Here is a 72089-nt window from a genome sequence, read left to right as displayed (position 1 = left end):
TTTCTAACTCCTGATGGTCTCTGTTACCAATGACATATTCCAAGTTTATTCTCTAATGTCGGTTCACATCAGTGGGACCATACAGTATTTGTCCTTTAGTTTTTGGCTAGTCTCACTCAGCATAATGTTCTCTAGGTCCATCCATGTTATTACATGCTTCATAAGTTTATTCTGTCTTAAAGCTGTGTAATATTCCATCGTATGTATATACCACAGTTTGTTTAGCCACTCGTCTGTTGATGGACCTATTGGCTGTTTCCATCTCTGCAATTGTAAATAATGCTGCTATAAACATTGGTGTGCAAATGTCCGTTTGTGTCTTTGCCCTTAAGTCCTTTGAGTAGGTACCTAGCAATGGTATTGCTGGATCATATAGCAATGCTATATTCAGCTTTTTGAGGAACCGCCAAACTGCCTTCCACAGTGGTTGCACCATTTGACATTCCCACCAAGAGTGGATAAGTGTGCCTCTTTCTCTATATCCTCTCCAACACTTGTCATTTTTTGTTTTGTTGATAATGGCCATTCTGGTGGGTGTGAGATGATATCTCATTGTGGTTTTGATTTGCATTTCTCTAATGGCCAGGGACATTGAGCATCTCTTCATGTGCCTTTTGACCATTTGTATTTCCTCTTCTGAGAGGCGTCTGTTCAAGTCTTTTTCCCATTTTGTAATTGGGTTGGCTGTCTTTTTGTTGTTGAGTTGAACAATCTCTTTATAAATTCTGGATACTAGACCTTTATCTGATATGTCGTTTCCAAATATTGTCTCCCATTGTGTAGGCTGTCTTTCTACTTTCTTGATGAAGTTCTTTGATGCACAAAAGTGTTTAATTTTGAGGAGCTTCCATTTATTTCTTTCTTTCTTCAGTGCTCTTGCTTTAGGTTTAAGGTCCATAAAACCACCTCCAATTGTAAGATTCATAAGATATCTCCCTACATTTTCCTCTAACTGTTTTATGGTCTTAGACCTAATGTTTAGATCTTTGATCCATTTTGAGTTAACTTTTGTATAGGTGTGAGATACGGGTCTTCTTTCATTCTCTTGCATATGGATGTCCAGTTCTCTAGGCACCATTTATTGAAGAGACTGTTCTGTTCCAGGTGAGTTGGCTTGACTGCCTTATCAAAGATCAAATGTCCATTGATGAGAGGGTCTATATCTGAGCACTCTATTCGATTCCATTGGTCGATATATCTATCTTTATGCCAGTACCATGCTGTTTTGACCACTGTGGCTTCATAATATGCCTTAAAGTCCGGCAGTGTGAGACCTCCAGCTTCATTTTTTTTCCTCAAGATACTTTTAGCAATTCGGGGCACCCTGCCCTTCCAGATAAATTTGCTTATTGGTTTTTCTATTTCTGAAAAATAAGTTGTTGGGATTTTGATTGGTATTGCATTGAATCTGTAAATCAATTTAGGTAGGATTGACATCTTAACTATATTTAGCCTTCCAATCCATGAACACGGTATGACCTTCCATCTATTTAGGTCTTCTGTGATTTCTTTTAACAGTTTTTTGTAGTTTTCTTTGTATAGGTCTTCTATCTCTTTAGTTAAATTTATTCCTAAGTATTTTATTCTTTTAAAATTGCAGTTGTAAATGGAATTCGTTTCTTGATTTCCCCCTCAGCTTGTTCATTGCTAGGGTATAGAAACACTACAGATTTTTGAATGTTGATCTTGTAACCTGCTACTTTGCTGTACTCATTTATTAGCTCTAGTAGTTTTGTTGTGGATTTTTCTGGGTTTTCGACGTATAGTATCATATCGTCTGCAAACAGTGATAGTTTTACTTCTTCTTTTCCAATTTTGATGCCTTGTATTTCTTTTTCTTGTCTAATTGCTCTGGCTAGAACCTCCAACATGATGTTGAATAATAGTGCTGATAATGGACATCCTTGTCTTGTTCCTGATCTTAGGGGGAAAGTTTTCAATTTTTCCCCATTGAGGATGATATTAGCTGTGGGTTTTTCATATATTCCCTCTATCATTTTAAGGAAGTTCCCTTGTATTCCTATCCTTTGAAGTGTTTTCAACAGGAAAGGATGTTGAATCTTGTCAAATGCCTTCTCTGCATCAATTGAGATGATCATGTGATTTTTCTGCTTTGATTTGTTGATATGGTGTATTACATTAATTGATTTTCTTATGTTGAACCATCCTTGCATACCTGGGATGAATCCTACTTGGTCATGATATATAATTCTTTTAATGTGTTGCTGGATTTGATTTGGTAGAATTTTGTTGAGGATTTTTGCATCTATATTAATTAGAGAGATTGGTCTGCAGTTTTCTTTTTTTGTAATATCTTTGCCTGGTTTTGGTATGAGGGTGATGTTGGCTTCATAGAATGAATTAGGTAGCTTTCCCTCCACTTCAATTTTTTTGAAGAGTTTGAGCAGAGTTGGTACTAATTCTTTCTGGAATGTTTAGTAGAATTCACATGTGAAGCCGTCTGGTCCTGGACTTTTCTTTTTGGGAAGCTTTTGAATGACTGATTCAATTTCTTTACTTGTGATTGGTTTGTTGAGGTCATCTATTTCTTCTTGAGTCAAAGTTGGTTGTTCATGCCTTTCTAGGAACTTGTCCATTTCATCTACATTGCTGTATTTATTAGCATAAAGTTGTTCATAGTATCCTGTTATTACCTCCTTTATTTCTGTGAGGTCAGTGGTTATGTCTCCTCTTCCATTTCTGATCTTATTTATTTGCATCCTCTCTTTTCTTCTTTTTGTCATTCTTGCTAAGGGCCCATCAATCTTCCTGATTTTCTCATAGAACCAACTTCTGGTCTTATTGATTTTCTCTAATGTTTTCATGTTCTCAATTTCATTTATTTCTGCTCTAATCTTTGTTATTTCTTTCCTTTTGCTTGCTTTGGGGTTAGTTTGCTATTCTTTCTCCATTTCTTCCAAGTGGACAGTTAATTCCCGAATTTTTGCCCTTTATTCTTTTCTGATATAGGCATTTAGGGCAATAAATTTCCCTCTTAGCACTGCCTTTGCTGCATCCCATAGGTTTTGATATGTTGTGTTTTCATTTTCATTTGCTCGAGATATTTACGAATTTCTCTTGTACTTTCTTCCTTGACCCACTGGTTGTTTAAGAGTGTGTTGTTGAGCCTCCATGTATTTGTGAATTTTCTGGCACTCTGCCTATTATTGATTTCCAACTTCATTCCTTTATGATCCGAGAAAGTGTTGTGTATGATTTCAGTCTTTTTAAATTTGTTGAGACTTGCTTTGTGACCCAGCATATGGTCTATCTTTGAGAATGATCCATGAGCACTTGAGAAAAAGGTGTATCCTGCTGTTGTGGGATGTAATGTCCTATAAATGTCTGTTAAGTCTAGCTCATTTATTGTAATATTCAAATTCTCAGTTTCTTTATTGATCCTCTGTTAGATATTCTGTCCATTGATGAGACTGGCGAATTGAAGTCTCCAACTATTATGGTAGATGTGTCTATTTCCGTTTTCAGTAATTGCAGTGTATTCCTCACGTGTTTTGGGGTGTTCTGATTCAGTGTGTAAATATTTATGATTGTTATATCTTCTTGTTTAATTGTGCCTTTTATTAGTAGATAGTATCCTTCTTTGTTTCTTTTAACTCTTTTACATTTGAAGTCTAATTAGTTGGATATTAGTATAGCCACTCCTGCTCTTTTCTGGTTGTTATTTGCATGAAATATCTTTTCCCAACCTTTCACTTTCAACCTATGTTTATCTTTGGGTCTAAAATTTGTTTCTTGTAGACAGCATATAGAAGGATCCTGTTTTTTAATCCATTCTGCCAGTTTATGTCTTGGATTGGGGAATTCAGTCCATTAACATTTAGTGTTATTACTGTTTGGGTAATACTTTCCTCTACCATTTTGCCTTTTGTATTATATATATCATTTATGATTTTCCTTCTTTCTACACTCTTCTCCATACCTTTCTCTTTTGTCTTTTAATATCTGACTCTAGTGCTCCCTTCAGTATTTCTTGCAGAGCTGATCTCTTGGTCACAAATTCTCTCAGTGACTTTTTGTCTGAAAATGTTTTAATTTCTCTCTCATTTTTGAAGGACAATTTTGCTGGATAAAGAAGTTTTGGTTGACAGTTTTTCTCTTTTAGTAATTTAAATATATCATCCCACTGTCTTCTTCCTTCCATGGTTTCTGCTGAGAAATCTACACATAGTCTTATTGGGTTTCCCTTGTATGTGATGGATTGCTTTTCTCTTGCTGCTTTCAAGATCCTCTCTTTCTCTTTGACCTCTGACATTCTAACTAGTAAGTGTCTTGGAGAATGCCTATTTGGATCTATTCTCTTTGGGGTGTGCTGCACTTCTTGGATCTGTAATTTTAGGTCTTTCATAAGAGTTGGGAAATTTTCAGTGATAATTTCTTCCATTAGTTTTTCTCCTCCTTTTCCCTTCTCTTCTCCTTCTGGGAAACCCACAACACGTATATTTGTGTGCTTCATATTATCATTCAATTCCCTGAACCCGTGCTCAAATTTTCCCATTCTTTTCCCTATAGTTTCTGTTTCGTTTTGGATTTCAGATGTTCCATCCTCCAGTTCACTAATTCTAACCTCTGTCTCTTTAAATCTACCATTGTAGTTTTCCATTGTTTTTTTTCATCTCTTCTACTGTATCTTTCATTCCCATAAGTTCTGTGATTTGTTTTTTCAGACTTTCCATTTCTTCTTTTTGTTCATTCCTTGCCTTCTTCATGTCCTCCATCAATTTATTGATTTGGTTTTTGAAGAGGTTTTCCATTTATGTTCGTATATTCAGAATTAGATGTCTCAGCTCCTGTATCTCATTTGAGCTATTGGTTTGTTCCTTTGACTGGGCCATATCTTCAATTTTCCTCATGTGATTTGTTATTTTTTGCTGGTATCCAGGCATTTAATCAGATTTCCCTGAGTGTGGGACCCAGCACATTGAAAGACTTTCCTGTGAAGTCTCTGGGCTCTGTTTTTCTTATCTTGCCCAGTATGTGGTGCTTGTCTGTCTGCGGGTCCCACCAGGAAAAGATGTTGTGGTTCCTTTAACTTTGGAAGACTCTCGCTGCTGGGTGTGTGGTGGAGACAGAGGAAAGGTTGTAGGTTGGTTTTAATGGCTTCAAATTGTGAAGTTCTGGGATCTGAATTCCTTGAGATAGGGTTTCCACCTGAGTTGCATTTCACCCCTCCTATGGGGAGGGTTCAGGTGGTAAAGAGCCCTGAAAGCAGCCTGTTTCTGCATTTGGGCCAGTTGCAACCTGTGTAATCCCAGCGCTGAGCCCAGAGGCAACCAAGCCCCCATAGAAACAGCTGCAGAAGGCTTGTTTCGCCTCCTTTCCTCTTTTTCAGTTAGCCCAATAGGCAACTTCTGCCTTGATCAGTTTTGCCTGAGCTGAGGGCCTATTTTTAGTAGTCAGAAGTTGTTCATTAACGCCACTATTGGTGTTAGGTTGGACTCAGTCTCTACTACTGTTGGAGACTATTTTATTTCCCTCTGGGAAGTCCCCTGTGGGAGAGGGACACCGGCCACCACGGCTTGGGGAACTGCTAATGCGAGGCTCCCAGCTGGCCCGGGAAGCTGCGTATGTGGGAGGGGCTCAGGTTGCTGGCCACCGTGGCTTGGGGAACCACTGATCTGAAGCTCCCAGCCACCCAGGAAGCCACGTGTGTGGGAGGGGCTCTGGTCGCCGGCTGCTGCGGATTGGGGAACCGCTGATCTGAGGCTCCCAGCCGGCCCGGGAAGCTGCATGTGTGGGAGGGGCATGAGTCGCCAGCTGCCGCAGCTTGGGGAACTGCTGATCCTAGCCTCTCATCCGGCCCGGGAATCCTAGTGTGTGGGAGGGGCTCCGGTCACCGGCCACCATGGCTTAGGGATCCACTGATCCTAGGCTCCCAGCCAGGCCGGGAAGGTGCATGCGTGGGAGGGGCTCTGGTCGCCGGCCACCGCAGCTTGGGGAACCGCTGATCCTAGGCTTCCAGCCGGCCCGGGAAGCCGCTTGTGTGGGAAGGGGCTCCGGTCACCGGCTGCTGCGGCTTGGGGAACTGCTGATCCTAGGTTCCCAGCCAGCCCAGGAAGCTGTGTGCATGGGAGGGGCTCCAGTCACCGGCCGCCACAGCTTGGGGAACTGCTGATCCGAGGCTCCCAGTCAGCCCGGGAAGCTGCATGCATGGGAGGGGCTCTGGTCACCGGCCGTTGCAGCTTGGGGAACTGCTCATCCTAGGCTCCCTGCTGGCCCGGGAAGCCACATGTGTGGGAGGGGCTCTGGTCGCCGGCCACCGCGGCTTGGGGAACCACCGATCCAAAGCTCCCAGCTGGCCCGGGAAGGAGGGAGGGAGGGTCTCCAGCTACCAGCTGCTGCGGCCCAGGGAAGCACACGCCGCTCGGGGACCTCACCACAGTGGAGTGTCTTAGCCGGTCCAGCCAGTCCAGACTGGGGTACACTGTGTGTCTGGTCTCTGTCGTGTCTCCAGGAGCTGTTCTGTACTGTTTCTAGTTATTTAGTAGTTGTTTTGGAGGAGGAACTAAGACACGTGCACCTTACTAAGCCTCCATCTTCTCCGGAAGTCCCCTCTTTGTTCCTTTTTAACATAGGCCTTTACGGTTATAAATTTCCCTTTCAGCAATGCCTTAACTGCATACCAAAAGTTTGATAAATTGTGCTCTCATTTTCATTTGTCTCATGATACTTAAGATTTTCTGGCAATTTGTTTGATCCATTAATTATTTAAGAGTGCTGATTTTGGGAATGATTCTGTGATTCCCTCCTTATTCCTCCATTTTTGAAACTCCTCCTCATTGTCCTTTTATATTCCATCCTCTTCAGTGGCTTAGGCCCTGCTTTGTATCCCTATGGGCTTGGTCTCTGTGTCTGGATATCAGTGGGGATATGTCTCACTGCTATGAGAGATTTCATAGTCTGCATCCCCAGCGGTAAGTGGGAGGTATCCCAGCTGCTGCTCTGAGCTGCATGGGACCAAATTAGGGGGAAGGAAGAGGTCTGGCCAATTCGGGATGGATTTACTACCTGATCTTTCTCTCTTTCTTCAATTGAGCATTTGTGGGATCCTTCTCCAATCTTTGCTATCCTCCAGAGTTCTGAACAAGTGAGAATTGTCCTTTTATTTTTGGCTGAATATCTGGGGAGATGTTTTTATTACCTGTCTTAGACCAACATGTTGATGACGTCCCTATGTTTTTTTCTTTCAATGTATGGGTTATTTAGGAGTGCACTTTCAAGCTTTCAATTATATTCTATTTTGCTTTTAATTATTCATTTCTAAATTAATTGTTTTTGGTTACAGAATGTGTTGTCTACAATATAGTTTCTTTAAAATATGTGGAAACTTTCTTTGATACCTAGCCTATAGTCAGTAGTTGCAAATTTTCCATGCATTTGAAATGAAAGTATACCTTTTTTTTTTGCTTCAGGATTTCACAATTATTATTAGATCATTTGTTAAAGAGTTAAATATTGAACTAAAGAAGTTAGAAGTTAAGAAGGGAGGAAATCCAAAAAGAGTTAAAGAAAAGAATTAAAAGGTAAGAGAAGAATTATTAAAATTAGTGTTTCAGTAATAATTAATGACTAACTAAATGCTTAGGGTCTGAAGGAGAAAGCTGAATGGTATATCCTACCTGACACCAGGTTGGCCTATTGTTGCCCTTTTAACAAAGAGGTGATGATTTTATACTTCCAAAATGCTTTTCTTTACTCCAAAAAAACACATAAAAATAAGAATAAAAGTAAAAATAAAAGTAAAGAAGAACATCCAAAACATTCAATACCTCCCTCCCCCCTCTTACTAATTTAGTTTTTGTCTTTTTTTTCTTACTCATGTGTCCATACACTGGATAAAGGGGGTGTCAGTCACAATTACATGTTCACACCATCAAAGCTTATAGTCATTCAATCATCTTCATGAATCAAGGCTATTAGGTAACAGTTCGACAGTTTCAAGTATCTCCCTGTAGTTACTCCAATACACAAAAAACGGAATGGGATACATATATACTGCATAAGAATAATCTCCAGAATGACCTCTATGCTCTATTTGAAATCTCTCAGCCACTGAAACTTTCACTTCATTTCTCTGCCCCCTATTGGTCAAGGGCACTTCCTTAATCCCACTATGATAGGGCCAGGCTCATCTCCAGGTATCATGTCCCACATTGTCAGGGAGATTTACACCCATGGGAGTCATGCCTCATGAAGTGGGGAAGGCAATGAGTTCACCTATGCAGCTGGCTTAGAGAAAAGACCACACATGAGCAACAAAAGAAGTTCTCTGGGGGTAACTTTAAGGCACAATTACAAGTAGGCTTGCTTCTCCTTTGCAGGATCAGGGCAAGCCCTAAGATCAAAGGCCTAGCCCATCTATGCCCCCAACCCCTTTTCTAAGGATGAAGTATGAGGTACAATTCCTTGGATATAAATTCTGTGTTTATTTAAAAATGTTTTCCTGTCTACCAATATGTCTATGAGTGTTTCCCTTTTTTTTGTGGTAGCTGGAATAAATAATGTCTGTAGCATTAAAGAAAACTGAACATTTCATTCAAAGCAAACACAAATACTGGCATTTCCACTCCTGGATTCCTCTGAGGTAAAAATGTCTAAAACCTAGATGAATTTATTATCCTTCCATGTTTTGTTGCTATGTGTTATGTATGAATGTTTTGTGGTTTAAACTCTATCTTCAGCTAATAAAATTATATCATGATTTGATTTCCACCAAATGTTTCTCTTGCTAGTTCTTCATATATGGTTAATGTCAGTACATAAAATATGTATAGCATATTAGAGGGGCACATCTAGATACTTGAAACCCTAAATATGAAATGTGAACTGAATAAGACAAATGCTTAGATTGGTCACACCTTTATAAGCCATATAGAAATGATTGAGTCATATGCAGACAAGAATGAACTTCTCTCCCAATCTATAAAAACTGCTTTTTTCCCCTGAGTTACATAAAAAATGTTTTCTCAATGACCTTGCTGCATAATACAATTTAGAAAAAGATCCTGTAGGCCTCCTCAACCTATGAATCACGTTTTCTCTGTGTCTCTGTGTGGGGAATATTTCCAAAGCTGACTTTGCTCTTCATCACTCCCATGCCCACTGCCATCAAGGTGAGAGCCAAGCCACAGGAATTATCAGGGAACAAGAAAGATGCTCCTGTTTTTGCTTCTCATTCCTTTTCATGGTCACCTCTACTACATCTCCCAGCTCCATTAATCACCCAGGGGCTCCACCCATGACTGCCAGATCTCTGATCCCAAACTAAAGACCAACCTAGTTTTGCCTATAAGACAAAGTTCATTCTAAAATGGCAATAATGCTCTGACATGGTAGATCAATCCCTTGCTTAGGTTTACAGTGTTGAAATAAATGATCAGATAAGGTATAAACCACCTGGGAATTTGGACTCAAACAACAGGCAATAGGCCTCTGGCTTGCCAAGTTTAAGAGAAAAGAATTGTTTTACATTTATACTAATGAAGATTAAGTTAACAGAAAAATGGTCAGGAGTGACTTAGACAAGACATATAGCAAGAAACAACATTCTTTTGCAGGTCTTTTTCTCTTGGAATTTTACATTAGGGAGCAAATTGGAACAGCAGAAAAACTGCATGGTTGATGTTTATATTTAAAGAGGGATCTGAGGATTTGTGGCAGTTTCTGTTCCTTAGTTTGGAATTTCAGCTTCCCTAATCTACTTGTTTTTATCTTGAAATGATCATGGATTCTTTCAGTGTGGTGTCATTGGTTAATCCTGTTCATACATCATCCACTGGTCTTTAGTCGATTCTTTGGCTCTGAGGGTCCCAATGATTTTAGCATCAGAAGTGTGAAAATTTCTCTTTTCCTTGTGGAAAATAGTAGAAAATTTGACTGGTAGAATTAATAATTACAATGGAGGGCATATAAGTGGTAATTTATTCTGGAAGGTCCAAAAGGCAATTATGGCATGTAGTCAACAGTCAATAGGCCTGTGGTCAGGTGGGCTTGTAGATCAGGCAGGCTGGTAGGTCAGATAGACCTGGAACTTAATTCTAGCTCTCTGGTACTATGTGACTGTTGACAACTTATTCTGTGCCCTACGTTTCCCCCAGCTATAAAATGGAAATGCTATCTCATGGGAATGCAGCAAAAATTAAATGCTGTGAATGGAAAATAGGTGCTGCCCTGAGGAGGGTACAATTAATTCCAGAGGAGGGCAGGGAGAGGTTCCAGGAGAAGGTAAAATCAAGTTGGAACTTGAAAGATGGATGAGAGCCATGTCCAGGCTTAAGGTTTATGTGAAGTGATGCTCCTTTTCTTATTTTGGTCTTGACTACTAACCCCTATATCTGGGTGCTGGAGCAAATGACTCCCCAAAAATGGGGTTGTGTGGGTTGGCATTGGAGGAACATTTGCAGTTTTAGTAGGTTGTAGTCCTTAATTCCTTGTGCTCACCATCCCTAAAATAACTCTTTCTTGTCACAGAATTTCTGTTTACTTCCAGGAATTACAGTGAGAAAAAGGCAGGCGTGCTCGCTTCGGCAGCACATATGTGCTCGCTTTGGCAGCACATATGTGCTTGCTTTGGCAGCACATATACTAAAATTGGAATGATACAGAGAAGATTAGCATGGCCCCTGCGCAAGGATGACACACAAATTTGTGAAGCGTTCCATATATTTTGGGTGGGCCACAGTGGCTCAGCAGGTAAGAGTGCTTGCCTGCCATGCCCGAGGACCTGGGTTCGATTCCCGGTGCCTACCTATGTAAAAAAAAAAAAAAGAAAAGAAAAGAAAAGAAAAAGGCAGGAGAAGCAGCTTTTCATATTTCTAATGCCCAAACTTAAAGAGTTGGGGTCCTTGAGCTGGGAGTTGATTACATGACTTGAGGTCCTTATCATTTCCAATGAGTGAGCACACAGCACCTAGAAATTCTTGTCTTCTGGGAGCTTCCAAGATAACTTAAGCCCTATAGCAAGATTTCCTCCCAATATATAAAATGTGTCTTGTAAAACCCTGACATGTCCAAAGCAACAGACAAACTAACTGGGTGGCATTGTCCTGCAATTTCTGAGTATTGTAGGCCCAGGTTTCTGATGTGATGAACAATGACTTTTCTGCCAGTGTTGTTGGCACCTCATCTCTTTTGAATGTAGCCATTCAAAATGTAACTGTGGTGAGGTACAGCAATAATGCTAGAGTTCTCTTTGAAAGTGCTGGGGATGGAGGGTAGGACTATGCTTTATTTCATTTCCCTATGTATATAATAGAGACAACAAATATGTCCTGTCTTGTGGAATGTAATGAAAGATAGGAAAAAGAAATGATTATAAAGCACTGTGCTACTTTGAAGTAATGCAATATTTTGGAAAATTTATGAATATTGCGTTGTTTGAGAAATAAAATTCATAGCAACTTGTTCCACATGGTTCTGAGAAAGTGTTAATGTAAAAGGGTAGGCATATAACCTAAATAATGAGTTGATGGAGATTGTGTGCTCCAGCTATGGGTGCCATTTGAGAATCCAGGTGTAGTGTTGACAGATATTTTGATCTTTACAAATAAACTGAGACTGCAAATGTTTTTGTGATATTCTCTAATTTTTGAAATGTTGGCAACTAATTCAAATTATTTTAACAACTATGCAGGTCAGACAAAACATGTCTGTGAATTATGACTCAGAGGTCACTAGTCTGCACTCTGCATTTTAAGGGTAACTTAGTTCCATGCCTTCCATCTCAGTACTGATTATTCAATTATCTCAGAACAGCATGGTGACTCAAACTGACCCTGTATCCAGTGTCCACTGCCCATCTTGCTGCAGAAAGAAGGGTTATATGGTGAGACTATGTTTTCTGTCTCTATGGATTTACCTAGTCTAAACATTTAATAGAAATGGAATTACACATATATGACGTTGTGTCTGGCTTCTGTCAGTTAGCATAATGTCATTGAGGTTTGGCCATGTTATGGATGTATCTGTATTTCACTCCTTTTTTGCAAAATGAAATTTTATCAAGATATGTTATATACTTCCATATCATATTATCATCCAAACTGTATAATCAGTAGTTTACTGTATCATCATATATCTGTGCATTTGTCATCACAATTGATTTTTGAATAGTTTTATTACTCCAAAAGCATAAAATAAGAATAAAAGTAAAAGAAAAAACCACCCAAAACATCACATTCTCCCTCTCCCTATTATTCATTTATTTTTCCTCTTTTTTCCTCTTGTGCATCTGTCCATACACTGGATAAAGGCAGCATAAGTCAAAAGATTTTCACAATCACATGGTCACCCCTTAAAAGATCTACAGATATTCAGTTGTCTTCAAGTACATAAAGCTATTGGAATACAGTTCAACAGTTTCAGGTATTTCCCTTTAGCTACTCCAATACAACAAAAACTGAAAAGGAATATCAATTTACTGCATAAGAATAACCTCCAGAATGACTCTTGTCTCTATTTAAATATCTCAGCCACTGAAACTTTATTTTGCTTCCTTTCTCTACCCCCTTTAGATCAAGAAGGCTTTCTCAATCCCATGATATCAGGGCCAGGTTCATCTCCAGAAGTTATTTCCATTGTTGCCAGGGAGATTTACATACCTGGGAGTCATGTCCCATGTAGTGAGAAGGACACTGAGATCATCTGTGGAGCTGGCTTAGAGAGAGAGGCCACACATGAGCAACAAAAGAGGTTCTCTGGGGGTGACTCTTAGGCATAATCATCTTATCTTCTCCTTTGCAGGAACAAGTTTTATAAGGGTGTTCTAGTTTGCTAGCTGCCAGAATGCAATATACCAGAAATGGAACAGCTTTTAAAAAGGGGAATTCAATAAGCTGCTCATTTATAGTTCTAAGGCTATGAAATTGTCCAAATTAAAACAAGTCTATAAAAATGTCCAATCTACAGCATCCAGGGAAAGATACCTTGGTTCAGGAAGGCCAGTTGATGTTCAGTGTTTCTCTCTCAGCTGGAAGGTCACATGGCAAACATGATGGCATCTGGCATCTGCTACCTTTCTCTCCAGGCCTCCTGCTTCATGAAGCTCCCCAGGAGGCATTTTCCTTCTTCATCTCCAAAGGTCGCTGGCTGGTGGACTCTGTGGTTCTCTCATCCTTCTGTCATGGTTCTGTGACTCTCTCCTTGTTCTCAAAAGGAATTCTTTTAGAAATGTCTCCTCTTTTATAGGATTCCAGTGAACTAATCAAGACTCACATAAAATGTGTGGAGACATGTCTCGATCTAATCAAGTTTAATACCCACAATTGATTGAGTCATATCTCGGTGGAGATAACTTAATCAAGTTTCCAATCTATAGTACTGTATAGGGATTAGAAGAAACCATTGCTCTCACAAGACTGATTAGGATTAAAACATGGATTTTCTAGGGTACATAAATCCTTTCAAACCAGCACAAAGAGTAAGTCCCAAGATCAAGGTCCTGGCCCATCATTGGCAGCCCCAATATTTGTAAGAAATAAGGCCTTACCCAGGTGGGGAAGTTTAATATTTCACCTTTTCCCCCAGTCCCTCACAGGAACCTGTAAGTATTTTTTAGTCTTCTTCCCAGAGTACTGTGGGATGTATATGGGCTCATACCAACCAGTACAAACCAACAAGATCTCTCTCCCTATTCATTGTTCCATAGAGTTATGGTGTTTGAATAAACTGCCACACAAGTGAAAATAGACAGTGTGCTGCCAAAAATATAAATTTTTCACCAAATAAACATCTCTTCATATGATCTCGCACATAAGTTGAAGTTTTAAAATACAGTTAATTTCATTTCTATACCCTTTAGTCTGACTTACCTTACTCCTACCCATTCCTATGAACATGAATGCAGATTCATATCTCTAATTGGTGTCTGATCACTTTTTCAGTGTTTTTAACAATTGCTGTATGGGGTAATGCTGGCTTGGGTTCCTTAGCAGAATTCTATGTCAGAGTCTTGGGTGTCACACAAATACTGGCAGTTATAGGGAACAACCATGTTATTTACAAAGAGATCAGCCTCTTAGAACTTAGAAATAACAGTTACAACTCAGGGATAGATGTGACTGCTGTTAAGAACTTACAATCTAGGAACCTTTACAATAGGCTATCACCTAATAATGTATGCTCTCAAATTAAATTCTCAGAGTTTGCACATCATAGTTAGTCCATATTAGTGAGGCATTATAATATTTGTCTTTTAGTTTCTGGCTTATTTCATTCAACATACTGCCCTCAAATGTCATTCACATAGTTGCATGCCTTGCAACTTCATTGCTTCTTGCAGCTGCTCAATAGTCCACCACATGTATAAATCACAATTCCCCCTTCCATTCCTCAGTCAATGTAGCCTTAGGCCACCTCCAGCCATTGCAAAAATGGAAACACTGCTACCATAAGAACCAGTGTGCAAATGTCCATTCGTGATTCTGTATATACCTCCAAATATACACCTAACTATGGGTTTGTAGGATCGTGTGGCAACCCCCACCACCCACTAGCGTCCTGTGGAGCCACCACACTGTCCAACAAAGGGGCCATACCACTCGACTTCCCTACCAACTGTGAATAGACATATCTCTTCTCCACATTTTCTCCAACACTTGTATTCTCTGTTCATTTTCTAATAGTTTTATTCACACATCATACAATCAAACTTAAGTAAAAAAATCAATAATTCCTAGCATATCACATAGTGGTACCTTCACCACTGTAATGTATATGAAAGACATTTCCATTTCTTTTGCAGAGAATCCCATGCCTCTCCCCCATTTCTCCCACTCATTGACATTTTTCTTTAGCATACTGTCTTTATGTTACATTCAATGGAAGCATATTACAATGTTAATGTTAACTATAGTCCCCAGTTTACATTGAGAGTATGTTTTGCCCATATACCCTCCTATTTTCAATGCCTTGCAATGTTGACATTGATTTGTTTTGCTTCATGTAAAAGCATTCTTATATATTTATATATTTAGTCCTTGTCCAGTCTAGGCATCAGTAAGTTGTACCATCCCAGCCAGTATCCTGTCTTTCATTCTGGTGTCGTATATGTCCCCAACTCTCCTCCCTCAACCATATTCACACGCAGCTTCAATCAGTGTACTTAAAATATTGTGCTACCATCTGTAGTATTGTGCTATCCATTTCTGAATGTTTATAATCAGTCCTATTGAACATTCTGAACTCCTTCAGCATCAAATGCCCAACTTCTATATTCTTTCTATCTCCTGATAACCTGTGTTCTTAACTTTGACCCTCAAAATTCACTCATTAATGTTAATTCATATTAGTGAGACCATACAGTATTTGTCTTTTGTTTCTAATTTATCTCAGAATAATATCCTCAAGGTTCATACATATTGTTACATGCTTCATGACTTTATTCAGTCTTACCGCTGTATAGTATTTCATTGTACATATATACTACAGTTTTTTTAGTCACTCATTCATTGATGGACATTTGGGCTGCTTCCATCACTTGGAATTTGTGATAATAATGCTGACAAAATTTGATGTGCAAATGTCTGTTTGTGTCCTTGCCTTCAGTTTCTCCAAATATATACCTATATATTCGTATGGCAGTTCTATACTTAGCTTCCAGAGGACCTGCCAAACTGCCTTCTAGAGCAGCTGCACTATTCTACATTACCACCAACAATGACAGAATGTACATCTTTCTCCATATCCTTCAAGCACTTGTAGTTTTCTTTTTTCTTTTTCTTCTGATACTGATCATTCTAGTAAGTGTGAGATGGTATCTCATTTTGTTTTAATTTGCATTTTCCTACTAGCCATGGAAGCTGAGCATCTTTCTTATATTTCTGAGCCATTTGTATTTCCTCTTCTGAAATATTTCTGTCCATGTCTTTTGCCCACTTTAAAATATGGTTCTTTATCTTTTTTATTGTTCAGTTGTAGAATCCCTTTATATATTCTGGATATTAAACTGTTATATATGTTTCCAAATATTGTCTCCCATTGTGTGGGCTGCCTTTTTACCTTCCTGAAAAAGGCACAAAAGTGTTTAGTTTTGAGAAGATCCAATTTATCTGTTTCTTCTTTCATTGCCAGTTTGGTGTATTGTCTAGGACACCACAGTCTATCACAAGACACTTAAAATATTTCTTTGAAATGTTTTATAGTCTTAGCTCTAATGTTTTGGACTTTGATCTATTCTGAGTTAATTTTTGTATAAAGTGTGAGATTGGGGTCCTTTTTCATTCTTTTGGATATGGACATCCTGTTCTACAAGCGCCAACTGTTGAAGAGGCTGCTGTGTCCCAGTTGAGTCAACTTGACTGCTTATCAAAGATCATTTGGGCATGAATGGGAAAGCCACCTCTGATTATTCAATTTGATTCCAGTGGTAAGTACATCTATCTTTATGCCAGTATCATGCTGTTTGACCACTAAGAGCTTTGTAATATACTTTAAAGTCAAGTGATATGAAAATTCCCACTTCATTTTTCTTTCTCAATATATTTTACCTATTTGGTGTACCCTTCCAAATAAATTTGATGTACCCTTCCAAATAAATTTGATTATTTTGTTTTTCTATTTCTGTGAAGTAAATTGTTGGGATTTTATGGGTATTGCATTGATTCTATAAATCAATTACTGTAGAATCAACATTTTAACTATATTTAGTCTCCCAATCCATGAACACAGTATGTCTTTCCACTTATTTAGGTCTTACTTGACTTCTTTTAGAAAAGTCTTGTAGTTTTCTGTGTATAGGTATTTTATATCTTTGGTTATGTTTATTCTTCAATATTTGATTCTTTTGGTTGCTATTGTAAGCTGAAGTTTTTTTCTTGATTTCCTCTTCTGATAACTCATTGCTGGTGTATAAAAACACAACTAATTTTCACATGTTGATCATGTATCCTATCACTGCTGTACTAATATATTAGCTTTTGTGGCTTTACTACAGATTTTTTTTTCTGGATTTTCTACATACAGGATCATGTCATCTGCAAACAGTGAAAATTTTACTTCTTCCTTTCCAATCTGAATGCCTTTTATTTCTTTTTCTTGCCCAGTTGCTCTAGCTAGAACTACCAGCACAATGTTGAATAACAATGGTGACAATGGGTATAGTTGTCTTGCTCCTAATCTTAGAGGGAAAGATTGAACAGAAAATGAACTGAGTTTTTTCATATATTCCCTTTATCATGTTGAGTAAGTTCCTTCTATTCCTTTCCTTTAAAGTGTTTTCATCAAGAAAGGACGCTGAATTTTGTCAAATGCCTTTTCTACACCAATCAAGATGATCATGTGGTTTTTCCTCTTTCATTTATTGATGTTGTGTATTACATAAGTTGATTTTCTTGTGTTGAACCACCCTTACATACTGTGCTGGTTTTGAATTTGTGGACCCCAGAAAAGCCATGCCCTTTAATCCTAATTCAGTATTGTCAGGTGGGAGCTTTTTGATTGTTGCCATGGAGATGTGACCCACTCAACTGTTGGTGGTAACTTTTGATTAAGTGGTTTTCATGGAGATGTGTCTCCACCCATTCAAGGTGGGATTGCTTACTGGAGCCCTTTAAGAGGGAACCATTTGGAAAAAGCTTTAGAGCCCACAGAGCCAGAAACTTTGGAGATGAAGAAGGAAAATCCCCCTGGGGGAGCTTCATGAAACAGGAAGCCAGGAGAGAAAGCCAGCAGATGTTGCCATGTTTGCCATGTGTCTTTCCAGTTGAGAGACAAATCCTGAATATCATTGGCCTTCTTGAACCAAGGTATCTTTCCCTGATGCCTTAGATTGGACATTTTTATAGACTTGCTTTAATTTGGACATTTTCATGGGCTTAGAACACATTAACTTGCAACTTAATAAATTCCCCCTTTTAAAAAACTGTTCAATTTCTGGCACATCCCATTTCAGAAGCTTGCAAACTAGGACAGATTTTGGTACTGAGAGTGGGGTGTTGTGGTTTGCAAATACCAAACATGTTGAGATGGCTTTTTAAATAGATAAGGCGAAGATTTGGGAGGAATTATGAGGAGCTTGATAGAGACAACCTAGAATACTTTGAAGAGGTTGTTGGTAGAAGTGGGGACTCTAAAGACACTTCTTTTTTCTCCCCCTCTGGGTTTCAGGACTTATCTGGTCTAGGAACCATATGAAGGTTTTAGGTTTCTGAAAAGTTCATGAAACTTGTAGGATCTCAGATAGAGCCCTGGACATTCTTTAGGGTTAGCAAGAATGATGTTGGTTGGGGTTTGGCAAACACTGGCAGTTAGCAATATCTAACTGACACTTGTATAAGAGTAGCCTCCATAATAGCCTCAACACTATTTCAACTCTCTTAGCAACTGATACTTTATTTTGTTAATTTCTTTTTTCCTCTTTTCCTCAGGAAGGCATTGTATGGTTCCAGAGTCAGACTTATCCCTGGGAGGCATGTCCCCCATTGCCAGAGACTCACCCCTACACATCACATCCTACATAGGAGGGGAAGGTAATGATTTTCCTTGTAGAGTTGGGCTTAGAGAGAGAGGCTACATCTGAGCACCAAAAGAGGTTTTCTGGCAGTATATTTTATGCCTAATTATAAATAGGCTTAGTTTCTCCACTACAGAAATAAGTTTCATAAGAGCAAGCCTCAAGATCAAGGGCTTGACTTATTTTGGGTTTTTTTTTTTTTTTTTTGTATGCTGTATGGTGGGGGGGGTCATGTTTCTTGACCTATTAACTTTTTTTTTGACTGTGAATGTCTACCTTTACTTCTTGCAATAAGATTAACAAGACGATCTTGGATCCAGTTTTTATTTTTTAATTTTTTAAAAAAATTTTTATTGGTAAAACAGTGTACAAGCACATACATTCTTTTTTATTGTTATTTTTAAAAACAGCAATATACAAACATAAACATTCTTAACACATGAGCATTCCATTCTTGGTATATAATCAATAACTCACAATATCATCACATAGTTGTATATTCATCACCATGATCATTTCTTGGAACATTTGCATCAATTCAGAGAAAGAATTTAAAAAAAAAGAAAAAACTCGTACATATCATACCCCTTACCCCTCCCTCACTGACTGCTAGTGTTTCCATCTACCCAATATATTTTAGCCTTTCTTTCCCCTATTTTTTTCCTGTTACCCCTTACCACTCCCTTTCATTGATCACTAGCATTTCAATCTACTATATTTATTTTAACATTTATTCCCATTATTTATTTATTTTTAATCCATATGTTTTACTCATCTGTTCATACCATAGATAAAAGGAGCATCAGACACAAGCTTTTCACAATCACAGTCACACTGAGAAATCTATATCATTACCCAATCATCTTCAAGAAACATGGCTACTGAAACACAGCTCTACATTTTCAGGCACTTCTCTCCAGCCTCTCAAATATACCTTAACTAAAAAGGTGATATCTATATAATGTGTAAGAATAACCTCCAGGATAACCTCTCAATTCTGTTTGAAATCTCTCAGCAATTAATACTTTATTTTTTCTCATTTCTCTCTTCCCCCTTTTGGTTGAGAAGGTTTTCTGAATCCTTTGATACTGAGCTCATTCTAGGATTTCTGACCCACATTGCTAGGAAGGTTCACACCCCTGGGAGTCATGTTCCACATAGAGACAGGGAGGGCAGTTTGCCTGTTGTGTTGATTGAGAGAGAGAGGCCACATCTAAGCAATGAAAGAGGGTCTCTGGGGGGTGATTCTTAGGCCTAATTTTAAGTAGGCTTAGCCTATCCTTTGCGGGGATAAGTTTCATATGAACAAACCCCAAGATTGAGGGCTCGGCCTATTGCTTTGGTTGTGCCCACTGCTTGTGAGAATATCAGGAATTCTCCACATGGGGAAGCTGAATTTTTCCCCTTTCTCACCATTCCCCCAAGGGGACTTTGCAAATACTTTTTAATTCACTTTTCAAATTACTCTGGGATTTATAAGGGCATCACTCTGGACAAACCTACAAAATCTCATGCCCAACTCAAGGTTCCATGTACTTATGGTGTTCAATTAAACTGTCCATATAAATTATATTAAGAAATGCACTCATCAAAATATAAATTTTGTACCAAATAAACATTTTTTTGCTTTAGCTTCACTCATACATTAAAGTTTTAAAATATGAATTACCATCTATTTCAATACCCTGCAATATTGACATTCCTTTGTTCTTCCTCATGCAAAAACATTTTTTAATTTGTACATTTAGTCACTATCATTGTACACTCTAGGTATTCCTAGATTATACCATCTCAGTAGTTATCATCTATTTTTCCTTCTGATTTCCTTTGTGCCCCTAGCCCTCCTCCATCATTCTCACATTCAGCATCATTCAGTGTACTAACATTATTGTAATACAGTTAGGTAGTGTTCTGCTATCCATTTCTGAATTTTTACAATAAGTCTTGTACAATCTGTATCCCTTAAGCTCCAAATACTCAATATCTACCCTATTTTTATCTCCTGATGGTCTCTGTTCTTAGCTGAAATTCTCCAAGTTCATTCACTAATGTTAGTTCATATCAGTGAGAACATATAGTATTTGTCCTTTTGTTTTTGACTAATCTCACTCAGCATAATGCCATCAGGGTCCATCCATGTTGTTACACACTTCATAACTTTATTCTGTCTTACAGCTGCATAATATTCCATCGTATGTGTATACCACAGCTTGTTTAGCCACTCGTCTGTTGATGGACATTTTGGCTGTTTCCATCTCTTGGCAAATGTAAATAATGTTGCTATGAATATTGGTATGCAAATGTCCCTTTGTGTCCTTGCCTTCATGTCCTCTGAGTAGATACCTAGCAATGATATTGCTGGATCATAGGCAATTCTATACTTAGCTTCCTGAGGAACTGCCAAACTTCCTTCCACACTAGCTGTACCATTTTACATTCCCACCAGCAGTGGATAAGTGTGCCTCTTTCTCCATATCCTCTCCAGCACCTGTCATTTTTTGTTTTATTGATAATGGCCATTCTGGTGGGTGACAAAGTGATACCTTATTGCGGTTTTGATTTGCATTTCTCTAATGGCCAGGGAAGTTGAACATCTTTTCATGTGCCTTTTGGCCATTTGTATTTCCTCTTCTGAGAAGTGTCTGTTCCTGTCTTTTGCCCATTTTGTAACTGGGTAGTCTTTTTTTTGTTGAGTTGAACAATCTGTTTATATATTGTGTATACTAGACCTTTATCTGATATATCATTTCCAAATATTGTCTCCCATGTGTAGGTTGTCTTTTACTTTCTTGACAAAGCTCTTTGATGCACAAAAGTGTTTAATTTTGAGGAGTTCTCATTTCTTTCTTTCTTTCTTCAAGGCTTGTGCTTTAGGTGTAAGATCTAGGAGATCACCAACTATTATAAGATTTAGAAGATATCTCCCTACATTTCTTCTAAAACTTTTATGCTCTTAGATTTAATGTTTAGGTCTTTGATCCATTTTGAGTTAATTTTTGTATAGGGTGTGAGATATAGATCCTCTTTCATTCTTTTGCATGTGGATATCCAATTCTCTAGGAACCATTTATTGAAGAGACTGTTCTGTTCCAGGTGAGTTGGCTTAACTGCTTTATCAAAGATCAATTGTCCATAGATGTGATGGTCTGTATATGAACACTCTATTCAATTCCATTGGTCAGTATATCTATCTTTATGCCAGTACCAGGCTGTTTTGACCACTGTAGCTTTGTAATATGTCTTGAAGTCAGGTAGCGTGAGACCTCTGACTTCATTTTTCTTTCTCAGGATATTATTGGTTATTCAGGGCATCTTGCCCTTCCAGATTAATTTGGTTATTGATTTTTCTATTTCTGAAAAGTAAGTTTCTGGGATTTTAATTGGTATTGCATTGAACCTATGAATCAACTTAAGTAGAATTGACATCTTAACTATATTTAGTCTTCCAATCCATGAACACGGAATGCCCTTACATTTAATTAGGGTTCCTGTGATTTCTTTTAGCAATTTCTTGTAGTTTTCTTTGTATAGGTCTTTTGTTTCCTTAGTTAAATTTATTCCTAAATATTTTATTTTTTTCATTGCAATTCTAAATGGATTTTTTTCTTGATTTCCCCCTCAGATTGTTCATTAGTAGTGTATAGAAACACTACAGATTTTTGAGTGTTGATATTGTAACCTGCCACTTTGCTGTACTCACTTATTAGCTCTAGTAGTTTTGCTATGGATTTTTGGGGGTTTTCGACACAGTATCATATCATCTGCAAACAATGAGTTTTACTTCTTCCTTTCCAATTTTGATGCCTTGTATTTCTTTTCCTTCTCTAATTGCTCTGCTTAGAATGTCCAACACAATGTTGAATAACAATGGTAACAGTGGACATCCTTGTCTTGCTCATCATCTTAGGGGGAAAGTTTTCAGTCTTTCCCTATTGAGGATGATGTTAGTGGTGGAGTTTTCATATATTCCCTTTATCATGTTGAGGAAGTTACCTTCTATTCTTATTCTGTGAAGTGTTTTCAACAAGAAAGGATGTTGAATTTTGTCAAATGCCTTTTCTGCATTGAGATGATCATGTGCATTTTTCTGCTTTGATTTGTTGACATGGTGTATTAAATCAATTGATTTTCTTATTTTGAACCATCCTTGCATACCTGGGATGAATGCTACTTGGTCATAGTGCATAATTCTTTTAATGTGTTGCTGGATTAGATTTGCAAGAATTTTGTTGAGGATTTTTGCATCATTAGAGGGATTGGTCTGTAATTTTCTTTTCTTGTAGTACATTTGTCTGGCTTTAGTATGAGGGTGATGTTGGCTTCATAGAATGAGTTAGGTAGCTTTCCCTCCTTTCAATTTTTTTGAAGAGTTTGAGCAGGATTGGTACTAGTTCTTTCTGGAATGTTTTGTAGAATTCACATGTGAAGTCATTTGGTCCTGGGTTTTTCTTTTTGGGGAGCTTCTTAATGACTGATTCAATTTCTTTACTTGTGATTAGTTTGTTGAGGTTGTCTATTTCTTCTCGAGTCAATGTTGGAAGTTCATGTCTTTCTAGTAAGTTGTCCATTTCATCTACACTGTCTAGTTTATTAGCACAAAGTTGTTTATAGTATTGTCTCATTACCTCCTTTATTTCTGTGGGGTCAGTAGTTATGTCTCCTCTTCCATTTCTAATTTTATTTATTTGCATCCTCTCTCTTCCTTTTGTCAACCTCACTAAGGGTCCATCAATCTTACTGATTTTCTCATAGAACGAACTTCTGGTTTTGTTGATTTTCTTGATTGTTATCATGTTCTCAACTTCATTTATTTCTGCTCTAATCATTATTTTTTTTCCTTTTGCTTGCTTTGGAGTTAGTTTGCTGTTCTTTCTCTAGTTCTTCCAAGTGGACAGTTAATTTCTTGACTTTTGCTCTTTCTTCTTTTTTCATATTGGCATTTAGGGCAACAAATTTCCATCTTAGCATTGCCTTTGCTGCATCCCATAAATTTTGATCTGTTGTATTTTTATATTCATGTGCCTCAAGATAGTTACTGATTTCTCTTATTATTTCTTCCTTGACCCACTGGTTGTTTAAGAGTGTGTTATTGTGCCTCTATATATTTGTGAATTTTCTGGCCCTCTGCCTATTATTAATTTCCAACTTCATTCTTTTATGATCTGAGAAAGTGTTTTGTAGGATTTCAGTCTTTCTTAATTTATTGAGACTTGCTTTGTGTCCCAGCATATGGTCTATCCTTGAGAATTATCCATGAGCACTTGAGAAAAAGGTGTATCCTGCTGTTATGGGGTGTAATATTCTATGAATGTCTGTTAAGTTTAGCTCATTTATTGTATGATTCAAATTCTCTGTTTCTTTATTGATCCTGTCTAGATGTTCTGTCCATTGATGACAGTGGGGAATTGAAGTCTCCAACTATTTTGGTAGATATGTCTACTTCTCTTCTCAGTGTTTGCCTCATATATTTTGGAGCACTCTGGCTCAGTGCATAAATATTTATGATTGTTATGTCTTCTTGTTGAATTGTCCCTTTTATTAATACATAGTGTCCTTCTTTGTCTCTTTTGTTTTACATTTGAAGTCTAATATGTCGGATATTAGCAGAGCTACTTCTGCTCTTTTCTGATTGTTATTTGCATGAAATATCTTTTCCCAACCTTTCACTTTCAACCTATGTTTATCCTTGGATCTAAGATGCATTTCCTGTAGACAGCATATAAATGGGTCCTATTCATTAATTCATTCTGTCAGGCTATATCTTCTGGTTGGGGAGTTTAATCCATTAAAATTCAGTGTTATTACTGTAAGGGCAGTACTTTCTTCAATAATTTTGCCTTTTGTATTTTGTATGTCATACCTAGTTTTTCTTTTTACCTTTACTGATAATCTTCATTTCTACAGTCTTTTCTACACCTCACTCTCTCCTGTCTTTTCCTATCGGTCTCTAGTGCTCCCTTTAGTATTTCTTGCAGAGCCAGTCTCCTTCTACACTCTTCTCCACACCTCTCTCTTCTGTCTTTTCATATCTGTCTCTAGTGCTCCCTTTAGTATTTCTTGTAGAGTTGGTCTCTTGGTCACAAATTCTCTCAGTGACTTTCTGTCTGAAAATGTTTTAATTTCTCCCTCATTTTTGAAGGACAATTTTGCTGGATATAGAAGTCTTGGTTGGCAGTTTTTCTCTTTTAGTAATTTAAATATATCATTCCACTGTCTTCTTGCCTCCATGGTTTCTGCTGAGAAATCTACACATAGTCTTATTGGGTTTCCCTTGTATGTGATGGATTTTTTTCTCTTGCTGCTTTCAAGATCCTCTCTTTCTCTTTGACCTCTGACATTCTAACTAGTAAGTGTCTTGGAGAATGCCTATTTGGATCTATTCTCTTTGGGGTGTGCTGCACTTCTTGGATCTGTAGTTTTAGGTCTTTCATAAGAGTTGGGAAATTTTCAGTGATAATTTCTTCCATTAGTTTTTCTTCTCCTTTTCCCTTCTCTTCTCCTTCTGGGACACCCACAACATGTATATTTGTGCGCTTCATATTATCATTCAGTTCCCTGAGCCCCTGCTCAAATTTTCCCATTCTTTTCCCTACAGTTTCTGTTTCTTTTTGGATTTCAGATGTTCCATCCTCCAGTTCACTAATTCTAACCTCTGTCTCTTGAAATCTACCATTGTAGGTTTCCATTGTTTTTTTCATCTCTTCTACTGTATCTTTCATTCCCATAAGTTCTGTGATTTGTTTTTTCTGACTTTCCATTTCTTCTTTTTGTTCATTCCTTGCCTTCTTCATGTCCTCCGTCAATTTATTGATTTGGTTTTTGAAGAGGTTTTCCATTTATGTTTGTATATTCAGAATTAGTTTTCTCAGCTCCTGTATCTCATTTGAACTATTGGTTTGTTCCTTTGACTGGGCCATATCTTCAATTTTCCTGGTGTGATTACCTTAATTAGTTTATTCTGGAGATTGTTTTCTTATCTTGCCCAGTATGTGGTGCTTGTCTGTCTGTGGGTCCCACTAGCAAAATATGGCTCCTTTAACTTTGGAAGGCTCTCCCTGCTGGGGGCGTGGTGGAGACAGAAGAAAGGTTGTAGGCTGGTTTTAATGGCTTCAAATTGCAAAGCCCTGGGATCTGAATTCCTTGAGAGAGGGATTCCACCTGAGCTGCGTTTCACCCCTCCCGTGGGGAAGTTTCAGGTGGTAGACAGCCCTGAAAGCAGCCTGTTTCCACACCCAGGGCAGTTGCAACCTGTGCAATCCTGATGCCGAGTCTAGATGGAACCAAGCCTCTGCAGAAACAGCTGCAGAAGGCTCTGCTTCATCCCCTTTCCTCCTTTCAGTCAGTCCAATAGGCAACTTCTGCCTTAATCAGTTTCGCCTGAGCTGGGGGCCCACTTCTAGCAGTCAGAATTTGTTTTAATGCCACTATTGTGTTTGGTTGAACCCAGTCCCTTCCACTGTTGGAGACTCTTTCCTTTCCCTCCGGGAAGCTGCCCATGGGGGAGGGGTGCCGGCCGCTGGCCGCCAGCCACTGGCCATCGTGGCTTGGGGAACTCGCTTTTCCAAGACCCACAGCTGGTCCGGGAAGCCACCTGTGAGGGAGGGGTGCCAGCCGCCAGCCTCCATGGCTTGGGAAAGTGTGCGCAGCTCGGGAAACTCACTGTTGCGGAGTCTCACCGCTGGTGCAGCTGGTCCAGACTGGGGTGCGCTGTGTGTCCGGTCTCTGTCGTGCTCCGGGAGCTGTTCTGTACTGTTTCTGGTTATTTAGTAGTTGCTCTGGAGGATGAACTAAAACGTGTGCACCTTACTAAGCCACCATCTTGGCCCCCTCTCCCAGAGCCAGTCTCTTGGTCATAAATTCTCTCAGTGTTTTTTGTCTGAAAATGCTTTAATTTCCCTCTTGTTTTTGAAGGACAATTTTCCTGCATATAGAATTCCTGGTTGGCAGTTTTTCTCTTTTAGTGTCTTAAATATATCATACCACTGTCTTCTTGCCTCCATGGTTTCTGCTGAGAAATCTACACATAGCTTTATTGGGCTTCTGTTGTTCGTGATGGATTGCTTTTCTCTTACTGCTTTCAAAATTCTCTCTCTCTTTGACATCTGACATTCTGATTAGTAAGTGTCTTAGAAAATGTCTATTTGGATATATTCTGTTTGGGGTACACTGCACTCCTCAGATCTGTAGTTTTAAATCTTTCATGAGAGTTGGGAAATTTTCAGTGATAATTTCCTCCATTTGATTTTTTCCTCCTTTTCCCTCCTCTTCTCCTTCTGGGACACCCACAACATGTATATTTGTGCAATTCATGTTGTCATTCAATTCCCTGAGCCCCTGCTTATATTTTTCCATTCTTTTCCCTATATATTTTTTTGCTTGTTGTATTTCAGATGCCCCATCCTCCAGTTCACTAATCCCATCTTCTGCCTCTTGAAATCTACCATTGTAGGTTTCCTTTGTTTTTTTCATCTCTTCTATCTTGCTTTTCATTCCCATAAGTTCTGCGATTTGTTTTTTCAGACTTTTGATTTCTTCTTTTTGTTCATTCCTTTCCTTCTTTATATCCTACCTCAATTCATTTATTTGATTTTTGATGAGGTTTTCCATGTCTGTTTGAACATTCTGAATCGTTTCAACTCCTGTATCTCATTTGAATTGTTGGTTTGTTCCTTTGACTGGGCAATATCTTCAACTTTCCTAGATGATTTGTTATTTTTTGCTGGCATCTAGGCATTTAATTTCCTTAACTAGTTTATTCTGGAGATTTTCACTTTTTTTTTTTAACCTAGAATTTTCTGGCTGGATGACTTTGTTGTCTACCTGTTCTTTGACATTCAGTTCAGTTTATTCTAGACCTCTAGCTTAGGTGTTGTTTAACAGAGAATTTTCAGTTCTTATTTTCTTGTTGCTTGCCCTACATGTATGGTACATTTTTATCCTCCCCTTAGGAGGATCTACTTAGGTATTATAGACCCTGGTCTATATTCTTCCAGATCAAACTGGCGTCCTCTCAGAAGGAAGAGACACCTGTGTCAGTTTTACTGAGGGTGAGACCCAGCAGGTTGAAAGACTTTCCTATGAATCCTCTAGAATTTGTGTTTTTCTTTTCTTGCCTGATATGTGGTGCTTGTCTGCCCATGGGTCCCACCACCATAAGATGATGTGGAACCCTTAACTTCAGCAAACTCTCCCTGCTGGGAGTATGGTTGAGACAGAGGAGAGATTGTAGGTTTGCTTTAATCATTTCAGCTTTCCAGACCCTGGGGTCTGAATTCCTTGAAGGAGGGATTATACCTGAGCAGCCCCCACCCCTCTCCTGGGGAAGGCACAGCCTCCAAACTCTCAGACAATCTCAATTCTGTCTAAGCCTGGGGCAGCTGGAGCCTGAGAAGCCCTGTAACTGTATCCAAAGATCAGTCAAGATAGAAACATAGCCACAAAAAAGAAAAGAAAAAAAAATCCTTTTCAGAGCTGTTCCTCAGGTTTGCCAATCAAGAGCTTAAGTTGGTACATTGCATTGTGTATCTCCAGGTCTATTGCCCCCTCCTTTCCTTCAGGGACCAGACATTTTCAGTTATTTTGTGCTGTCCGACCCAAAAAAACTCTGTTAGACAGGGGTACGCTGTGTGTATGGTCACTAATGTGGTCTCAGCAATTGCTCTGTATTGTTCCTGCCTATTTACTAGCTGCTTTTGAGGACAAACTAAATCCCATACCTCACTAAGCCGCTATCTTGGCTCCCTCCCACATACATTCTCAACATACCCCTTACCCCTCCCTCTCATTAACCACTAGTATTTCCATCTTCCCAACACACATTTTTAAAATTTTCACATTTGTCCTCCCTATTATTTATTTTTAATCTATGTTTTACTTATCTGTCCACACTGTAGATAAAAGGAACATCAGACACAAGGTTTTCACAATCACACAGTCACATTACAAAAGCTATATCGTTATATAATCATCTTCAAGAAAGATGGCTACTGGAACACAGCTCTATAGTTTCAGGAACTTCCCTGTGGTCTACCACACCTTAAACTAAAAAGGGGATACTTATATAATGCATAAAGATAACCTCCAGGATAACCTCTCAACTCTGTTTGAAATCCCTCAGCCACTGACACTTTATTTGGTCTCATTTCTCTCTTCTCTCTTTTGGTCAAGAAGGTTTTCTCAATCCTTTGATGCTGAGCCTCAGCTCATTTTAAAAGATACTTCTGACAAAGCCTTAGACAGAAACAATAAACGTGTTGTTCCAAACTGGAAGGAAGACATTCTTTGTAGATGGACAGCAGAATTTGAGAGTGATGAACTGAAAATTTAGCAGAGGAAATTTCCAAATTAAATGTGGAAAATGCCATCTGGCTTCTCCTTGAAGCTTACAATAAAATGTGAGAAGAAAGAGACAAGTTGAGAACTGAACTCTTGCATATAAAGAAACCAGAAATTGATGTTCTGGAAGATTCTGGTCTTCCAGAAAGGGAGACCCCAGAGAATAGAGGCCCCCATGATGATTTAACTAAATGTAGAATCAGTCAGCCATTTCAGAAAAAGTCAAGATTGGAGATGGAGCTATCTAGGAAGGATTTGTGGAAACTCCTTCTGTCTGATGGGCATGATCCAAGCCTACTGCATAGAAAGCCAACAAGAGCACTGTGGGATCTATATAAATGCAACTGCTGAGACTTTTTTTTCTGAAAGTCTCAGAAAAGGAACAAAGTAAAGGTAAAATAACTTCAGAGGAAGAACTGTAGAATCTAAAGTGTGAAGTCAAGAGACCTCTGGCCAGGAGAGCAGACCCACCCAAGCACTTAGAGAGGGTGAGTTTGCCTGAGGTGGCACAATTCCTCCATTGTTATGAGGTGGAAGGCAAGTTCTTGATTCTTTCTGGGGGGATTTTTTTGATGACTGATTCAATCTCTTTACTTCTGGTTGATTTACTGATATCTTCTATTTCTTCTAGAGTCAATGTTGGTTTGATATTCATGATTTGTAGGAAATTGTCCATTTCATCTAAGTTGTCTGGTTTGTTAGCATAGAATTCTGCATAATATCTTCTCATTATTGCCTTTATTTCTATGCAGTCACTATTTATGTCCCTCCTCCCATTTTTAATTTTAATTATTTGCATCCATTCTCTTTGTCAGCCTGGTTAATAGTCTATTTTATTGACTTTCTCAAAGAACCAAATTCTGGTTTTATTGATTCACTATATTGTTTTCATGTTCTGAATTAATTTATTTCTGCTTTAATCTTTCATATTTCTTTCCTTTCTTTGCTTTGGGATTGGTTTCCTGTTCTTTCTCTAGATTATACAGAGAATAAGTGGTTGATTCCATGATTTTTTTGTCTTTCTTCTTTTTTCCACCTTTTAACTTTTTTATTGTATAGTATAACATATATACAAAGCAAAGAATTTAAAAAGTGATAGTTTTCAAAGCACTCTTCAAAAAGTGGTTACAGGATAGATCCCAGAGTTTGCATAGGTTACCATATGATCCTCTCATATTTTTCCTTCAAGCTGCTCCAGAATATAGGAGGCCAGAGGACTTAAATACTTTTTTATCATCAGAATCGACCTTTTTTCCTTCTTTTTTTTGTGTGTGGGAAATAAACATTTCAAAGCACAGCATCATAATTACTTGTAGAACATATTTCAGAGTTTGACATGGGTTAAAATTTCACAATTTTAGGTTCTTCTAGCTGCTCTAAAATACTGGAGACTGAGATATCAATTTAATGATTCAGCATTCATATTCATTTGTTAAGTTCTATTTTCTATATATAATTCCACCATCACCTTTGATCTTTCCATACCTCTCACTGGGGTTGTTTGGGCTATGGCAATTCTAAATTTTTTATATTGGAAGGGTCTGTCACTAATACGGAGTAGGGAGATAGAACTATTTGATGTTCTGGAGATGCTCGGCTAGGCTTCAGGAGTTATCTGGACCAGGGACCCATCTGAAGGTTGTAGGTTTCTAGCAAGTTACTCTAGCACCTGGAACTCCTGTGGAATCTTACAAATTACCCTAGGTGTTCTTTAGGATTGGTTGGAATGGTCCTGGTTGGGGGTTGGCAGGTTATGATAGGTAGCAATGTGTACCTAAAGCTTGCATAAGAGCAAACTGCAGAGTAGCCTCTTGACTCTATTTGAAATCTCTCTGCCACTGATACTTTATTAATTATGCTTCTTTACCCCCATTTGGTCAGGATGTAATTCTTGATCCCATGGTGCCAGGTCAGAATTCATCCCTGGGAGTCCTCCCATGTCGCCAGGGAGATTTTCACCCCTGGATGTCTTGTCCCACGTAGGGGGGAGGGCAATGATTTCATTTACAGAGTTGGGCTTACAGAGACTGAGGCCACATCTGAGCAATAATAGAGGTCCTCCAGAAGTAACTCTTAGGCATGCATATAAGTAGTCTAAGCTTCTATGCTACCTACATAAGCTTCACAAGAGTAACTCTCACAATTGAGGACATGGCCTATTGATTTGGGTGTCCCTAAAGTTTGACTTGGTATCAGGGGATTCCCGGATGGTAAAAGCCTTTCTCATTCAGGATCTTAAAAATATCATACTACCGCCTTCTTGCTTCCATGGTGCCTACTGAATACTCTGAAGTCAGCCTTATGTGTTTTCCCTTGTATGTAGTAGATTGATTTTCTCGTGCGGCTTTCAGGACCTTCTGTTTCTCTTCAATATCTGATAAACTGATTAATATGTGTCTTGGAGTGGGCTTGTTCGGATTTATTCTATTTGGAGTTCACTGGACCTCTCTGATGTGCACATTTATGTCTTTTATAAGGCTTGGGAAGTTTTTTCCAATTTTATCTTCAACTAACTTTCCCAACCATTTACTCAGAACTTCTCCTTCTGGGACACCAATAATTCTTGTATTTTTGCACCTCTTATTGTCCATCATTTCTCTAAGATCCAGTTCCATTTTTCCATCTTTCTTGCCATTTGTTCTTTTGTGCACTCTAGTTCTATTGTTCTATCTTCTAGTTCACTTAATCTTCCTTCTGTTTCTTCAAATCTGCTATCATGTATCTCCATTATATATTTTATTTGGTCTACTGTATCTTTCATGTCTGTGAGATCTGCCATTTTTTAATTCAACCTCCAGAATTCTTCTTTATGCTCTTCTAGTGTCTTCCTGATATCCTTTACTCCCTTATAAATATCCTTGAGTGGTTGGTTCATATTCTGTGTCTCCTCTGGAATTTTGATTTGGTCATTTGGCTGAGCCATTTCTTACTAGATCTTTGTGTGTTTCGTGATTTTTTGTTGTGTTCTGGGCATTTGATTATCTTGATATGGCTATTATGCAAGTTGGTTTCCTTCACTCTTCTAAAGCTTTGTATTTACTTAGTTTTTGCTGTATCTGTATCTTTGAACTGTATTTTTGCACTTTGTTTGTCAGTTATTCTACCCTAAGACCTACAGCCCTGGACATTTTCTCCTGTTTTCTATCTTGTTTCACAGAGCAGCAGTGAACTTACTCCACTCTGGTCCACCATCTTCCCGGAAGCTAAAAATTATTACTTTAAAAGCAACTAAAGGGAAACAACAGAGCCATGGGAAACAACAGAAGCCTCAGAGCCAATAGAATCATCACAGTAGAGCTGACATTGATGCAGAAATGTGGAGAACAGATACATGGATGTTTGGATGCTTGGAGCCTAGCAGATGTTGCCATGAGATGTTAAGCAAGCCACAACCTGGAGAGGCAGTTATCAGTCACGTAACTACCCAGCTGACAAGGTTATTCCTAATCCATGGACCTTCCTTGAATTAAGTTGTGCCCACAGCTTGCAAACTACCACACCTATCATGATATTTACATCCTCAAAGGCAAAAGAAGATCACTAAGTATAACAAGATGCAGACAGATATAGCCCAACCTAATGACCAAATTAAAACACCAGAGGAGATACAGATTTTGGAACTAATCAAAGATGTTCATATAACTCTACTAAATAAAATCAGTGGGATGGCTAATGATATAAATGAGATCAAGAAGACACTGGAAGAGAAAATATAGGAATTTGAAAGAATAAATAGGAAAACAGTAGCTATTACAGAGATTAAAGATGCTGTAGACCAAATAAAAAATACACTAGAGACACACAACAGCAGATGTGAAGAGGCAGAAGAAAGAATAAGCAAACTAGAGGACAGGCAACTGATTTCAAACACACAAAAGAGCAAATGGCAAAAAAGATGGACAATTCTGAATTGGACAAAGCAAAGCATGCAAATATAAGAAGAAAAGAAGAGTATAGGATAGGAAAATTAGTTGAGGATATAATGCAGGAAAATTTCCCAACCCTTATAGAGGATATAAATATGCAAATCAAAGAAGCCCAATGAATTCCAAATAGAATAAATCCAAATAGGCCCTCTCCAAGACACATCCTAACCAGACTGTCAAATGTTGAAGAGAAGGAGAAAATCCTGAAAGTGGCAAGAGAAAAACAATCTACTATACACAAGAGAAACCACATAAAACTGAGTTTGGACTACTCAACTGGCACAACAGAGGCAAGAAGGTAATGGTATGATATATTTAAGACCCTGAAAGAGAAAGACTTCCAGTCAATAACTCTGTACCCAGCCAAACTGTCCTTCAAAACCGAGGGAGAGGTGAAAATTTTCACAGAAAAACAAATTCTGAAAGAATGTGTCAACAAGAGACCAGCCCTACAAGAAATACTAAAGGGAGTTCTGCTGGCCAAAAAAGAAAGATAGGAGAGGGAGTTCGGGAGGGGGGCACAGAATTAAGAGTACCAGTAATGGTAACTTAAAGGATAAAAAGAGAAAGAGGGAAAAGAATATATAGATACGACAAATAAAATCCAAAGGATTAGATGGTGGATTCAAGAAATGCCTTTACAGTAATAACTTTGAATGCTAACAGACTAAACTTGCCAGTTTCAAAGATACAGATAGGCAGGATGGATTATGAAATATAATCCAGCTATTGCTTACAAGACATCTTAAAAAAAGGACACAAGGATACAAATAGATTGAAAGTGAAAAGATGGAAAAAATGTTCCACACAAGCTGTAACCAAAAGACAAAATACTCTTTAAATGTAAAGACATCATAAGATACAAAGAAGGACACTATATTAATACAAGGGACAATTCACCAAAAAGTAACAATCATAAATGTTTATACTCCCAATCAAGGAGGTCCAAAGTATATGAGAAAAACATTGGCAAAACTGAAAGGTGCAACAGATGTTTCAACAATAGTAGGAGATTTCAATACATCGCTCTCTTCTATAGACAGAAAAACTAGACAGAGGATCAGCAAGGAAATAGAGAACTTAAGCAATGTGATGAATGAACTAAACCTAACAGACATATATAACTTGTGAGATTCCCAAACACCAGGATCTGCATCTTCTCTAGCACTCATGGAACATTCTCTAGTATTGATCATATGCTGGGGCACAAAAAAGGTCTTTATAAATTTTAAAACACTGAAATTATTCAAAGCACTTTCTCTGATCACAGTGGAACAAAGCTGGAAATCAATAACCACCAAAGAACAAGAATTTTCACACATAAATGGAGATTAAATAACACACTCTTAAACAACCAGTGGGTCAAAGAAGAAATTGCTAGAGAAATTGGTAGCTATTTGGAGAGGAATGAAAATGAGATTATAGCATATAGGAACTTATGGGATGTGGCAAAGGCTGTGCTAAGAGGGAAATTTATTGCCCTTAATACCTATATTAAAAAACAAGAGCAAAAACCAAGGACTTAACTGCTCACCTGGAGGAACCTGAGAAAGAACAGTAAACTAACCCCAAAGCAAATAGAAGAAGAGAAATAAAGATTAAAGTAAAGTGAAATGAATGGGAGAAAAAAAGAACCATAGAAGGAATCAATAAAACCAAAAGCTGATTCTTTGAAAAAATCAATAAAATTGATGGGCCACTAGCAAGCCTGACAAAGAAACAAAGAAAGAGGATGCAAATAAACAAAATCAGAAATGAGGCGGGGGTCATCTTTACCACGGACCCTGGAGAAATTTTAAAAAATCATAAGAGATATTATGAACTATATGCCAACAATTTAGATGAAATGGACAAATTTCTGGAAACACACCAACAAATTACACTGACTCAAGAAGAAACAGAAGATCTCAACAAGCCAATCACAGGTAAAGAGATTCAATCAGTCATCAAAAATCTTCCTACCAAGAAAAGCCCAGGGTCAGATGGCTTTACAGTGGAATTTTATCAAACATTCCAAAAAAAACTAACACTAATCTTGCTCAAACTTTTCCAAAAAATTGAAGAAAAAGGACCACTACTGAACTCATTTTATGAAACTAACACCACTTTAATATCAAAAAATTAATAAAGTAAATAAATAAAAATTCTTAAAGCAACTAAATTCTTGTTACTAAAACTAAAAAAGTTATAGAAAATCTGCTACTAGGAAAAAAATTTATTAAAAACTTTTGTATAAAGCCTATCTTCACCCTAACCACACCACATGTTCTAAAAACTTATTTTCCCGATAATTTAAAAATATTTGAAGATTGTATTAAGTGTATACATAGTATCCCCAAACAGGAAATGAGAATAAAACTTAGTTTGTCTTCCAAATCTTTCCATACTTTCTTTTTTATAATAGCTTTATTAAGACATAATTCACATAGCATATAGTATCCAAAGTGCACAAATACAGAATTGTGCAACCGTCATGACAACCAATTTTAGAACATTTTCATGACCCCCCAAATAAATCCCATATCCACACGGCAGTTACTCATGTTTTTCCCCACCATCCCTAGGTTTAAGGCAACCACTAACCTACTTTTTGTCCCTTTATATTTGCCTATTCTGAACATTTCAGACATGATCATTTTAGAGAATCTAGCCACTGTTTAAAACCAACCACAATTCTACTATGAAATACCTACTTTAATATTTTGCAGATTACTTTTCAGTTCTTCTACACACACATATACACATACATATAACAAAACTGGGATTATACTGAATATATAATTTTGTACTGGGTAGGTTTCACTTATATTTTTCAAAACAAATTATGAACATTTCCATCAGTCATCCAATATTCTTAAAAATATACAATTTTAATGGCTGAAATAATTGATATGATCATTCTTCTATAGGTTGGTATCTGAATACTTTCTAAATATTCTTTGCATTAATCTTTTCCCACTTCTCTTTAGCATGAATCCCTTAAATAATTATTTATTAATCGATAACTATATGTTTTAGTTTCCCATCATTTGGCAATGTCTTCTTTTTCTTCTGAGTTCTTCTGAGTTTTCTCCTGCTTCTCTGTGTGACGTTCTCTACATAGAGACCCCACGAATAGGATTAAAGCCCAAACTAACTCAGTTAGGCCACACCTTAACTAAAAATAACATTTTCAAAAGGTTCAATCTAAATGGGTTCACTCCCACAGCAATGAATTATGATTAGGAACTTTTTTTTTTAACTGAAAGCACATTATTCAACCTACCAAACTACTGTCTAATGGCAGTAAGTCAAGTAACAGAGGCATCAAATATTATTTAGAATTATAGGAGTATCGATCAGAATGAAAAACATAATCATTAAAGGTGATTTGCAGCCCTCAAATTTTAAACACAGAATTACATTATGACCCAGCAGTTCACTCCTAGGTATATACTCAAGAGAAATAAAAAGCTAACATCCATATAAAAACTTGTATATGATTGTTTATAATAGTATTCTTCACAATAGCCCCAAAGTGAAACAACCCAAATGTTCATCATGATGAATGGATAAACAAAATGTGGTATCTCCATACAGTGGAGTATTATTCAGCATTAAAAATAAATAAAGGGGGCAGGCCATGGTGGCTCACTGGCAGAGTTCTCGCCTGCGATGCTGGAGACCCAGGTTTAATTCCCAGTGCCTGCCATGTACTAAATAAATAAATAAGTAAATAAATAAATAAAATAAACGAACGGTGCATGGGTGGTGCAATGGTAGAATGCTCGCCTTCCAGTGGGAGACCTGGGTTAGATTCCAAGACCATGTACCCAAAAATAAAAAATAAAATAAAAAAAAAATGAAGTACTGTTATACATACAACATGGATGAACCTTGAAAACACTATGCTAAGTGAAAGAAGCTGGACACAAAGGTCAAATATTGTACAATTCCATTTATATGACATGTCCAGAATAGTCCAGGAAGTAGATCAGTGGTTGCCAAGGGCTTGAGGAAAGTGGAATGGAGAGTGACTACTAATGGACATGTTACTTTTGAATGATGAAAATGTTCTAAAATTGATGGTGGAGATGACTGCAGAACTCTGTGAGATACTGAAACCACTGAACTGTACATTTTAAATGCATGAAATTATGGTCTATGGATTGTATCTTAATAAAGATGTTAAAAATAACCTCATCAAAAAAATGTTTTAGGGGCATTGTGGTTGGGTCTGGTACCCTGTAGGGCAGCTTAGTGGGACTGGGGCTGCTGCGCCCTGGGTGGCCTCGGACCTGGTCTGCAGAGGGAAGTGATGCTGGGAGGAAACGCCTGCTGCACCCCTGACTCGTGCACAGCTTACTCACATAGCATCTGGTATAGCAAAATGAAATGCAAGGAAGCAAAAAGAAGTAAAATAGGAAGAAGATAAACAGCCAAGAAAGACCCACAGGAGAAAGCACGGGATGGAAAATAAAGTGTTTCATCATATGTGTTTCAAAAACCTGAAATCTAACTAAAAATGACTGCTCTCTCTTCAAAGAACTGCTCTTTTCAGTACCAGTTGCATCAAACAAAGCAGCCCCTAGACATTAGCTGTCTCCTGTTTTTAATTACAGTTGGGAAAACATTATTAAGTATCCTCATAATAACAATGAGAAGAAAAAACACCTATCAATATTTTATGGAATATTTTTGCATTTTATAAGCATTTGTTGATCTTCTACTTTTGGTAAACATTTCCTTATATGCTATTTCAGGGATTTTATGATTTCAGGCATTAGGTTTACTAAATACCCACATGTGCCTATTTATTCAAATGATTTCCTTTTCTTATGGCTTTTTGCATTATCCAGTTGTCCAGGTAGCTTGTGTAGATTATTACTTGAATTTCTCTAAACTCATTAAGTTTCCTTTTAAGTGTCAAAAATTATTTTATTTCTTTATAATAATTCTTATTTGGATTTCAGTCCTTGCTTATGTTTTGGGAGATCCAGCTATCTACCAAAGCCTGAATGCAGAATGTTTACTCTTCTCAATGTCCTTTCTGTCAGCATTCAGTGCTATTGGCTGTCATTTTCCATGATGATGATTTCCTTTATTGTTTTTATAATCTCTTGGTCAAAAGCTGTTACCTTGGTACAGGTTATAAGGATAACATCATATATGAGGCTATCCTTTATTTTCCCTTTTCATCACGCTCTAACTATATAGTGAATTCAAAGAGACTACTCTTGCCCAAGCTCATTTTTTTTTTTTTTTGGTACCTGGTCCCTATTTGTGCTACTTCAAGTACTTATCCCTTTACGACTTCAAGTAGAGATGACAGCTTATATTGAGATGAACATTCCCAGGTTGTACTTTGTCAACAGTTTCTCATTGCTTCAGTTTATTGGTTTAATTTTCACAAACTTGGTTTAAGAGACTGCATTACCTGTGGATCCATTTGTCAGCTGGAAATGCTGCTTCATTCCACTTATAATCTTGAGCAAACTGAAAAGCCCATATCAACAATAATTTGTTAATTTGTTGCAGGTTAAAAAGAATCAAATCTTACAACTACAGTAAGAATCACAGTTTTACAAACAGGAGAGAATGACTCAGGATGTAGAAAAATGCTTAGTTGCATAGTGGCATAGTAGTGATTGAGAGTTTGATCCTTAATGATTTAAAGCACTAAATATGACCTGAACTGTAGCTTTTCCCCCTCCAACTTTCATACCTCTATAGAATGCCTTTGGCAATATATTTTTTAAAAAAAAGTTTTCTTTTTTTAAAAACAAAAGAATCCCAAGAAAAAGTTTTTATATCTGTTTAGAAACTTTGCAAATTACAAATGTTAGCTATCAGCACTAAAGTAGAATGGGTTGACATTTAGTCATACTGATATCTGTGTTACCCCAAAAAGCAAAAGGTACAAACTGTTATGTAAATCTGAGATTCAATGCCAACTTTAAGACATGAACCTAAATAAGAATTTTTATCAAATTCAAAAAGAAAAGAGTTTAGGGACTCTTTATATTTAGAACTTTAAGAGGAAACTACTCTGTCAAATCCCAATTTACCATTTAAATGAAAGAGAGCATTTCACTATAAAGGATCTGAGTAACCCATTAAGTTAATAAAGGGATAAGGGCTCACCTTCCCTCTTTAATTCCTCAAGCTGAGAGCAGAACATGGTTAACTACATTGTGGGAAAAAATAGAATATGCTTCTGAACAGCTGTCATGACAACTCAATGGCAAGAGAAGCAAGGAGTTTAAGGTATAAAGGTTTAGAGGCAGCTATTATAGAGAAAATGGTATGAAAGTTAAAGTAACAAAAATTTGACAAGAGACTCCACACATGGAACAGTTGTAGACCTAGGATACAAACTCAGTTTCTTCACCTATAAAATGGGGATGGTAACAGAAACCACCTATTGAGGACTGAATTATGCCCCTCACAAAAGGCATATTCAGGTCCCAATCCTGAGTCCTGTGGGTGTGAACCCATTGGAAAAAGGATCTTTGAAGATATTATTAGTTAAGGTGTGTCCAAACAGAATGAGTGGGCTTTAATCCAATAAGGAAAGGAAATTGGACACAGAGGAGATATCATTGGAGGGGCCCAGAAGTCAATGGAATTGAGAAGAAAACGGAGAAGATGCTGACATCTGTGTACAGCAATGTGAAGGAAAAAACAGGAAACTAAAGCACCACCTAATCAAAAGAGGTGGCAAAATATAAAGCACATGAGTATCTTCTGCTTACCAGAATACACATCATTTCATTCCACCTTAATACCCATAGCTTACTTGAATGTTCTTTCCAATTTTCTCTTTCAGACCACATAGTCCCCACACAAGATTTGACAGGTACTGAAGTCTTCACTGATTTCCCAAGGGAGAACAGTGTCAGACAGTGAGTTGCTGTTCACATGTACCATTCTTTGTTTCTTGAAAAGAAATAAAAATAAGATGTGGAAAAAAACTAAAATTAGAGGATAAGAGAAAATATGAACATAGGAATATTAAGATGTCACTCTTCATTTAGTCAGGTTTATTCTTTTTTAATTTCTTTAAAGATATTGAACATTCCATAAATGCTTCTTTAAAAAACTAGAAAGCCTATATAAAAAAAAATCAATGAAGTAGCCCTGTAAACTAAGCAATTAGCAACTTATACTTGGCAAAACTTATTGAATGGTTTGTATGCTTTTCCACAGTCCATTCAACTTTAGATTAGCACTGTCATACCTAAGCATACTGAGGTAGATTTCCAAAATACCTAAGATAGATGTCTTCTGGATTGAAAAAAATATTTAAAAATTTATGAAGTCTCACAATCTATCAGTTAAGCTAAGCCAACTTCATTAATTTTCAAAATTCTTAAAATCTAAACCTTTTTTGTAATTACAAAAAAATTGAAAGATTGTAATAATTCAAAAAGACCACTGTTCTAGTTTGCTAGCTGCCGGAATGCAACACACCAGAGATGGACTGGCTTTTAATAAAAGGGGATTTACTTTGTTGGTTCTTCAGAGGAAAGGCAGCTAACTTTCCACTGAGGTTCTTTCTTACATGGAAGGCACAAGATGGTCTCTGCTGGTCTTCTCTCCAGGTCCCTGGGTTCCAACAACTTTCCCTGGGATGACTTCTTTCTGCATCTCCAAAGGCCTGGGCTGAGCTGCTAGTGCTGAGATGAGGAATGCCGAGATGCTTAGGCTGTGCTACATTGCACTCTCTCATTTAAGCACCAGCCAATTAAGTCAAACGTCACTCATTGCAGCAGACACGCCTCCTAGCTGACTGCAGATGTAATTTAGCAACAGATGAGGGTCACGTACCATTGGCTTGTGTCCGCAGCAACAGAACTAGGTATGCTCACCTGGCCAAGATGGCAACTGAATCTAACTAACACAACCACTCAGAACTAGAATATATGTAATTGCTTTGAACTTAGAGTACAGAGAAACTACATAGAATACCCAATTACCAAAAATTTTAAGAAACTAACTTTGTGTCTTAAAGTGGTCAGTTTCTAGCATGTAGTATTATTTTCTTAAAATAAAAATGTAGAAGCTATGTTCTTGGGAAATCAATAAAAGCCCAAAGTCTGCTATGTAAACATTTTAAATGTTATTTCTGCTAAACAGGAAATGTCAGTTATCTTTGATACTGCTAGCGGTATTAAACAAAGGCAAACAATAAAATGGACTCAGAAATTTTCACTAAAAGTACTTCTAAGATCCAAAAGTGTAAATAATAATAATGTATGATTATTCTCCCTTTCCCCCAATATTTTCACATTTGCTTATTCAAAAAGTCCTATACATGACCTACCCCTTCAAAAAATCATCTCTATCCTTCCCTTTAAGATTCAACTCCCTTTAAACAGTAGTTTCTTCTCATTACCACCTATTCTCTCCTCCATCACTTCAAAACATTTAACACTCTATTAAAACTACTTCCATCTTTCTCAGTTATCATCCTATTTACTAACTGCAAAGTCTGACTCTCCCCCAAACACTTTCCTTTAGTGTCCAGTAGCTCTTCTCTACTTCTCTTACCATATTCTAAATTCTTTCCTTCCCTGACATGTATATTATTTTATTCAAACCTTCAATACATATGTATTCAACACTTACTATCATGCTACCCATTGTTCGAGGCACTAGGCATCCAGCAGTGAAGAAAATGTCCATGCTGTTGTGTAGCTTACATTCTACCAGGTTATTCCAAAATTCTAGTCCAGGTCCTATTAAATAAATCTGGTTGAATACAAGTGGGAGTGGCTTTTTCTGGGGTGCATTTCATCCAGATTTGTTTGGAAAGTAAACCATACTTTGAGCACAGGTTACACCATGACAGCTGAGCTTTCCTATGTATATAGCATACCCTGGTACAAGCTTCTAACTACTTAAAACTCTAAAATAACTAGCAAATTAGTTTTAAGCACCAGTAAATCATGTGACAGTGAGTAGGCAGTGGCAAGTTGGATGTGACAAGTTGTGGTTTCATGGCTAACTTTGTATTTGAGTGTTTCTTAACACCTAGGTCATAAGATATCAGCATCAAAGCTTTGTCTGAACTTATTGGCTGTTGTTGTTAGCATGCTAGTTACAAATTACTACGAGGTCAAAACTCCTCAATTAGTTTCTGAATATTTTGTGTGGCATTTGAAAAATGGAAAAAAGTCAACTTTTGTTACAGATTCATTTGTACAACAAATATGGATGGACTTCAATGGCCACAATGTGTACGATGCAACTTGCTATTTTTAAAATACCAAATTGTCAAAATTTTCTAAGCATTTCAACCAATAGTATGATGGCACAATCAGAAATGACCTTGACACCTTACAGACTGTGAGAGTCTATTTGATAATTGTGAAATCTTGACATTATCTGAATTTGCATCAGAATCAGATATGCTTGTTATAAACATTTTAACAAGTTATATATTTGTAAGTCAAGTTTATGGAAAAAAAACATTCCATAAACTTAAAAAATTAGAGAAACTTTTTATTAGGATCAGATCCACAAAATCAGTTTGAGGAGAATCCCTTATCAAACAATGTAATCCTCTTTAGAATTCATATTTTAACAAGGATCTTATACCAAGAAAAGAAGGTGCTAAATCTAGTCTCTTAGTTTAACAAGCCAAACAACAGAGAGATACAGTAATTCAGCATTGTGCAATAGGCAAAGGAGATAGAGAAGACAGACATGTTGTTCTGTAAACTATTAAAATTAAAATGAACTACAACTGGAACAGTTGCTTTAAACCTTCCCATAGGTTTATTATTTTAACAACAATTAAAAATTTAATATGCTGATTTCTTTGAATACTTTGACAACCTGAGGACAGTGTAAGTAGATACATTACCAAACTTTAAAAAATATACATTGAGAAATACCCACACAGCATATAGTCCAACCACTTTACACAATTAATGACTCACAATTTCATCACATAATTGTGTATTCTTCATTATGGTCATTTTTAGAACATTTGCATCACTCCAGAAAAAGAAATTTAAAAAACTCATACATTCCATACCCTTACACCTTCCTCTCATTGACCAGTAGTATTGCAATCTACCCAATTTTTTTTTACCATTTATCCCTCTATTATTTATTATTTATCCATATATATATATTTTAACTTATCTGTCCATAACCTGGATAAAAGGAACATCAGACACAAGGTTTTCACAATCACATAGTCACATTATAAAAGCTATATCATTATACAATCATCTTCAAGAATCAAGGCTACTGAAACACAGCTCAACAGTTTCAGGCACTTCCCTCCAGCCACTCCAATACACCACAAACTAAAAAGGGATATCTATATAACCTCCAGGGTAACTTCTTGACTCTGAAATCTCTCAACCACTGAAACTTTATTTTGTCTCATTTCTCTCCCCCATTTTGGTCAAGAAGGCTTCCTCAATCCCTTGATTCTGGGTCCCAGATCATCCCAGGATTTCTACCCCACATTGCCAGGGAGATTTACACCCCTGGGAATCATGTTAAACATAGGGGGGGTAGGGCAGTGAGTTCACCTGCTGAGTTGGCTTAGAGAGAGAGGCCACATCTGAGCAACAAAACAGGTTGTCTGGGGAGTCTACCATATTTTTAGACTTAGAATAGAGATAAGACAATGTATTATTAACTGTGTGTGTATGTATGTGTATGTATATAATGTAACTATATACATACACACACACACGTATACAAACAAAACATCCAGAAGTAGATCCATATAAAAATGGGCAACTGACTTTTTTTTCAATATACTTTTACAGTCATTCTCAAAGATAAGAGCTCCTGGATTACAGTTCAATAACTTCAGGCATTTCTATGTGGCTGTTGTAAATCACTAGACACTAAAAAGAAATATCTATATGAGGCAGTAGTCAGTCATTAGTTAAATCCTAATTTTTCAGTTATACTTACTCTCATTTGATCTATCTCTCAATCTTCAGGGATATCTGGGCAATGATCACTTTAACTTCTCCAGGCTGGAAAGGGGTATAGACCTTATGGGGTAGAGGAATGAACCTGGCTATTGTTTTTGAGAGACTGGTACCTCTGGGTTTCAGGACTTATGGGGCCTAGGATCAATCTGGAGGTCTTTAAGTTTCTGAAAAATAAACTTACTAAAAAAAAAAAAAACATTTATAGAGACATGGACAGAGGCCAGGACACTCCCTAGGTTTTCTGTAATACTGTTGCATGGCATACTGTGGTAGTTTGAAATATCTGTCTAAAACTTAAATAAAAGAATCTCCAAAATGACCTCTCAACTCTATGTGAAATTTTTTACCACTGAAACTTTATTTTGTTACATTTCTTTTCCCCCTTCTGGTCATTCTCAATCCCACAATGCCAGGGCCAGGCATCTCATGTCCCACATTGCCAGGGAGGCTTACACCCCTGGGAGTCATGTCCCATGTAGGAGAGAGGGTGGTGAGTTTACTAGAGTTGGCTTTAAGAGAGAGGTCACCTCTGAGCAACAAAAAAAAGTGCTCTGAGATTCTGAGGCACAATTACATGCAAGCCTAGCTTTGCCATTGTAGAAATGTGTCACAAGGGCAAGTCTAAAGATTGAGGATCTGACTTACTAAATCAGGAATCCCTAGTACCTGAGAGAGTATCAGAAATTTCCCCAAGTGGGGAAATTCCACATTTTCCCCAGTCCTTCAAAGTGACTTTGCAAATACATTTATATTTGCTGCCCAAAATACTCTGGCATGTATCCGTGTATTACATTAACCTATACAGAATAATAACTGTCATTCCCTATTCTAGGTTCCATATAATTGGGTTATTTAAATAAATGACCAGACAGGTTAAATTAGATAGTATGCTACAGAAAATAAAATTTTAGACCAAATAAACACCTCTTCCTTTGGTCTCCCACAGAATCTGAAATTTTAAAATATAGACAATATCATCCTTTACTCTCTATTCTGATTTACCTTAGTTCTAACAAGATTCATTTCATTCATTTCTGTAATTGGTGACATTTCTTTTGCAGCTTCTTCAATAGTTGCTATATGCAGTAATGCTGACATTCAGAGCTGCAGAACTCTAATCCTGAATCTGAGGTGTCCCACAGATACTAATGTTCCAGGGAACTACCAGGTTATACACAAAGCACAGCAGCTCAGAGTTTGGAAATAACAGTTAAAACTCCAGTAATTGATATGACTGCTGTGAGAACAATCTAGGAACCTTTACAATCAGTTTTATTTGAACATTCTGTACTCCTTAAACATTGATTGCCCAATCTCTGCCTGCCTTCTATCCCGATAACCTACGCACTCAAATTCAATTCTCAGAGTTTGCTGTGGGGTGCACAGAAAGAGAGACCACACAATTCAAAACTGCAAGCCAATTTGGAGTCTTTATTAGCTGGCCAGCGACTGCCTCAGGAACCTCCAAGGAGGAAGATTCAGAGCACCCCCCCCCCCAGAGGTTTTCAAGGTGAACTTATAAAGGCTAAAATCATGTTGTGGTTTGCAGTTGCTAGCAAGGAAGCGTAATCATAGAAGCAGAAAAATGCCGTTGGCTTTTGCCAAAACACACCCCGTTTCCTCTGTTCCCCAACATTGGTTATTGTTTAATTCTTAGGGACTTTCCCTGCTTGGGCCTTGTGTTAGTTAGATTCAGTTGTCAACTTGGCCAGGTGAGCATACCTAGTTTTGTTGCTGCAGACATAAGCCAATGGTACGTGACCCTCATCTCTTGCTAATTACATCTGCAGTCAGCTAGGAGGCGTATCTGCTGCAATGAGTGACGTTTGACTTAATTGGCTGGTGCTTAAATGACAGAGTGCAACATAGCACTGCCTAAGCAGCTCAGCATTCCTCATCTCAGCATTCCCAGCTCAGCCCAGGCCTTTGGAGATGCAGAAAGAAGTCACCCCGGGGAAAGTTGTTGGAACCCAGGGGCCTGCAGAAAAGACCAGCAGAGACCATCCTGTGCCTTCCACATAAGAAAGAACCTCAGTGGAAAGTTAGCTGCCTTTCCTCTGAAGAACTAACAAAATAAATCCCCTTTTATTAAAAGCCAATCTGTCTCTGGTGTGTTGCATTCTGGCAGCTAGCAAACTAGAACAGGCCTGATTTATTGTTCCTGGCCCTCCACATTCCCCACTGGTTTTATGAGAGAATCAAATCATTGTTTTTTTAATTTTTGATTATAAATCTGTTGATATTGGGTTCAAAGGACTAATAATTTAACAGTTTGTATTATTTTTTGCATGTATGAAGTTAGATAGTTGATTATACAGGGTCCAAACATTAAGCCTAATAATATGAGAATCGGGGGCCCTGCTATGGCGGACAAGAGTGTGGTTAGCCATGGGGACCAGGAAAATAAGTTTTCATATCACTGGCAGAGGTCCTGTCCACCAGGCCTCCAAGGTGGCTGCCTGAAGCTTCTTTATCCAGACTAGGTCTCCGGGCTGCACCTGAAGTAGATCTTTTTTAGAGGCAGGATTTGTCCTGGAATCCTTCGTCCGGGCTGCCTTCATCAGTTCCTGAGTTTGCTGGGTGGCAGATTGCAGGGCCTGTAATGATTTTAGAAGAGAATGGTTATTTAATTCAGCTATTTTTTCTTCCCCCAATTTAGGGATTAGTGGGGGTGGTCGCCCAAACATGATTTCATATGGGATAATTCCCTTAACATAGGGAGTACATCTAGTTTTTAGGAGGGCAAATGGAAGGAGACTCACCCAGTTTTCACCAATGTAGAGCTTTAGTTTATTTAAAGTTTTTTTTTATTGTTTTATTCATTCTTTCAATTTGCTCTGAACTCTGTGGCCTATAAATACAATGTAATTTCCATTTGATATTTAATATTTTTGCTAAAAATTGGGTAACTTGGGTGATGAACACCGGCCCATTGTCGACCCCATTGCAGTCGGGAGGCCAAATCGGGGGATAATTTTAGAAACTAGTTTTTTTTTTTACTACTATTTATCCTGTCTCAGTTCTGGTAGGAAATGCCTCAGTCCATCCAGAGAAGGTGTCAATGACTACTAACAAGTATCTGTATCCATATGGACCAGGTAATATTTCTGTGAAGTCTATTTCCTACTGTTCCCCCGGGGCTTGTCCCCTCAGCCTGGTTCCTTGGAGCATTTCTTTCCCTTGGCTGAAATTGCCTGGGTGCAGATGTGGCATCTGGATGATACCTGCTGGGCTTATTGTTGTAACTGGAGAATGCAGTAATCTCTTTGTAAGAGTTCAGTTAGTTTTGTACTGCCCAGGTGTGTGCTTTGGTGAACCTGGGTAACTAAATTTTTCCCCAGGTGTTCTGGCACAAGGAGTCTCCCGTCCAGGAGAACTTTCCAATTGTCCAGATCTGTTTTAGTGCCCAGAGTTTCACCTAGTCTAATTTCTTTCCTGGTATAATTTGGAGAGCTCGGCAATACCCACCTTGGTAAAACAGGAAGTATTTGCAGTGTCCCCACTGGTTTTTTGGGCAACCTCTTTTGCTGTTTTATCAGCCAGGGCATTTCCTCTGGTGACTTGCATTTCGGCAGTCTGATGTTCTTTGCGATGTATAATGGCTGCCCTCTTTGGCAACCAGATAGCTTCTAGCAAAGCAAGTATTTCTAGTATATTTTTTATTTCCTTGCCTCCTGATGTCAAAAGTCCCTGCTTCTCATATAGTGCCCCATGGACGTGCGCAGTTTTGAAGGCATATCTGCTGTCCTTGTAGATGTTGACAACCTTCTTTTCCCCACCTTTGAGCCTAGGTCAGAGCTATCAGTTCGACCTTCTGGGCCAAAATACCATGTCCTAGGGCCTGAGCCCAGATGACCCGGTCCGGTTACCACTGCTGCCCCCACACACCTGATTCCCTCTGAGACATAACTGCTCCCATCTACATATAATTATTCATCAGGATTTGGCCAGGGGTTGTTGGTGAGATCAGCCCTCAGGTTCATGAGAGATTCGAAGATCTCGCAACAGTCATGGACAGGCTCAGACGGGTCATCATCCAGAAGCAAGGTGGTGGGGTTAAGAGCCATCGTTTTTAGGAAGCAGATTCTTGGGGGATCTAGTAGCAATACCTGATACTGGGTTATCCGGGCATTTGAAAGCCATCTCTCGGGCAGGCTCCTTAGTAATGTTTCTGCTGAATGTGGGGCCACTACGTGTAAGTCCTGTCCTAAAGTCAATTTGGATGTTCTTTTACTAAAATGGCAGTGGCGGCAATGGCCTGGAGGCAGTTTGGCCACCCAGCCACTACACAGTCTAGTCTTTTAGACAGGTAGGCAACTGGCCTCTTCCACAGTCCTAGCATTTGGGTGAGCACTCCTTTTGCTATTCTCCAGGTTTCAGCGACGTGTAGTTGAAAAGGTTTGGACAGGTCAGGCAAGGTTAAGGCAGGGGCGCTCACAAGCACCTGTTTCAGCATCTTAAAAGCTTTTTGCTCAGCCTTGGTCCAGGTTAGAGCTTTTTCCTTTCCCCTGTGCTAGTGTACAGGGTTTTGCTATCTCTGCAAACTCGGGAATTCAGAGCTGGCAATATCCAACTGCCCCTAACAACTCCTGTACCTGCCTTTTCATTTTTGGTTGGGGTATTTTTAGGATAGCTTCAATCCTATTAGAAGACAGAGCTTTTTTCCCCCTTCGAATTCTTACCCTAAGTATGTTGCTGAACTGGTGCAGAGTTGGGCCTTTTTGGCTGAGACCTGATAGCCCAACTGGGCTAGTTTCCGTAACAAGTTTTTGGTTGCCTTTTTGCAGTCTGACAGGTTGTTAGCTGCCAGTAAGCGGTCACCCACACATTGTAGGAGGATTATCACTGGATGTTTTTGTTTAAAACAAGCCAGATCCTGGCTTAAGGCCTTATCGAACAGGATGGGAGAAATTTTGAAACCCTGCGGCAACCAAGTCCAGGTTAGTTGTTCAGAGAACCACTATTCTGGGTCAGTCCATTCAAAAGCAAAGATGGGTTGACTTACCACAGCCATGGGAAGAAAAAAGAAGGCATCCTTTAAGTCCAGAACAGTGTAGATCTGCTGGCTAGGAGGTAACAGGCTCAAGAGTGTATACGGGTTAGGCACAGTGGGGTGAATGGTTTCAATTCTTTTGTTAACCTCTCGGAGATCTTGAACTGGCCGGAAATCATCGGTCCCAGGTTTTTGGACCAGGAGAAGGGGGGTGTTTCAGGCCAAATGGCAGGGGACTAGAATACCTGCCTCCAGGAGTCTTTTGATATGGACTGCAATGCCTTTTTTAGCCTTTAAGCTTACTAGGTATTGTCAGACTCTGAATGGGGTGGTGGTGCTAGTCAGCTGGACAACAATGGGGGGCCGGTGGGCAGCTAATCTTGGTATGTCAGTTTCTGCCCATATGCCTGGTATTTTTTCTTTAAATTCCCACAAATATGGGCCTGGGGCCAGCAGCACCACCTCTACAGTAAGTAAATACTCTTCCGATAAGGGGCAAGTGAGGAGGGCTGCCGAGGGGTTTATACTGAAGGAGAGCTTGGCTGAATCGCTTTTGAAAGAGATAGTGGCTCGTAATTTCTGGAGGTCTCTCTCCAAAAGGGGGTATGGACACTCTGGCATCACAAGAAATGAGTGGGTGACAGTTCCTTCCCCAAGGTTAGTGATCCTAGTCTTAGTCCATGGGTAAGACTTTGTCTTTCCCGTTGCTCCCTGTATGGAGAAGGTCACCCCAGTATCCACAAGAAATTTTATAGGCTTGCCCTCAATTTCTAAGGTGACCCTGGGCTCCCAGGGGCTCAAAGGAATGGAGCCCTGGTCCCGTCAATTTGCCTCTTCAACTAGCATGGGGCCCAGTTTCAGTCCTTTAAGTCCTCTTTTAGGGAATTCATTTTTTCAATGTCCGTTCTCTTTGCAGTAGGTGTACTGGTTTGCACCTAGGCCCAACCCTTTTTCTTGGTCCCCCCCCCCCTTAATGGTTTTTCGTCTACCTTTTTGTTTTTCATGTTCAGCCATTGTAGATCCTAAAATTTTGGCTATTTTTCTTTGGACTGCATGGTCCTGGGGTCATCTCTGTTATTAAAAGTTTTTTGGGCAATCTCTATCAGTTCAGACAGCACTTTACCCTCAAATTCTTCTAATTTCTGTAAATTTTTTCTTATATTTGGGGCCAACTGGGTGACAAATGCTATGACTCACCTATTTTGGGGCGCCTCTGGATCTATAGGGGCGTACAAGCAGTATGCCTCCAGGAAGCGCTCAAGGAAAGCGGCCAGAGATTCATCTGGCTTTTGTATGGTTTCGCTTACCCGAGATAAGTTGGTTGGCTTCTTGGTCGCTGCACGTATTCCCTGGAGCAGTCTGGCAATACTGATTGAGAGCCTCCTAACTCTATCAGTGCTGGAGTTCTATCCGGGACGAGTGGAGGGAACACAGCTTCTAATCGGGTTGATTCAGTAGTAGGTTGTCCATCAGGTCTAAGAATTAACTTGCTCACCTCTCTCCTGACTCAGTCTTGTTTCTTGAAGGTGAAGAGGGCCTGGAGGAGTTGTTGGCAGTCATCCCAGGTGGGTTGGTGGGTAAAAAAGACAGTCTCCAAGAGGGAGATGAGCCCTTGGGGCTTTTCAGAGAAAGAGGGATTCTGGTTTTTTCAATTATACAGATCGCTAGAGGAAAAGGGGACATAAGACCATGAAAGGTGGGCGGTTGTCCTCCAGGGCAGGGCCAACCTGCCTCAAGGGTAAAATTGCAGTTCTGGAAGAATCCAGTGATTGTAAACCAGAAGAAGGGTGGTAAGCAGAGCCACTTCTGGTATGGGGAGAGACTGAAGGTCAACCTCGGCTATCAGAGGGGCTGGTTGCCGCCTCTTGGGCATTTCTTCCCTCTGGTCTTAGAGGGGGTGGAGGGGCTGTTCTGTGTGGGGGAGGGTCCATCGAGAGCAGATCCTCCGATAGTCCTGTCAATACTGGGATCCCATTAGTCCTTTTTTTTGAGAGGTTTTTATTAAGAAGGACGTTTTGGCTCTGGGGTGGTCTTTCTTTTTGGGACTCCAGGCAAGACCATAACCCCTGGGGTTTTCTGTTAAGATTTCAATTCAAATTAGTATATAGGGGGTTTGGTCAGGGTGGCCTGGATTACCAAAAATCGTCCTTTGGACTTTATAAGCCATAGAGTGATCTGTGGTTCCCTCAGGAGGTCACCCAGAACTAAAAGTTGGCCACTCCCATGAGCAGAATTTATCCAAGTCGAAGGCATTGACAGGGGCTCCACAGTCTCTGGTCTTCCACTGAAATTCCTGAAAATTTTTCAAAAAACACTGAAGGGGAGTACAGACAGATGAACTTGACTGACCCATGGCAATTATGACAAGAACAACACAGAATGTGACGAGACCAACAATTGAGAGGAGGGACAAAATGAACCCAGACAAACAAAGCGATATCCCTAATTGATTCCATACCTGAATCCCGGGCAACCTCTTGCTCCAGGACTGGACCTTGCTGTGTCCAGCCTCCAGAGGTCCTCACTGGATCCAATAACAGATCTGTACTCACTGGTGAGGTTTCCATAAACAGATGACTCTACCAGATTTTGTATAGTTTCAGAAGGTCCTGTAGAACCCGCCCAGTTCCTGGTCCTTGCCTGGGGTGGAGGAATATCTCTCCGAGGCCTCCCCCTAGGCCAGACCTCAGTTCCGGGGGTGATCCCTAGGACCTGTGGTCACCAGATGTCCCATTAGGGATGATCTTGCTGGGGTCTCCAGATGTTGTGGGGTGCACTGAAAGAGAGACCACATAATTCAAAACTGCAAGCCAATTTGGAGTCTTTATTAGCCAGCCAGACACTGCCTCAGAAACCTCCAAGAAGGAAGATTCAGAGAGCATCCCCCAGAGGTTTACAAGGTGAGCTTATAAAGGCTAAAATCATGTTGTGGTTTGCAGTTGCTAGCAACTAAACGTAATCATAGAAGCAGAAAAATGCTGTTAGCTGTTGCCAAAACACATCCCGTTCCCTCAATTCCCTAACATTGGTTATTGTTTAACTCTTGGGACTTTCCCTGCTCGGGCCTGATTTATTGCTCCTGGCCCTCCACAATAGTTAGTTCATATTAGTGAGACAACACATTATTTGTCCATTTTTCACTGGCTCATTCCACTAAATGTAATGTTCTCAAGGTCCATTCTCTTAGCTGCATGCCCTTGCTTCATATTTTAATGCTTTGAGATTATAAAACAGGAAGTACTGAGGGTGCTGTGCTGGTTTGAAAGGATGTATGTACCCTAGAAACATTATGTTTTAATCAAAATCCCATTTCATAAAAGCAGAATAATCCCTATTCAATACTGTATGCTTGAAACTGTATTAGATCATCTCTCTGGAAATGTGATTTAATCAAGAGTGGTTGTTAAGCTGGATTAGGTAGAGGCATGTCTCCACCCATTGGGGTAGGTCTTGATTAGTTTACTGGAACCCTATAAAAGAGAATGACAAGAGTGAAAGCTAGGAGATTTGGAGACAGCAGAGAATGCTGCAGCACCAAGAACTAGAGTCTGTGAGCCATCGACCTTTGGAGATGAAGAAGGAAAACAACACCCAGGGAGCTTCATGAAACCAGAAGGAAGGAGAGAAAGCTAGCAGATGATGCTATGTTCACCATCTGTGAGAGAGAGAAACATCTCTTTCAGCCAAGAGAGAAACCCTGACTGTTAGCCATGTGCCTTCTCACTTGAGAGAGAAACCCTGAACTTCATCAGGCTTCTTCAACCAAGGTATCTTTCCCCAGATGCCTTAGATTGGACATTTCTATAGACTTGTCTTAATTGGGACATTTTCTCAGCCTTAGAACTGTAAACTAGCAACTTATTAAATTCCCTTTTTAAAAGTCATTCTGTTTCTGGTATACTGCATTCCAGTAGCTAGCAAACTAGAACAGGTGCTATTTACAAAGTACACAAAATTTTGAAAAAGAAGAACCCATTATCCTCAAAATAGTTCCTATTTACATCTCAAATTAACAATAGAAGCTTCTTTTGGAACTGATACTTTTATAATTTTAAGAAAATCTTAGCAATAGTTTTAAGAAGAGCTTAATGATAAATTAAAACCATGAATTAAAAGTTAATATTGTGAAGGGTGGTGCGACAGTGGCTCAGTGGCAGAACTGGCCTGCTGTGCAGGAGACCCAGGTTCAATTCCCAGTGCCGGACCATGCAAAAAAAAAAAAAAAGTTAATATTGTGTAAAAATTTTTAACCTTGAAAATTTTTGAGTTGTAAAATTACAGTCTGCCAAAAAAAAAAAAAGTTTGAAATTATGCCTTCAGATCTTTAGGAATTACTTTAAGTAAAAAAGCCTCAGAAAATGAGAACTTATATTCAAATCCAAGCATAATTTCTTCAGTTTCATGAGTGGTTACCCACCTTTGACTATTATAAGTTTATTATTTAATTTTACAAATCCAGATTCTAATAACTGATGAATTTTTAAATTAAATTTAAATAATATCTAACTATGAACACTTTTACAAGGATTTTACCACACTCTTTGAGCTTACATGGCTAGAGTCCCAGAAAGCTTGAGAACTGAGGGTTTCTGTTCATGCTGGCTTTCCATAAAGAGTAAGCATGATGCCAGGAGATAATTATGTAGCTCACAAAAACATTGGAGTCAAGAAATGTATATGAAATGAAAGCTTGGTTGCTATTGTCCATGATTTTACGAAAGTCTGTGTTCATTCATGCATGTATTCATTCAACAAACATTTACTGAAACACCTGCTATCATAGCCACTGCCCTTGAGAAGTTCACTATCTAAAGGTCAATGATAAGTCATGTAATTACATAAATTAACATATAATATGTTAGGTAAAACAATATAAAATATAATATAGGGAGATAAAGTCCTCTAATCAACTTATTTTGAGATATACATCCTCTAGAACCTTGCTAACCAAATTATGGTCTAAGAACCAGCAGCACTGGCATCATCTGGGATTTAGAAATAAAAAATCTAAGGTTTCATCACAAGTCTACTGACTCAGAATCTGTATTTTAACAAGGTCCAGGTAATTCCAACGCACAATTTTGAAAAGCACAGATCTAAAACATAATTAGAGGTCAGATAAGTAAAAAAAAAAAAAAAATTATAAATCCATTTATTCTTACCTGCTCAGGCCCCTATCCTGAGCCTTTTTAGGAATGTATACACAATTTTAACAAGTTCAAGTATCTAGTTTCAAAGATTAGGAACAAATTTGGAGATACTGCTGACAACACAGGACAAAAAACAGGCAAAACTTATTAAAAGTAGTCTCAAAAAGGAATGGCTGTGTAGTGTCATCTAACAGCAACAATCTACCCTATCTACCTAGATAGGCCATGAAGCTCTCACTATATTATACCAGCATAACAGTAAATGATGTTCTTAAACACGCCTCCCCTAACTAGATAATAAATTACCTGAGGACCAGGAGTAGGTTCATTTTTACTTACGTCTGTAAACTGAATGACCCTAAAACACTTAGATGAGTTTAGGTGAGGCAGTGAAATGTATAATACATTTTAGAAAATTTTCTATCTGCAAAACTTCAAATAAAAATAGTATTCAAATAATAGTACTGCTCAGGTAAAAACAGCATTAAAAAAAAAAAAAGAGTAAATCCTCCCCATTCCAACAAGCACTTCAACAGCAGAGGCTTTACAGAACCTACGGCTTCAAATCCCAAAGTCTTTCCTAATTCTATTCAAATTCATTTCTGGGCATAGAGGGGAGAAAAAAGGAGAAACATTAGAAGAGGATGGAGGAACAGTAGAAATTATAGCAGAACACCTCTATTTTACATTCATGAAAACAGATCAAAAATGGGAAGCCACACCAAAGACACAGCAAACCTAGAAGAGAACAAATGCCACCTCTAGCAACCATTCACACCATGTCCTTTGCCCCTGTAAACCAGACCCATAACAACACTCCCAACCTAAGTATTTCCTCAAGACACCTTAACTCTAGAAAAATTTCTCCTCATGGCCTTCAAACGGATCAGCTGATTACAGCCAGTTTATGATCCAATTTGCTCTTATGAAACCGCAAACTTCATATTATAACCAGCTAGGTTATTTTCTGAAAATTTTTGCACTCTCTAGTTCATTGACTTTAAAAAGGTCCCTTTCATTAACTAAGAAAAAAAAAGTAAGAAGTATCCAACTGGTAGTTTTCTTTCACATATAATCAATGTTGAAATAATATTTTGTATATCAGATCAAATAAAACAGATTATTAAAATTAATTTCTTTTAGTTTTTTACATAGCTACTAGAAAATACTTAGTCACGCATATGGGTCATATTATATTTCTATCATTGGACATGCTTATCTAAATCCTATTTATTTTTCAAGGCCTAATGCCAACATCATTGTTCCCATGAAGCATTATCCAGTGACTCCAGAAATACAGTTTCTCCTATTCTGAACTCCCATAACACTTCTAGTCACACCTCCCAAACAATGTATCCATTTTACCTTCGCCAATGTCACAGCTTCCCAACTGCAATATGAGCAAATACAGGAAAATAAACTATATCTAAGACACCTGAAGTTTTCCTCCTACACCTTGAAGAGTGTACTAAGCGCACTAAGATGATGTTTAAAGCCTGTTAATTGAGAGGTGAACTTCTCAAGTACTGTATTATCCATGCCTTTCAACAATTTCCAGTTTCTTCTCAAGGATTAAAGTCGATGTCTACAAATGTTCTGTATTATTTTCGGGTAAACAGGCGCCAGTGAGCTGCATACATATATGATGAACAAGCAAATCTAAAACTAACACATTTGGTTAGCTGTAATAATTCCACAAACCCCTGTAAACTTTCCTTCCTTTTTTTTTTAAATGGTGCTGTCCCTAACAGCGGATTGTGAAGACCAACTATTTCAAACGTAGGAGTCTATCCCAAAGATTAACAACACTGGAGGACTCAAGCCTACCAAAAATTTATTGGAGGTCCTCCCCACAATTCCAAGTATAAATTAGGGAAGTATGCAAAGTCTCGGGAACTGCAAGAGCAGTGTTCCACAGAACATTCAAAACAATGAAAATCGAGCCGTGAGAAAAGCAGTAGTTAGGAAAAAGACTTGTGAAAGAGACGAATGGTGGAAAGGCGAAACAACAGATAAAAACCAGAATAAAAATCATCTCAACTATGTGGGAGGGATTCTCCCTAGGTGTACTTTTCAACCTCAGAACCCTCAAACAAAGGTCGAGGTGGTAATTTCAAATAGTCTTTTCTTCAAAAGATATTGTGGTGTCCCTGGTCTGTATCCAAGAAACTTCCTTTCCAGCCAGCCTACTCCAACTCCCAGGCCAGGGATCTCTGCCTCAATCCAGCCCTTAAACCACCCTCCATAGCACATTTTTGAGACAGGTGGACCAAGTCAGAGGACCAGACGAAGGCCTTGCGGCCGAATAACACCCGTCTCCCTTCGCTTCCCAGCACTAGTCCCTTGGGGCAGAATGAGGGAGGCCGAGGGGGCGGGGCAGGGTGCCGGACTTCGCTGAAGACTGGTTTTCCCGTTCCATGTCGGCGCTTGCCGGAGCCTCTGGGATGGCCAGGGTGGCAAAAAAGAAAGAGCAGATGGGCAGTGGGAATCAGTCCCCGGCTTTCACTCACCAGATGTCGCCGCTCGACGTTGGCAATGGCGGAACCTCTTCTTCTGCCATTGCTGTTGACGTCCACGTCACTTTGCCGAAAAGTGGACCCGGCGCCGGTACCGACTCTGAGATCCGGATGTCGTAAAAGATCCTCGGACGTCCTAAATGAACAAGAAGGAAAGAAAGACTGGGACGCAGGCGAGGGGAAGAGAGCCACGTCACGACGTCCCGAGGGCGAAAAGAAGCGTAGGACGCCTGGGGGAGGAGACTTTGTGGAGTGAGCGGCCTCTCCAAAGACTACATGTCCCAGCCTGCCACAGGATGGGCGGGGCTGGTGGTCAAGCCCCTGCGGTGTCCAGGGGTCCTTACAAGTCCGCCGCGTCGCTTCTTGGCGTCTGTTTGGCATCTTCAATCCAACTCGCTAAAGAACTTATCAAACTCAGAAATGAGAGTCCTCACTAACGGAGAGAGGAGGGAAGGTGGGAGCTTGCACAGGGAAGCTGGAGGTGGGAGAAGAGCCCGCATTTTACTTACACTTATTTTACTATATACTTATTTTAAACAGAATTTATTTACCGTAACAACTGACTTTGGAGAAAGAGTGAGGTATTAGGAAAATGCACCGCCTCTGTTTGTGGGGCTGTGTGAAAAGTACAAATGGAGGTTGACATACTCTATGTCTAAATATTTAAAAATTGTAAATAAAGCTAAATATTAAAGGAAATAGGTACTAGCCTCCCACCGAATTAACAACCTGGGAGATCAGATCCGAATTTAGAATTCTCTAACTCTTGTAGTTCTAAGCAGGAAAAGCCACCACGTTCCTTCTCTTCCATCCCAACCCCTTCATCCCATATGGATGGCCGTCAGCCACAGCATCCAAGCTCCAGCCACACCACCACTAGCGCCAAAGCACCTGCTCCTTAAGCTTCACTGACCACCGCTGGGCCTAGAAGTGAGCACACCCTCAGGAGGATGCACCTGGGGAAAAGATTTTGCAGGGCCGGACAAAAGCTTGAGCACTTAATACTGCCATGTACATTTCTGAAGAACAAAGATATTCACATATAAAACCATCTTAAGTGCAGTTAACAAGTTCAATAAATTTAACATGGATATGAAACTAAAGTCCACATTCCAACTTTTTCATGTGCCCCAACAATGTCCTTTTGAGTCTCCTTCCTTGTTACCTCGTGTATAACATGTAATTGTCAGTCTCCTCAGTTGCTCCATTTTTAAAAATTGTGGGAACATATAAACAACAAATTTTCCCATTTAATCACTCCCAAAAATACCATTCAAAAGGATTAATTATATTTACAATATTGCAGTACCCTCACCAATTTCCGTTCCTAAAACTTTCTCATCTCCCCAAACAGAAACCCAATATCCGTTATGCGTAAGTTGTCCATTTTCCCGACCCCTGCCATCCTATACTCTAATTTTTGCATCTATCAGCTTGCCTATTCTCTGGTGTTTATTTCATAGTTATCATTGAGCTTACATTTAACATCCTAAATCTATAAAAATCTCATTTGCATTGGTATACCAATTTATATTCTTTTCATCTCTTGACATTTCTATAGTAGTTGTCACAAGTTACATGTTGATATATTTGAATGCAAAACCACTGATTCATCATTACATTCTATGCACTTGCCTTTTAGATCTTATAGGAAGCAAGACTTCAATCTCTTGTTTATTGTCCTTTCCTTTCAGCCTTTAGCTGAACCGAGTCCCCTTTAGCATCTCTTGTAGGGGCTGGCCTAGTGCTGACAAATTCCCTCAGCTTTTGTCTCTCTGGGAATATCTTAATATTTCCCTTATTTTTGAGAGACCTTTTACTGGATATAGAATTCTTTGTTGGTGGTTTTTTTTTCTTTCAGTCATCCACTTGATCTGTTGCCTCTATGGGTTCAATAAGAAACCAGCACTTAATTTTATTGAGGTTCCCTTTTATGTGACATCTTGCTTCCCTCTTTCAACTCTCAGAATTCTCTCTTTAGCTTCAGCATTCAACAGTCTATTATGGCATACCGTGGCATGAATCTATTTGGGTTTATACAATTTGAAGTTTGCCGAGCACCATGGATGTGTATATTCATGTCTTTCATTAAATTTGGGAAGTTTTCAACCATTGTTTCTTTGAATGTTCTCTCTGCCACTTTCTCTTTCTTCTCCTTCTGGAACTCCCACATATTAGTATGCTTGACATTGTCCCATGGGTTCCTGAGGTTCTTTTCATTTTTCTTCATTCTTTCTTTTCCTGCTTCTCAGATTTGATGACTCCAAGACATTTACTAATCAGAACGTCAGAGGTCAAAGAGAATGAGAGAATCTTGAAAGCTGCAAGAAAAAGCAATCCATCATGTACAAGGGAAACCAAATAAGACTATGTGTAGATCTCTCAGCAGAAACCATGGAGGCAAGAAGACAGTGGGATGATATATTTAAATTACTAAAAGAGAAAAACTGCCAACCAAGAATTCTATATCCAGCAAAATTTTCAGACAAAAAAAAATCACTAAGAGAATTTGTGACCAAGAGATCAGCTCTGCAAGAAATACTAAAGGGAGCATTAGAGACAGATATGAAAAGACAGAAGAGAGAGGTGTGGAGAAGAGTGTAGAAATGAAGACTATGAGTTAAAAGAAGGAAAATTAGATATGACATATAAAATCCAGAAAACAAAATAGTAGAAGAAAGTACTACCCATGCAGTAATAACACTAAATGTTAATGGATTAAACTCCCCAATCAAAAGACATAGTCTGGCAGAATGGATTAAAAAACAGGACCCATCTATATGCTGTCTCTACTCAAAGGACATGAGGGCAAGGACACAAATGGACATTTACACACCAATGTTTATAGCAGCTTTATTCACAATTACCAAGAAATGGAAACAGCCAAAATGTCCATCAACAGACAGGTGGCTAAACAAACTGTGGCATATACATGTGATGGAATATTATGCAGCTGTAAGACAGGATAAAGTCATGAAGCATATAACAACATAGATGGACCTTAAGGACATTATGCTGAGTGAGATTAGCCAAAAACGAAAGGACAAATACTGTATGGTCTCGCTGATATGAACTGACATTAGTGAATAAACTTGGAATATTTTGTTGACAACAGAGACCATCAGGAGATAGAAAGAGGGTAAGATATTGGGTAATTGTAGCTGAAGAGATAAAGATTGTACAACAGGACTGAATATAAAAACTCAGAAATGGACAGCACAACACTACCTAACTGTAATACAATTATGTTAAAACACTGAATGAAGCTGAATGTGAGAATAATAGAGGGAGGAGGGCTGGGGCACAAATGAAATCAGAAAGAAAGATAGACGATAAACATTGAGATGGTATAATCTAGGAATGCCTAGAGTGTATAATGATACTGACTAATGTACAAATTTTAAAATGTTTTTGCATGAGGAAGAACAAAGAAATGTCATTACTGCAGGGTGCTGAAAATAGATGGTAATTATTATTTTAAAATTTCAACTTATGTGTGAGACTAAAGCAAAAAATGCTTACTTGGTACAAAATTTATATTTTGACTAGTGCATCTCCTAATATAACTTATGTAGATAGTTGATTGAACAACATAAGTAATGGAACCTTGGGTAGGGCATGAGGTTTTGTTGGTTTATCCTGAGTGATGCCTCAATGAACCCCAGAGTGATTTGATCAGTGAGCAGAAAAGTATTTGCAAAGTCCCCTTTGGGGAATGATGAGAATGGGGGAAAATTCAACCTCCTGAAGTTGAATTATTGATATTCTCACAAGCAGCGTGGACAACCAAAGCTATAGGCTGAGCCCCCAGTCTTGGGGTTTGTTCATATGAAACTTAACCCCACAAAGAATAGGTCAAGCTTATTAAAATTAGGCCTAACAGTCACCCCCAAGAGAACCTCTTTTGTTGCTCAGATGTGGCGCCTCTCTCCAGCCAACACAATAAGCAAAGTCACTGCCCTCCCCCGTCTAAGTGGGACATGACTCCCAGGGGTGTGGACCTTCCTGGCAATGTGGGACAGAAATCCCAGAATGATCTGAGACTCAACATCAAGGGATTGAGAAAACCTTCTCGACCAAAAGGGGGAAGAGTGAAATGAGACAAAGTGTCAATGGCTGAGAGATTCCAAACAGAGTCGAGAGGTTATCCTGGAGGTTATTCTTATGTATTAAGTAGATATCACCTTGTTATCCAAGATGTAATGGAGAAGATGGAGGGAACTGCCTGAAAATGTAGAGATGTTTTCCAGTAGCCATGTTTCTTGATGATGATCGTGTAATGATACAGCTTTCACAATGTGACTGTGTGATTGTGAAAAACTTGTGTCTGATGCTCCTTTTATCTACCTTATCAACAGATGAGTAGAAAATATGAAATAAAATTAAATAATAGGGGGAACAAATGTTAAAATAAATTTAGTTTGAAATGCTAGTGATCAATGAAAGGAAGGGGTATGGGTATGGTATGTAAAATTTTTTTCTGTTTTTGTTTTATTTTTCTGTTGTGTTTTTATTTCTTTTTCTGAATTGGTGCAAATGTTCTAAGAAATTATCATGATAATGAATATGCAACAATGTGATAATATTGTGAATTACTGATGATATATGTAGAACAGAATGAGCGTATATTCTGAATGTTTGTGTTTCTTTCTTGTTTTTTTAATTAATAAAAAATTTTTAAAAAGGAAAATATAAACACCTTTCCTACACCTTTTCTTTACAAATTGACCTGTGTGCGTGCTCTTCAACAATGAGTTTAGAGAATTCACTTGAGATCAAATTGTAGGTCCCTCCATGATCCTTTCTGTATGTGCACCTTATCTTGGCCATGCATTTGTGGCTCTAGGAATTCCCCATTTGTCAATATGAATGGCCCCTCTTATGTAGAAAACGTTTTCTTTATAGTACCAAGCACTGCAGTATATGTTTTTCAGCCAGCAATTCTTACCCCAGGCAGCCATGGCTTGACTGCTCTCACACAACATTCTGTAGGAGAGCTTTATGCAATTCCTTATACATGCAGAGGAAGTTCTGGAAAGGTGAGCCTGTGACAAATGTCTTGATTCAATCCCCCAGTCTGCTACCAGACCAGAGAAACTGGACCAGACATAAAGACTCCCCATATGTGCATGGTACCAGGATTACTCTGTTCCCTCTGGAATCAGGACAAGGGACCCACATTGGAAGCAGTGACCAGCATCATCCTGAGTTAGTAAGGGAATGGTAAAGAGACCAGCTTGTAGTACCATAAGATCCTACCACTTTTAACTTGCCTTTTTCTTGGTTTGGTATTCTCCCTGCCCTGTTACTGCAGTCCTTTAATTATTTTCTGGAGTTTGGGAAAGATGTTTCTGCCAGTTCTTGCTAGTTATTCAAAGTTACTATAGGATAAAGAAGCCCTGATGCATCTCACTCCACCATGTTGATCAGGGCAAGGCCTGTAGATATGTATTTTCTTAGCATTCACATAATCAAAAGTGGACAGCAATCTTCAGGTTGAGTGAATCTGAAATTTTTCTCTCTTCTATAAGCAGGTGGGTTGATACAATACCAGCCTTTGGTAGTTAAGGGAATGGGTTTTAGAGAGATATGCTGAAGCAGCTGCCAACCTAATGGTATCATCCTCATCCCCTGTAGCTGTTTTGATACTTCAGTGACAGCAAAGGATTTTGTGAAGTCAACATCCCTGTGGTGGAGGGATGCCTCATACAGACCTTGACATACAAGGTGGGTGCTCAAAAAATGCATGTCAGGTGAATGGCTATGCAACTTGGCTCAGGGACAAAAGGATACTTGGTCATCTCTGCAGTAATCACTTCTACTGTCCATCCAGTTGATTTCCAAGTAAAGGTGCCCACAAAACAATTTATAACAATTACTAATGCATAAGAGAAATTTAATAATGTCTTCAAGTCTTCTTCTCAGTCAAAGGCCTAAGGACTTCTACTGGTGACCAGGCTCTGCTAGGCTGATCTTCTCTCTATATTCACACCTTACATCATTAACCCAGGTCCATTTCTATTATTGTCATCTGAATTTCCTTGAGGACCTGGTAACTTTTTAAAGTACTGGATCTCAAAGATTAATTATATATTTTCATTTTCCAAAGAAAACATAAAATAAGAACACAAATGTCCTAAGTTTACTGGCTTTTTCTGTGATGAAAAGGGGGTGGTCAGGGGTGTATGACCGAGCAGCTACTTCTTTCTGAAGACAAGCTGCCAACGATCCTGGACTGCTCTGTAACATGGGAAGGGGCATGACAGCATCTGCTGGTCTCTCCTTTCTCTTCTGGGTTGCATTGCTTCCAACTTCTTATAAGATCAAATTGCTTTTTTTTTCTTGCACGGGCAGACACCAGGAATTGAATCTGGGTCTCCGGCATGGCAGGGGCAAATTGTATTTTTATAAAGCAAAAAGTAAAGTTTTTTTTTTGGCTTTGAATGAAACTGTAAAAAAACAAAAATCATTTGGTCTTCTGTGTCATATGATTATGCTAATTCATGCATATATATGTAATTTGCATTGTGTTATATGTATTTACTTTAGATTATGCCTATAACACATAGTACATTCTCAATAAATATCTGTTAAATGAACTAAGGGATTGTTTTTAAGTATTTTGGAATGAATGAATTCAATTATAGAAATGGTTGAGTGGGATCAGGGGGCAGGTAGGAATTGTGAATTCACCTGTGTCATCATGATTGCTGTGTTAATCTGCTAGAGTTTACTTTAGTTTTCATTGTACTATTATAGCTTTTTTTTTAAGAGGGAGAGAGATAATCATAGTGCTTGAGCTTTCATTGCATATCCAATCTACCTTTTCTTGACTTTGTTGCATCCTTTTCTCAGGTAAAGATTATCTGAGTTATTTATGGCATAACACATTGCCTCAAAACTTGGTATCTAAAAGCATTACAGATTTCTTATCTCACAATTTCTGGGGTCCAAGAATTCACAAGAAGCATAGCTGGATGGTTCTGACTCAGGGTCTCATGAGATTACAGTCAAGATATTACCTAGAGTTGCTGCCATTCAGTCATCTGAAGGCTTCACTGGAGCTAGGAGGATCCACTTTCACTTACACATAAGAAAGTTCTTGCTGGCTGTTGGCAGGAGGCCTCAGTTCCTCTCCAAATGGTTATCTACCTGGGTTGCTTGAATGTCTATTTGACATGATTCCTGGCTTCTCCCAGAGTCAGCATGCAAGAGAGACCAGGTTTGAAGCTGTAGTGTTTTTTATGATCTAGCCTAAAAAGTCTTGCTCCATCATATCTATAGTTTCCTAATGTTTGCACAGGTTAGTATATTCATTGTGGGAGGAAACTATACAAATGAATAAATTACCAAAGGTGAGAATCACTGGGGCCATTTTGGAGGTCTACTGCCCATGAAGGGCTGTTAAATCCTGTATGTTATTCAGTATCCAGTCAAACTTGCTCCTGAGATCCCTACCCATATCATCTCCGTTCTCCTCAATCTCTACCTTCTTTGAACATGTAAAGCACTTCTTATCAGACCCTCTCATCTGTGCACTGAGTCTTGTCCCATCTAATACTGTTAACTCTGAAAATAGTAACTGCTCTTAGTTCTTTTGTGCCCTCTGCTTTGCCAAAGTTTAGGCCAAAAGTGTCAATGGTGCTTAAAAGTTCTTGTAGAATTGAATAACATGATAGTGATTTTTTGTTATCTCAGTATCTTGTAACAGCTTCAGAATTCTAAGCTTCCCATGTATTTTCTTGGGAAGGACAAATGTTTTCACAATTATTTCAATTATTTATAACATTAATATCCCATAAGGATCTGTATTGCAAAGCTCTTTAAATCACTGAAGCCTAACATTTAATTGAATGATGAACAAAACTAAACTAATTTACATTCACATATGACAAGTGAACAGTTGGTAGCAATTTCAACATCTGCTTCTAATCCATTTAGTACTGAGTAAGCAGTGATTTAAAAAAACTGAAATGATAATAATATTTTTCCATTAGCCTTGTAGTATCTATCTTTGCTAATTTAGATGGACTCTTAGGTTATGTAGATGCACCCAAAGTAAACATTTCAATAGGGCTTGACTCATTCTTGGGTTTAGGATGAATGTACTTTAATGTGGGAACCTTTTCCACACTTTCCCCTTTCCAAAATTTTTCCCAAATATTCTAGACAAAGGCCTTTTATTGGGATTTGCCGGTGTTTCCCTAGGGAACAGGGGAGAAGAAGGGGCTCTGTGCAGGATTAAGAAACAACAGACACAAGAATTTAATTAAGTGGGGTCAGGGGACTCAAGCTCATCAGGAGCAAGAGTGCTGAATAAACTGACATCCACATATTTATTGTGCTCTTACACAGTAACTGCTTTAGGAAGTATAACCAAAGCAGGATTATTTTTTAATATCTGTCATGCCTGCAAAGCTACAAAGTTTGGTTCATAGTTCCTGTCCCAGGAACTGTTTATTATTTATAAGAATGCTATCTATACAGCTCTCTTTGGGCTCTAGAGTTAGCGCCCTTGAAAGCAGAGTGAACATTGACTAACCTACCTGAAACTGCAGAGGCAGAATTTTCCCACAGTAAAGCCAGATTATATAAGGTGCATACAGGCTGGGCCTCATTTTGCAGGACACCAAGGGACCATACCTCCAAAATTATACTGATGTGGATTTGCCAGCAGTCAGAGGCCTGCTTCTGGGCCCCAACAGGGATTGATTCACTCTTGGTTGGAAACAGGTATAGTAAACAGTATGTTATCTGGAAATAACCTTAAATTTTACAATAACTTGCTTTTTAAAAAATTAACACCACTGAAGACACTCAGACACACCTATTTTGTAAACAGTGTTCTCAACAATGGCAGTGCTATTCGTTATGTATAATCTGTCTTCATTTGCCCCATATATTTGTATCCACCCTTCCTTTTGGGGGTAAGACTTTCCAAATGAAATAGCAAAGAACCATCTGAGGTAATTGGTCACAGAGGAATTATATGACATATACTTTTAACAATATATATAGAAAATACGGATATGCATAATAGTTTCTATGAATATTTTATTTGCAGGCTGATTTCTCTAATATCTATGCTAAATTGTACAGCTTATAACTTCTTCATTTGAACTTTTAAAAATTACATCAGAAGGGGGTAGAAATCAGTGGTAGAATTCTTGCCTGCCATGTGGAAGACTTGGGTTCGATTCCTGACCCATGCACTTCCCAAACTAACAAATGAAAAACCAACTGAACAAACACAAATTCAACAAGTGGTGCTGCAATAAGGGGATACTTACATGGAAAAAGAATGAAATGTGACCCCCACCATACAGCATACAAAAAAAATGTACATCAGAAGAATACACAATTGAATAAGAGGAATTTTTTAGGATGCCATAATTATGAAAATGGCCATAGATGCAAAAGCATTCAAAAGTTTAGATAAAGAATTTCTTCTCTTCATTTTGCTCACTCATCTTTTTTTTCTAGACAAAATCAACTGCTTTTCTGGTTTTAATTATCACCCATATTGTGATGACTCCTTTATCTGTATTTCTAACCTTGGTCTTTCTTCTACTACCTGCACCTATAAACCCAATCACCTACTGGGAGCTTGCATTGGATGACCCACACATATTCCGGACTCAACATTTCCCAAACCGAGTTTAGCTCTATCTGCCTCCCAATCCCTACCTGCCATTTCTATAGAGGTGAATGGTTTCATCATATGCTCAATATTCTAAGCCAGAAACCTGAAAAGTTTTCTATATTCTTTTCTTTTTCCTTCTCATATAATTAGTTTTCAGGGCCTATAAATTTTTACCTGCCTAAATATTTTTCGAGTCAGCAACTTTCTCCACATCTGCACTATTCTCTTGTTTAGGTCCCTCATTATCTTTATGTGAAGGGATTCATTAATTAGAATCCACCTCCTTCCACTCTTCCCCATGCACTCAACATAGCCTGTACACTAGGAGTCCAAACTGGCAGCCCTCAAACAAAAGACCCTTAATTCTGTAATTGTTTTTAATCACTCAAATGTCTTTATACACTCTTCAGCTGTCACTCCCAATACTCCCTATCACTTTAGACCAGACCCAATTTATACATTTACTAGTTGCTTGGTCCTTAGAGGCATTTGAATTTGTGCTTCTTGCTCCACATTTTCCAAATTGGAAACCTACCTAAAATCCTTAATGCTTCATCATCCTGTATAAGGAATGTCCAAATTCCTTACCACTGATACATTGCTCTCATTATCTGGTTCACCTTAAAATACCTCCCTTTCTTTTCTGATAAAATATAATTCAATTATTCTGGACTTGTAGACCCAAATATACTCTGATACTGCATGACTTCATGTCATGACTAGAATTTATTTCATCTGCTTTGCTCTATTTTATTAACTTCCCTCAACTACTTAGCCCTATTGTTTGAGCAGAATCTTCCCTGCAATTTGTCTCCTAAGCAGTATCACTCATTTCTGCCTCATGCTACCATTGCCCCTTAAATATACCTTGATTATTACATTTACCACACTTTTTAAAAACATTTTTTATTGTGAAATATAATATATGTACAAAAAGCAATACATTTCAAAATACATTTTAACAAGTAGATACAGAACAAATCTCAAAATTTGGTATGGGTTATAGTTCCACAATTTCAGGTATTTTCTTCTAGCTTCTCCAAGATGCTGGGGACTAAAAAGAATTATCAACATAATGATATGTTGATTCAGTAATCATACTCATTTGTTAAATCCTATCTTCTCCATTACAACTCCTCCTTCTCCTTTCATCCTTCTCCCAATCTTTAGGGATATTTGGGCAGTAACCATTCTAACTTCTTAATGTTGAAAAGGGGTGTCAACACTGTGGGATTGGGGGGGTGCAACTGGTTGATGCTCTTGGAGAGACTGGTAACTCTGGGTTTCTGGGCTTATCTGGCCCAGGAACAATTTGGAGGCTTTAGGTTTCTGAAAAGTAAACTTAGTGAGTGAAAACTTTTATAAAGTCTGGGTATTCTTTATGGTTTACAGGAATACTGTTGGTTGGAGATTGGCATACCGTGGCAATTAGCAATATCTAGCTAAAGCTTTCATAAGAATAACCTCCAAAAAGCATTGCAACTCTATTTGGAATCTCTTAGCCACTGATACTTTATTTTGTTACATTGCTTTTCCCCCTTTTGGTTAGGTAGGCATTGTCAATCTGTAACTAAGAAGTTAGAATTTGAAGGATGATTATGATTACTGAAGTATTATATAGATATTCCTTTTTTACTTTCTAGTATATTAGAGTAGACACAGGGAAATACCTGAAATATTTTATTTATAATCCAGTTGCCTTGATCTCTGATAATGACTGTATAGACTTTATCTTGTGCCTTTGTGATTGTAAAAACCTTGTGATAAACCTTCACTTGTACCCATTTATCCAGTTTTTTTTACTTTAGGGTCTTGTGATCACTAAAGACAGCCCCTAATGTTTATTAATGAAGGGTCTTGGGTCAGCCCAGAACTACCTTACTCCAAGACCAAAGTAATCTTAATACCCCAAACTGGATCTAACCAACATGGACCTGCAGCAGCTTAGATTTTAACCTGTAAGTCACCTATACCTCATTATAATACTAAAACTCATGCCTGTCATAATAATAAGGCCAGCATTTTCTTACATATGTTCCATGACTAAGCATATAATCAATCTACACACGATCAATAATTAGATCACCCCTAATTACTTCATCTGGGGCTTCTGTGCACATTATCCTAAAATAACCTTTCTCCAATAACAATCCCATAGTGCCAGGGCCAGGCTCATCCTTAGGAATCATGTCCCACATTGCCAGGGAGACTTACACTTCTGGATGTCATGTCTCACATAGGGGGGGAAGGTAATGATTTTACCTGCAGAGCTGGGCTTAGGAGAGTGAGAGGACATATCTGAGCAACAAAAGAGGTTCTTTGGATGTAACCCTTAGGCATAATTATATAGGTAGGTTTAGGTTCTCTCTCACAGAAGTAAGTTTCATAAGAGCAAGCCTGAAGATCATGGGCTTGGCCCATTAACTTGGGAGTGCCTAATGTTTGAAAGAATATCAGGGATTTCCCAGGTGGGAAAGTTTAATAGTTCCATTTTGTATTCTCCAGTCCCTCAAGGGACATTGCCAATACTTATTTATTATCTGCCCAACATACTCTGGACTATATCAGGATATTACATTAAGCTCTACAGAATTGCAAGACCTCATTCCCAATTCTACATTTCATGTGTTTAGATTGTTTAACTAAACTGGCCAGTCAGATTAAGTGGATTGTGTGCTACAGAAAATTCAGGTTTTGGATAAAACAAAACAAAACAAAAAAATAAACAAGAAATCCTCTCTTCCTTAAGTCCCATATAGAAGGTGAAAGTTCTAAAATACAGACCCTGTACTTTACCCTGTATTATGATTTACCTTAGTCCTAACCAGATAGGTTTCATTGTTCTCTTTAATTGAAGATGGGTCTCTTTTTTGACTTCCTTAACAGTTGCTGGACTTCTTTAACAATTGATGCATGCAGTACTGCTGACTTTCAGAGCTGAAGAACTCCAATTCTATCTCTTAGGTGTCACACAGGCAATGAAAGTTCCAGGAAAATACCAGGTTATACACATTGAGCACAGCATCTCAGAATTTAGAAGTAACACTTAAAGCTCAGGAATAAATATGACTGCTGTAAGAGCTTACAATCTAGACCCAAATTCTCTCTTTTTTTTAAACTTTTTTTATTAATTAAAAAATTAATAAACAAAACATTTAGATATCATTCCATTCTACATATACAATCAGTAATTCTTAATGTCATCACATAGTTGCATATTCATCATTTCTTAGTACATTTGCATTGATTTAGAAAAAGAAATGAAAAGACAACAGAAAAAGAAATAAAATGATAATAGAGAAAAAAAGACTATACATACCATACCCCTTACCCCTCGCTTTCATTTACCACTATTTCAAACTGAATTTATTTTAACATTTTTCCCCCTATTATTTATTTTTATTCCATATGTTCTACTCTTCTGTTGATATAGTAGCTAAAAGGAGCATCAGACATAAGGTTTTCACATTCACAGAGTCTCATCGTGAAAGCTATATCATTGTTCAAGCATCATCAAGAAACATGGCTACTGGAACACAGCACTACATTTTCAGGCAATTGCCTCCAGCCTCTCCACTACATCTTGAACAACAAGGTGATATCTACTTAATGCATAAGAATAGCCTCCAGGATAACCTCTCGACTCTGTTTGGAATCTCTCAGCCATTGACACTTTGTCTCATTTTACTCTTCCCCCTTTTGGTTGAGAAGTTTCTCTCAATCCCTTGATGTTAATTCTCAGCTCATTCTAGGGTTTTTCTCAGTCCCTTCATGCTGAGTTTCAGCTCATTCCAGGATCTCTGTCCCACATTGCCAGGAAGGTCCACACCCCTGGGAGTCATGTCCCACACAGAGAGGGGGAGGTTGGTGAGACTGCTCGTCATGTTGGCTGGAGAGAGGATAGGCCCACATTCTCTTATAAATATTTTTAAAAGAGACCATCCAGAACTTGTTCTTTTGTTTCAGGCTTATTTTGCTCAACATAACATATTTCCTCCTAGTATTGTTGTGCTGCTAGTGATATATTTCTGTTAAATATAGACCAGAGAATGCAGTAAGTTTTTCCATTTACCCCTCTGTTATTAACTCTTTGTACAAGTGTCATATCTTTGAAGTAGTTCATGAAGAACTCATTTACATTTGTAGTGCTAATTGGTGAGATATATGACTTTAATCAACCCCTTTCAATCATATTCACCTTCAGTATGGCACTATTACTTATCAACCCACTGATGAACTACCATCACCTCTCTCCATTCCCATATATTCCCATATACATATTAGGTAACCATTCTTCCTTCTCTAACTTCTTTCTATCTATAGATACCCTGTATTCTACATTTTAAAACTCTGAGTTTACATTTTCCAGAATATACATATAAATTAAATCATACAGTATCTATCTTTTTGTGTCTGGCTTATTTCACTCAGCATTATGTGCTCAAGCTTCATCCATGTTGTCATATGCTTGAGGACCTCATGACATTGATGTGCAAATGTCTTGCGTGACACTGCTTTCAGCTTTTCTGAGTATATACTGAAGAGTGGATTACTGAGCAACTTGATATTTACTGTTTTCTGAGAAACTGCTAAACTGTCTTCCACAGCAGCTGTACCATTATCCATACCCACCAGCAGTGGTCTCTACATCGTCTCCAAAATTTGTAGTTTCCAGTTTATTCAACAGCAGCTGTTCTTGTGTGTCTAGTGATATATCATTGTTGTCTTAACTTGCATCCCCCTTATAACTACTGACAGTGAGCATCTCTTCACATGTTTTTTAGCCATCTGTATTTGTTCTTCACAAAAGTTCCTATTCATATCCCTGCCCATTTTATAATTGAATTGTTTGTTGTTTTGCTGTTGATCTGTATAATTTCTACTGTAACTTTTCTTATTTTCTTCCCTCTATATTTAATTTGCATTTCTCTAGTTTCTTAAGGTAGCTAATGAAGATGACATCTTCTCATGGGCAATTTAGCCATGTATATTTCCTCTTCAGAAAATGTCTATTCATGTCTTTTGCCCATTTTATAATCAAGTTGTTTGTTTTTTGTTGTTGTTGAGTTGTATGATTTCTTTATATATACTGGATGTCAAATGCTTATCAGATATATGGTGTGCTGGTTTGAAACTGCTATGTTCTCCAGAAAAGCTGTGTTCTCTTAAACCTAATGCAATCTTGTGCAAGCAGACCTATTGTAGGGTGGGATCTTTTGATTAGGTTGTTTCCATGGAGTGACCCTGCTCATTTAAGGTGGGTCATAATTAGTTTACTTGTGTCCTTAAAGGAGCTCACACAGAAAGAAAGAGTTCAGAACTAATACAGAGAGCAGAGAAAGGAAACCAAGACACAGATACTTGGAGATGTTTGGAGAGTTGACATAGAAAGCCACTGGAATTCAAAAGCAACACAACCCAGAGGAGCAAAGGACTAGGAGATACCAGCCACATGCCTTCCCTGCTGACAGGGAAAACCTGGATGTGACCTGCCTTTCTTGAGCAAAGTTACCCTCTTATTAATGCTTTAATTTGGACATTTTATAAACTTGTAACTTAATAAATCTCCTTCACAAAAGCCAATCCATTTCTGGCATATTGCATTCTGGCATCTTTAGCAAACTGAAATATATGATTTCTAAATATTTTGCCCAGTGAGCTAACTACCTCTTCACCTTTTTGACAAAATCTTTGAAGCACAGAAGCATTTCCCATTTATCTATTTCTTCTTTCATTGTTTGTGCTTTGGGTGTAAGGTCTAAGAAGCTATCTCCTATTACTAGGTCTTGAAGATGTTTGTCTATGTTTTTTCCTAGGAGTTTTGTATATTTAAGTCCATATATTTAAGCCTTTGATCCACTTTGAGTTGATTTTTGTATAGGGTGTGAAGTAGGGGTCCTCTTTCATTTCTTTGGCTATTGGATATCCAGTTCTCCCAGGCCCATTTATTTAAAAGGCTATTCTGTCCCAATTCAGTCAGTGGACTTGGGGACCTTGTCAAATATCAATTGACTGGAGATCTGGTGGTCTATTTCTGGACTCTCAATTCAATTCCATTGATCAATATATCTATCTTTGTACCAATACCATGCTGTTTTGACCACTGTGGCT

At 38.4% G+C, this 72089-nt stretch overlaps 1 protein-coding gene, 1 non-coding gene and 1 pseudogene across 2 annotated transcripts; 2 read left to right on the top strand and 1 right to left on the bottom strand.

Moving 5' to 3' along the window:
* The first annotated feature begins 10578 nt into the window (after positions 1-10578).
* LOC143649035 (U6 spliceosomal RNA) lies at positions 10579-10685 on the top strand. The gene has a single exon (XR_013158913.1). It is a non-coding gene; the product is annotated as a U6 spliceosomal RNA (small nuclear RNA).
* Positions 10686-37231: 26546 nt separating this feature from the next.
* Positions 37232-38234, top strand: LOC143647893 (putative G-protein coupled receptor 160; annotated as a pseudogene).
* Positions 38235-42470: 4236 nt separating this feature from the next.
* LOC143647646 (uncharacterized) lies at positions 42471-56716 on the bottom strand. Its single transcript, XM_077117479.1, has 4 exons — positions 56330-56716; positions 51128-51445; positions 49977-50333; positions 42471-46273 (listed from the first exon to the last, which is right to left on the bottom strand). Exons 1-2 carry the CDS (start codon positions 56714-56716, stop codon positions 51356-51358), a joined length of 477 nt encoding a protein of 158 aa, XP_076973594.1. The 3' UTR covers positions 42471-46273; positions 49977-50333; positions 51128-51355.
* Positions 56717-72089: the final 15373 nt, after the last annotated feature.

The sequence above is a fragment of the Tamandua tetradactyla genome, chromosome 10, assembly GCF_023851605.1.
Source record: "Tamandua tetradactyla isolate mTamTet1 chromosome 10, mTamTet1.pri, whole genome shotgun sequence".
NCBI classification, from domain to species: Eukaryota; Metazoa; Chordata; class Mammalia; order Pilosa; family Myrmecophagidae; genus Tamandua; species Tamandua tetradactyla.
The sequence above is the reverse complement of the archived record's forward strand: the minus strand, read 5'-3'. Positions and strand labels throughout refer to the sequence as shown.

What these genes read in the sequence shown, in the direction of transcription:
- LOC143647646 (XM_077117479.1), bottom strand. Translation starts at nt 56,716, where the DNA reads ATGCCAAACAGACGCCAAGAAGCGACGCGGCGGACTTGTAAGGACCCC. An exon ending in ACGTCGAGCGGCGACATCTG is followed by an intron (nt 51,446 to 56,329) that starts GTGAGTGAAAGC and finishes TCTCTCTTTCAG; the next exon opens with TGCACCCCACAACATCTGGA.